Source organism: Bombina bombina, chromosome 3 (genome assembly GCF_027579735.1).
Source record: "Bombina bombina isolate aBomBom1 chromosome 3, aBomBom1.pri, whole genome shotgun sequence".
NCBI classification, from domain to species: Eukaryota; Metazoa; Chordata; class Amphibia; order Anura; family Bombinatoridae; genus Bombina; species Bombina bombina.
The window spans coordinates 683,648,080-683,720,168 of record NC_069501.1 but is presented as its reverse complement, the minus strand read 5'-3'; positions in this window follow the sequence as shown (position 1 = coordinate 683,720,168).

The following is a 72,089-nucleotide window of genomic DNA, read 5'->3' as shown; positions in this document are numbered from 1 at the left end:
TGTCATAATTGGTTAAAAACAAATGCTCCAATTCATTAGTGCATTTAATTTTAAGACCATTGACTTAACACTACTGTGTTTAACCCCCGCAAAGGGACTAAACACAAAGTAGACGTGCTGCTTATGACCCGAAGAGAGCTGCTGGTCCTGAACGGAAACCGATGCTGATCCAATCATTAGCGCTAGTTGCACATCCGAGTTGTGCGACTTGCGCTGACTATTGGATCAGCATCAGGTTCCGCTCGGGGCTTGCAGTACTCAGCGGGTCCTGAGTAGAACTTCAAAAATGTTTAACCCCTTTGTGGGGTTAAACACACAGTAGTGAAGGGTCGACGGTCTTAAAATTACACGCTTTAGTGCAATAGAGCATGTCAATTTTCAACTTATGGCCCTTTTATTATGGTAGTTAGCTATGTGAGCTAACAGTTTTCTTTTAAATTCTAATTTAAAAAATTAAAATTTTGATATTTTCTTGTTTATATATGGGGAGAAATAAAAAGGGAATTATGTACTTTTTGATTTATTGTTTACAGGACTAAACTTTTTTAAAAATAAAGAGGACTGATATTAAAACTGTTTAAGATGCACAATAAATAAATGGTATTACACCTTTTAAAAATGAACCACACGCATTAGAATCCCATACATTTTTTTTTATTTTTTTTTTATTGGTAGTGTCTAGGAGGTGATTTGCATTAGTGACTGAGTGCTGAATTATTTCCTATGTTAAAGTGTATTTGGTTTCCAAAATATTGCTTTAGAACCATGACATGATAAATATAATCCTCTTGCCATTTGTAAACGTTTTACTTTTGTTAATTGTTAGTGGCATATTATAAACTTATGTAGGCACTAGTATTTGAAGAAGGGGTGTAGATATTGCACTAATGGTCTCAGGATTCTGGCCTTTTATAAGGTTTTTTTTTATATATATATTTTTTTTTTCAGTTTGTAAAGACTGGTATTTTGTTTTCTTAAAATCTGAAAGAGACCTTCAATTCTTGTTCTCACTCCGGATCATTTATTATGATTACTGGTTTCACTTTTTGGAGGTACATGGAACCTTTCTTTAATCTCTTTATACTAGCTCTTTATATATTTTCGCTATATTTGATATAACGTTTAATGCAAATAATGTGCCCTGCTAAAAGCTTGATCGGAAATATGTTTAAAAAAATTAATAATAATTGAACATTTGTCCTGTCCTAACCCATGCAAAATATTGCATGCATGAATGCGCAATGTTTGATATGAATAGTATGACCACAACGATGCAAAAGTTTGATTTTAAAGTCTGTTCCCACTCTGCAGCATACTACAGTATTGATTTGTTCTTTCATTGTATTTTGTTTAATCTGGATGTGCTGCTAAGTACTTGTTGCTTTGAGGTGATAGTTCACCATAGGTATTTGACCTTTGCACATTTTTCCTGACTTCATTTACCTTTCCCCTCCTTATTTTAGAAGCAATAATTACTCTGTGAAATGCAGGAGTTACCTCTAGCTTGCAGCTTAGGTGCCGCAGATCTGTCTATTCTTTAAAGGGACATTAAACACTAAATCAATGACAGAATGATGCATTCAAAGAAAAGATTAGTGTCTGAATAACCAGTAGACATTTTTTTTTTGGTTGTTTTTTTTTTTTTTTACATTTCATTAGTTGTTTAGTGACATTAGTGTAATTTTTTTTAATGTCTATAAACCAAAGGGAGCTGCCATGTTGTAACTTTGGTTATCTTCTCTGCTCTGTTCTGCACTTCCACTTCTAACAGGAACTGAAATGCTCACAATTTCAGAATCGAATTAAAGGAAAAGGGGGCAAAATAAATCATGAAAGTATATTGTAGAGTTCTTTTATATAGATGATTTATCATTTAATTTTACCATCTCAAAGTGTTTAATGTCCCTTTAATGCACTTCTCACTTCATGGTGCTTAATCATTTCTTTGATTCTGCCTCATGCAGAGTTTTGACAGCCCTGAATTGCATCATTTTTATATGTTCTTGCCGTAAATGTGTTTTTTCTTTTCTCATTACTGTTTTGTTGTTTTTTTGTTTGCTATTTGTTTTTTAAAGTAAACCAAAATTGTCATAATGACACTTGTATTTCTGATGCAATGTTTGTATTCTGGTTGGTGCTGGCTAATATCTTAGCGATATCCTGACATTTTTTGAAAAATTGGCCAGAGATCAGTTAAGATCTGGAAATGCTAGGCTTGGTCTTCTGTTAATGTAAAACTCTAATGAGCATGGCCAAATATTAGGTGTTTAATGTATACGGTAATGTTCCTTCAAAATGTACAATCTATTGCTTTTACCCAGAGTAAACACTTTTTCAAGCAAAGTTGCCTGTGAGATGTTCATGCAAAAGTGCTATAAGTGGCCCTATTTTACACAGGTTCAGGGCTCCATTTTACTGTGTGTCGGAAAAGTCATGTAAATATGTAAGATTGTTTTTGTTGCATATAATTTTTGGTATAAAAATAAATGTAGAAATTACATGTCTGAAGTGAATTTTCATCCCCCCCACCAACCCTGGTTTCTAAACAGAACATCTGCTGATTGTAAGTAACAATACTGAAGCACTTTCATAACTTTTAAAGGGATCCAAAACTCAATTTGTATTTCTTGATTCAAATAGAGCATTGTTCACTGGTATCCCTTGTTGAAAAGCATAGCTTCATGGTCTCAGGAGAAGCAGTGCACTAATGGTAGCTAGCTGTTTTTGGTGACGCATATTTACTTATTGCCTCACCCGATGTATTTAGCTAGCTCCCAGAAGTATGTTGCTGCTTCTTCAACAAAGGATACCAAAAGAATAAAGACAATTAAATAGAAGTGAATAGGAAAGTTGTTTAAAATCATGTTTTACCTGAATAATTAAAGAAAAAAATTGCTTTTTATGTCCCTTTAAAAATTAAGCCAACTTGCACGGTGCTCCCCTTTTAATGAATTTTGTATGACGCTATACCTAATAACATACTACATTCCATATGTTACCAAGAAGATTACCAACCACAGCGTGCCACCAGAGTTGTTTGATAATTTAAATGAGTTAAAGTATCAACACCAGTGCTAACCCTATTCTAAATGCTACTGTACATGGTAGGTTGCTAAAAACCTTGCCTTCCAGCTTATCTTTATGACCCTTGCACTTTCCTAATAAACCCGTCAGCAGCTAGAGCCAAATGTCTGACCGCAACCATATTTGGCATTTGTTTTCCATTCCTTTTAAACAACTCTTGTTATTGTGTAAGAATTGTTTGTTCCCATGCACCTACACTAGACAATAGGGCTTAATTGCACAGTAATAAAATTATTAAATAAAAGATTATACGACTGGGAGGGTATCATACCATGACACTACTCCTCAGAATCTGCTGCATAGGGTAATTATTATACATATATTTTGATAATTCTGACGAGTATGAGTTAAATACTTGAGAGCATGGGTAATATCACTTATCTGTATGTGTTAAGGCAGCAAAGGTTGTCAAAAATGATAGCTGAGTGTGTTGCATCATTGATTTAAAATCAGTTTTTTTGTTCTGCTGGGACAAGGAAATTAAATTGTTGCTCTGTGTGTGTTATTGGTAATTAAAGAATGACCCTTATTTATGGCTAGTTTAGAGTAGAAGGGTACTTCATCTATATCCTTGTGCCAGCATGCTAAAGTCATGGCCACTGCCTAGTATTCTTATCACTCAACTGATATGAGTTGTGGACCACTAAAACTGAATAAACCCTCACAAAAGCTTTGCTGGTGTCAGAAAACTGTATACAACATAGTGCTTCCTTAGAGAATATGTAAACCTTACAAAAACTGATGACCAATAAACACATACTTATAATTCATATTGAATATCTGTGCAATAAACAAGCAAACCCATAGTGAGACATAAATTCTCAGAAAACCTTGAGTTAAAGGGACAATCTACACCAGAATTTTTATTGTTTAAAAAGATAGATAATCCATTTTTCTTCATAAATGGAAAGAGTCCACAGCTGCTTTCATTACTTTTGGGAATTTAGAACCTGGCCACCAGGAGGCAAAGACACCCCAGCCAAAGGCTTAAATACCTCCCCCACTTCCCTCATCCCCAGTCACTCTTTGCCTTTTGTCCCAGGAGGTTGGCAGAGACGTCTTTGGCATGGGACTGGAGTTTTAAGTAGTCCTGTCAGCCTCTCAGTGAGAGTATGGATGAAAGAGTCCGGAGATACAGGGAGAGTCTTTCTGCGAAACCATCCCAACTCATATTAACTGCTCCACAAGCAATCAGCGTTGACGAGTTTCACTGCCTGCTTTTTCTCCTACATTGGTGTGTCCGGTCCACGGCTTCATCCTTACTTGTGGGAATATTCTCTTCCCCTACAGGAAATGGCAAAGGGAGCACACAGCAAAAGCTGTCCATATAGTCCCCCCTCTGGCTCCGCCCCCTAGTCATTCTCTTTGCTTGCTCTGAACAAGTAGCATCTCCACGGGGATGGTAAAGAGTATGTGGTGTTAGTTGTAGTTTTATTTCTTCTATCAAAAGTTTATTTTAAAATAGTGCCGGTTTGTACTATTTACTCTACAACAGAAAGTGATGAAGAGTTCTGTTAAAAGAGGAGTATGATTTTAGCACCAGTAACTAAAATCCATTGCTGTTACCACGCAGGACTGTTGAAACCAGAGAACTTCAGTTGGGGGTAACAGTTTGCAGACTTATCTGCTTCAGGTATGACCAGTCTCTTTTCTAACAACACATAGTAATGCTAGAAGACTGTCAGTTTTCCCTTATGGGACCGGTAAGCCATTTTCTTAAGACTCAGTAACAGATTAAAGGCTTATATATTGGGCTCTATACTGGTTGACACTATTGTGGGCTAAATCGATTTGCTTATATCATATTCTTATGACATTTGGAGTGTTTTATGAACTTATAAACACTTTTGGGAACGTTTTAATTAGGCCTGGCATTGGTTTAGACGCCTAATCTAGTCAGAAAGGCCCCTTCATTCTGGTATGCAGAGGGATGGAGGCCTCATTTTCGCGCCTCAGTTGCGCAGTTACTTCCAAAGGCAGTGCATGCAGCTTCATGTGAGAGGGTCCTGTGGCTGAGAAACAGACTCCGGAAGGCTTATTTCTGTGGTGAATAACCCCTAAGGAAGGTAAAAGCCGCAGCAAAGTCTGTGGCAGGGACTGTAGTGTGTTTAAACCAGTTAATTTGAACAATCAGCTCCGGTTTGCTTATTTAAGGGTCTAGAAACTTCATATTTGGTGTGCAATACTTTCAAAGCATTAAGACACTGGGGTGTAAATTTGATAAAGATCGGATATTTCCTTCATAGTTTTCTGAACATTCAGAAATAAAGTGTGTTCCTTTTATTATTTAAAGAGACAGTAACGGTTTTGTGTAAAATCGTTTTTATTGCATTAATAGCCTGCCTAAATCTGCCTAACAGATCTGTACCTTCAGATAGCATATGTTCTGTGTGTATGGAGGCCAAGGTGGTTCCCCCTTTAAATGTATGTGCAAATTGTGCCATGGCGTCCAAACAAAGTAAGGACAGTACTGTCACATTTAATAAGGTTGCCCAAGATGATTCTTCAAATGAAGGTAGTGGGGATAGTTCATCATCCTCTCCTGTGTCAACACCAGTTTTGCCCGCGCAGGCGATACCTAGTACATCTAGCGCGCCAATGCTTGTTACTATGCAGCAATTAACAGCAGTAATGGATAATTCTATAGCAAATCTTTTATCCAAACTGCCAGCATTTCCCAGAAAGCATGATTGCTCAGTTTTAAATACAGAGGATGAGCAAGTAGGCGCTGACGATAATTTATCTGTTATACCCTCACATCAATCTGAATCGGCAGTGAGGGAGGGTCTGTCCGAGGGAGAAATTTCTGATTCAGGAAAAATTTCTCAGCAGGCAGAACCTGATATCGTGGCATTTAAATTTAAGCTAGAACATCTCCGCGCCCTGCTTAAGGAGGTGCTAGCTACTCTTGATGATTGTGATTCTTTGGTAATTCCAGAGAAGTTGTGCAAAATGGACACATTTTTAGAGGTCCCAGTGCATGCTGATGCTTTTCCGATACCCAAGAGGGTAGCGGACATAGTGAATAAGGAGTGGGAGAAGCCAGGTATACCTTTTTGTTCCACCTCCTATATTTAAGAAAATGTTCCCCATTGTTGACCCCAGAAGGGACGCATGGCAAACGGTCCCTAAGGTAGAGGGGGCTGTTTCAACGTTGGCAAAGCGCACAACTATTCCTATAGAGGACAGTTGCGCTTTCAAAGATCCTATGGATAAAAAATTGGAAGGATTGCTTAAAAAGATTTTTGTTCAGCAAGGTTTCCTTCTTCAACCAATTTCGTGCATTATTCCTGTCACCACGGCGGCGTCTTTTTGGTTCGAGGAACTAGAATGTTCACTCCAAAAGGAGACTCCATATGATGAAGTCATGGACAGAATTCACGCACTAAAGTTGGCTAATTCCTTTATTTTGGATGCCGCTTTTCAATTGGCAAAATTAGCGGCGAAAAACTCAGGTTTTGCAATATTGGCGCGCAGGGCGCTTTGGCTAAAATCTTGGTTGGCGGATGTGTCGTCCAAAACAAAATTACTTAATATTCCTTTCAAAGGTAAGACCCTTTTAGGGCCAGAATTGAAGGAGATTATTTCTGACATCACTGGGGGAAAGGGCCATGCCCTCCCACAGGATAGGCCTTTCAAGGCTAAGAATAAGTCTAATTTTCGTTCCTTTCGCAATTTCAGGAACGGACCGGCTTCTAACTCTGCAGCCTCTACACAAGAGGGTAACGCTTCCCAGCCTAAACCAGCATGGAAACCATTGCAAGGCTGGAACAAGGGTAAACAGACCAAGAAGCCTGCTGCTGCTACCAAGACAGCATGAAAGGGTAGCCCCCGATCCGGGACCGGATCTAGTAGCGGGCAGACTTTCTCTCTTTGCTCAGGCTTGGGCAAGAGATGTTCCGGATCCCTGGGCAATAGAAATTGTCTCTCTGGGGTATCTTCTAGAGTTCAAGGAACTCCCTCCAAGGGGAAGATTCCACATGTCTCGCTTATCTTCAGACCAGATAAAGAGACAGGCATTCTTACATTGCGTAGGAGACCTATTAAAGATGGGAGTGATACACCCAGTTCCAACAGCGGAACAAGGTCTGGGGTTTTACTCAAACCTGTTTGTAGTTCCCAAAAAAGAGGGAACTTTCAGGCCAATTCTGGACTTAAAAATACTAAACAAATTCCTCAGAGTTCCATCATTCAAAATGGAAACCATTCGGACGATCTTACCAACAATCCATGAGGGTCAATATATGACTACCGTGGACTTAAAGGATGCGTACCTGCATATTCCTATCCACAAAGATCACCATCCGTTCCTAAGGTTCGCCTTTCTGGACAAACATTACCAGTTCGTGGCTCTTTCATTCGGTTTAGCCACTGCTCCCAGAATTTTCACAAAGGTACTAGGGTCCCTTCTAGCGGTTCTAAGGCCGAGGGGCATTTCTGTAGCACCTTACCTAGACGACATTCTAATCCAAGCGTCGTCTCTTTCCAAAGCAAAGGCTCATACAGACATTGTTTTAGCCTTTCTCAGGTCTCACGGGTGGAAGGTGAACATAGAAAAGAGTCCCCTGTCCCCGTCCACAAGGGTTCCTTTTCTAGGAACAATAATAGATTCTGTAGAAATGAAGATTTTTCTGACAGAGGTCAGAAAGTTAAAGCTTCTAAACGCTTGTCAAGTTCTTCAATCTATTCTTCAGCCTTCCATAGCTCAGTGCATGGAGGTAATAGGATTAATGGTTGCAGCAATGGACGTGGTTCCTTTTGCTCGAATTCATCTAAGACCATTACAACTGTGCATGCTCAAACAATGGAATGGGGATTATGCAGATTTGTCTCCCCAGATTCAAGTAGACCAGTTAACCAGACAATCACTCCGCTGGTGGTTGACTCAAGATCACCTGTCTCAGGGAATGAGTTTCCGCAGGCCAGAGTGGGTCATTGTCACGACCGACGCCAGTCTCTTAGGCTGGGGCGCGGTCTGGGACTCCCTGAAAGCTCAGGGTCTATGGTCTCGGGAAGAGTCTCTTCTCCCGATAAACATTTTGGAACTGAGAGCGATATTCAATGCGCTCCTGGCTTGGCCTCAACTAGCGAAGGCCAGATTCATAAGATTTCAGTCGGACAACATGACAACTGTAGCGTACATCAATCATCAGGGGGGAACAAAGAGTTCCTTGGCGATGAGAGAGGTATCCAAGATCATCAAATGGGCGGAGGATCACTGCTGCCATCTATCTGCAATTCACATCCCAGGAGTAGACAACTGGGAGGCGGATTATTTGAGTCGTCAGACTTTCCATCCGGGGGAGTGGGAACTCCACCCGGAGGTCTTTGCCCAGTTAACTCGACTATGGGGCATTCCAGACATGGAATTGATGGCGTCCCGTCAGAACTCCAAGGTTCCTCGCTACGGGTCCAGATCCAGGGATCCCAAGGCGACACTAGTGGATGCATTGGTGGCGCCTTGGTCGTTCAACCTAGCTTATGTGTTTCCACCGTTCCCTCTCCTTCCCAGGCTTGTAGCCAGGATCAAACAGGAGAAGGCCTCGGTGATTCTGATGGCTCCTGCGTGGCCACGCAGGACTTGGTATGCAGACCTGGTGAATATGTCATCGGCTCCACCATGGAAGCTACCTTTGAGACCGGATCTTCTAGTAAAAGGTCCATTCGAACATCCAAATCTAGTCTCTCTGCAACTGACTGCTTGGAGATTGAACGCTTGATTCTATCAAAGCGGGGTTTCTCTGAGTCAGTCATAAATACCTTGATTCAGGCTCGAAAGCCTGTTACCAGGAAAATCTATCATAAGATATGGCGTAAATATCTCTTTTGGTGCGAATCCAAAGGCTTCTCCTGGAGTAAAATCAGGATTCCTAGGATTTTGTCTTTTCTCCAAGAGGGATTGGAGAAAGGATTGTCAGCTAGTTCTCTAAAAGGACAGATATCTGCTCTGTCTATTTTGTTGCACAAGCGTCTGGCAGATGTTCCAGACGTTCTGGCTTTTTGCCAGGCTTTAGCTTGAATTAAGCCTGTGTTTAAATCTGTTGCTCCGCCATGGAGTCTTAATTTAGTTCTTCAGGGGGTTCCGTTTTAACCCATGCGTTGCATAGATATTAAGCTTTTATCTTGGAAAGTTTTGTTCCTAGTTGCTATCTCTTCAGCTCAAAGAGTTTCTGAATTATCTGCATTACCATGTGACTCACCTTATCTTGTGTTCCATGCTGATAAGGTGGTTTTGCGTACCAAGCCTGGGTTCCTACCTAAGGTTGTTGCTAACAGGAATAGCAATCAGGAAATTATTGTTCCTTCTCTATGTCCTAATCCTTCTTGTAAGAAGGAACGTCTGTTGCACAATTTGGACGTGGTTCGTGCTTTGAAATTTTATTTGCAGGCAACCAAAGATTTTCGTCAAACATCTTCTTTGTTTGTTGTCTATTCTGGAAAGCGTAGGGGTCAAAAGGCTACGGGGACTTCTCTTTCCTTTTGGCTGAAAAGCATCATCCGTTTGGCTTATGAGACTGCTGGACAGCAGCCTCCTGAAAGGATTACTGCTCATTCTACTAGAGCGGTAGCTTCCACATGGGCTTTTAAAAATGATGCTTCTGTTGAACAGATTTGTAAGGCTGCGACTTGGTCTTCGCTTCATACCTTTTCAAAATTTTACAAATTTGATACTTTTGCTTCTTCAGAGGTTATTTTTGGGAGAGAGGTTTTGCAAGCAGTGGTGCCTTCCGTTTAGGTTTCTGCCTTGTCCCTCCCTTCATCCGTGTCCTAAAGCTTTGGTATTGGTATCCCACAAGTAAGGATGAATCCGTGGACTCGGTACATCATGCAAAAGAAAACAAAGTTTATGCTTACCTGATAAATTTTTTTTTTGCGATGTACCGAGTCCACGGCCCGCCCTGTCTATTCAAGACAGATAGTATTTTTATTTTTATTTTTTTATGTAAACTTCAGTCACCTCTGCACCTTATAGTTTCTCCTTTTATTCCTTGGCCTTCGGTCGAATGACTGGTGGTGGAGTTAAGGGTGGAAGATATATAGACAGCTCTTCTGTGGTGCTCTCTTTGCTACTTCCTGTCAGGAAGGACAATATCCCACAAGTAAGGATGAATCCGTGGACTCGGTACATCGCAAAAGAGAGAAATTTATCAGGTAAGCATAAATTTTGTTTTTCGCGCACTCAGACGTGCAGTTTACTCTGACTGAGAAGGCAGCAGGCATTATCTCCGGTTGGGCCTAAACTTGTGTTCTGTTCACCTGATCGTTGTCATGTCATTTTGCAGTACCCTGGGGGCAGGTAGGCGCCACAGCTCTGCAGGGGTCATTTTTTCAAACAAAATATATTTTTTGCTATAAATGTCTTTTAGAGGTTAAATTTCCCCTTTGCTCTTAGGGTGCAATAATTTTGGCCACATTGAATATGTGTATTTAATTGTATTGCGTTATTTAACGTTTTAGGCAGTTTAGGAAAAATTGTACGCTTTTTTATTTCTTAATGGCGCAGTACACATTTTTTGAAAAATTGTTAAAATCAATAAATAAAGTGTTTAACGACTTTTGTGGTTATTGCTAGTCTGTTCAACATGTCTGACATTGAGGATACTAATTGCTCTATGTGTTTAGAAGCCATTGTGGAACCCCCGCTTGCTTTGTGTACCTCTTGTACTGAAAGGGCCTTACAATGTAAAAAGCATATTTTAGGTAAAGAAAGTGTGTCTAAGGATGATTCTCAGTCTGAAGAGAATCAGGATATGCCATTCAATTCTCCCCAAGTGTCACAATCTTTAACGCCCACACAAGCGACGCCAAGTACCTCTAGTGCGTCTGATTATTTTACTCTGCAGGTGATGGCTGCAGTTATGTCAACTACCCTTACAGAGGTATTATCTAAATTACCAGTGTTACAGGGTAAACGCAGTAGGTCAGGTATTAATGTGAATACTGAATCCTCTGATGCTTTATTGGCTATTTCCGACGTACCCTCCCAGGGCTCTGAGTTGGGGGTCAGGGAATTGCTGTCTGAGGGAGAACTTTCAGACTCAGGAAATATGTTACCTCGGACAGATTCAGATTTCATGTCCTTTAAATTTCAGCTTCAACACCTCCGTTTGTTACTTCGGGAGGTTTTAGCGACTCTGTATGATTGTGACCCTATTGTGAAACCACCAGAGAAATTGAGCAAGATGGACAAATATCTAGAGGTACCTACTTACATTGATGTTTTTCCGGTCTCTAAAAGAATTACGGAAATTATAAAAAAAGGAATTGGATAGACAAGGTATACCATTCTCTCCTCCTAATTTTAAGAAAATGTTTCCCATATCGGACACCATTCGGGACTCTTGGCAGTCGGTCCCTAAGGTGGAGGGAGCTATATCTACCCTGGCTAAGCGTACAACTATTCCTATTTAGGACAGTTGTGCTTTCAAAGACCCTGTGGATAAGAAGTTAGAGGGTCTTCTAAAGAAATTATTCATCAGGGTTTTCTTTTACAACCTACAGCTTGCATTGTTCCAGTTACTACTGCAGCAGCTTTTTGGTTTGATGCTCTAGAAGAGTCTCTGAAGGTTGAGACCCCATTAGAGGACATTTTGGATAGAATTAAGGCTCTCAAGCTCGCTAATTCCTTTTTTACAGATGCCGCTTTTCAAATTGCTAAATTGGTGGCGAAAAATGCAAGATTTGCCATTTTAGCGCATAGAGCGTTATGGCTCAAATCGTGGTCTGCTGATGTGTCATCAAAATCCTAAGCTTTTAGCTATTCCTTTCAAGGGTAAGACCCTATTCGGGCCTGAATTGAAGGAAATCATTTCTGACATTACTGGAGGTAAAGGCCACGCAATACCTCAAGATAAGTCTTTTAAGATGAGGGGTAAACAAAATAATTTTAGTTCCTTTAGAAATTTTAAAGGAGTACCCTCTGCTTCCTCTTCCTCCACAAAGCAGGAAGGGAATTTTGCTCAATCCAAGTCCGTCTGGAGACCCAACCAGACTTGTAATAAAGGTAAACAATCCAAGAAGCCCGCTGCTGCTACAAAGATAGCATGAAGGGGCGGCCCCCGATCCGGGACCGGATCTAGTAGGGGGCAGACTTTCTTTCTTTGCCTAGGCTTGGGCAAGAGATGTTCAGGACCCCTGGGCATTGGAAATCGTGACCCACGGGTATCAACTGGAATTCAAGGATTTTCTCCCAAGAGGGAGATTTCATCTTTCACGATTGTAGACCAGATAAAAAGAGAGGCGTTCTTACGCTGTGTAAAAGACCTCTCTACCATGGGAGTAATTTGTCCCATTCCAAAACAGGAACAGGGACAGGGGTTTTACTCAAATCTTTTCGTGGTTCCCAAAAAAGAGGGAACTTTCAGACCCATTTTAGATCTCAAGTGTCTAAACAACTATCTCAGAATCCCATCGTTCAAGATGGAGACTATACGAACAATCTTACCAATGATCCAGGAGGGTCAATATATGACTACCGCGGACTTGGATGCATACCTTCATATCCCTATTCACAAGGATCATCATCAGTTGCTAAGGTTTGCCTTCCTGGACAAACATTTTCAATTCGTGGCTCTTCCCTTTGGGTTGGCCACAGCACCCAGGATCTTCACAAAGATTCTAGTGTCCCTTCTGGCGGTTCTCAGACCGCGAGGCATAGCAGTGACGCCTTATCTAGACGATATTTTGATTCAGGCGTCAACTTATCATTTGACAAAGGGGGGTAGTTATCAAGCCGTCAACCTCAAATACGCTGGAATTCTGCAGCGTATTTGTGGTGAGGCTGATTCGCTTTAGTTATCAAAGGCTAGAGACCGGCAAAAGTAGAATTTTGTGACGTAAGCTTCGATCCGCCGGACTCAGTCCTACACAGATCGATTCTTACGTCACTCCAGATGTTCCGCACACAAGTGCGGCACAATCTGACTACTTTTGCTGGTTATCAAAAAACTAGCAGGTACGCTCGGCACTTTTCCGGCCCAGCGTACCTGGGGCGGCGGATCCCATAGGAATCAATCGTAGTCTGACCGTAGCGAAAGTTCATGTTCGCTGCTGCCAGACATCCCATTCATTCCTAAGGAAGATGTCTGCACCTAACACCCTAACATGTACCCCAAGTCTAAACACCCCTAATCTGTCCCCCCAACACCGCCGCAACTAAATAAATGTATTACCCCCTAAACCGCCGCTCCCTGACCCCGCCGCAACTATAATATATGTATTAACCCCTAAACCGCCACTCCCAGAACCTGCCGCCACCTACATGATACCTATTAACCCCTATCCTGCCCCCCCATACCACCGCCCTCTATAATAAAGTTATTAACCCCTATCCTGCCGATCCCGGTCCTCGCCACAACTAAATAGTTTAACCCCGAAACCGCCGCTCCCGGACCCCGCCACAACCTATATTAAACTTATTAACCCCTAATCTGCCCCCTACACCGCAGCCACTGTAATAAAATTATTAACCCCTAAACCTAAGTCTAACCCTAACACCCCCCAACCCAAATATTAATTAAATAAATCTAAATATTTCTATTATTAACTAAATTAAGCCTATTTAAAACTAAATACTTACCTTTAAAATAAACCTTAATATAGCTACAATATAAATAATAATTATATTGTAGCTATCTTAGGATTTATATTTATTTTACAGGCAAATTTCAATTTATTTTAACTAGGTACAATAGCTATTAAATAGTTATTAACTATTTAATAGCTTACCTAGCTAAAATAAACAGAATTTTACCTGTAAAATAAAAACTAACCTAAGTTACAATTAAACCTAACACTACACTATACTTTAATAAATTATTTATATTTAAAACTAAATACTTAACTGTAAAATAAACCCAAAGATAGCTACAATGTAATTAATTACATTGTAGCTATTTTAGGATTTATATTTATTTTACAGGTAACTTTGTATTTATTTTAGCTAGTTAGAATAGTTATTAAATAGTTATTAACTATTTAATAACTACCTAGCTAAAAGAAATACAAAATTACCTGTAAAATAAATCCTAACCTAAGTTACAATCAAACCTAACACTACACTATCATTAAATTAATTAAATAAATTAAATACAAATAACTACAATTAAATACAATTACATAAACTAACTAAAGTACAAAAAATAAAAAAAATAAGTTACAAACATTTAAAAAATATTACAAAAATTTTAAGCTACTTACACCTAATCTAAGCCCCCTAATAAAATAACAAAGCCCCCCAAAATAAAAAAATTCCCTACCCTATTCTAAATTTAAAAAGTTCAAAGCTCTTTTACCTTACCAGCCCTTAAAAGGGCCTTTTGCGGGGCATGCCCCAAAGAATTCAGCTCTTTTGCCTTTAAAAGAAAAATACAACCCCCCCCCAACATTAAAACCCACCACCCACATACCCCTAATCTAACCCAAACCCCCCTTAAATAAACCTAACACTACCCCCCTGAAGATCATCCTACCTAGAGTTGTCTTCAGCCAGCCGACCCACCGATGGAACCGCAGAAGTGATCCTCCAAGGGGCGCTGAAGAAGTCTTCCATCTGGGCGATGTCATCTTCCAAGCGGGGTCTTCAATCTTCTTTCTTCAGGATCCATCTTCATCCCGCCGACACAGAACATCCTTCTTCCCCGACCGACTAACGACGAAAGAAGGCTCCTTTAAGGGACGTCATCCAAGATGGCGTCCCTTCAATTCCGATTGGCTGATAGGATTCTATCAGCCAATCGGAATTAAGGTAGAAAAAATCTGATTGGCTGATTGAATCAGCCTATCAGATTGAGCTCGCATTCTATTGGCTGTTCCGATCAGCCAATAGAATGCAAGCTCAATCTGATTGGCTGATTCAATCAGCCAATCGGATTTTTCCTACCTTAATTCCGATTGGCTGATAGAATCCTATCAGCCAATCGGAATTGAAGGGACGCCATCTTGGATGACGTCCCTTAAAGGAGCCTTCATTCGTCGTTAGTCTGTAAGGGAAGAAGGATGTTCCGCGTCGGCGGGATGAAGATGGATCCTGAAGAAAGAAGATTGAAGACCCCGCTTGGAAGATGACATCGCCCAGATGGAAGACTTCTTCAGCGCCGCCTGGATGATGACTTCATTGGATGGAAGACTTCTTCAGCGGCCCTTGGAGGATCACTTCTGCCGCTCCGGATCTCCTCTTCGGTTCCATCGGTGGGTCGGCTGGCTGAAGACAACTCAAGGTAGGATGATCTTCAGGGGGGTATAGTTAGGTTTATTTAAGGGGGGTTTGGGTTAGATTAGGGGTATGTGGATGGTGGGTTTTAATGTTGGGGGGGGTTGTATTTTTCTTTTACAGGCAAAAGAGCTGAATTCTTTGGGGCATGCCCCGCAAAAGGCCCTTTTTAAGGGCTGGTAAGGTAAAAGAGCTTTGAACTTTTTAAATTTAGAATAGGGTAGGGAATTTTTTTATTTTGGGGGGCTTTGTTATTTTATTAGGGGACTTAGATTAGGTGTAAGTAGCTTAAAATTTTTGTAATATTTTTTAAATGTTTGTAACTTATTTTTTTATTTTTTGTAACTTAGCTTTTCTTATTTCTTGTACTTTAGTTAGTTTATGTAATTGTATTTAATTGTAGTTATTTGTAGTTAATTTATTTAATTAATGTAATGATAGTGTAGTGTTAGGTTTAATTGTAACTTAGGTTAGGATTTATTTTATAGGTAATTTTGTATTTCTTTTAGCTAGGTAGTTATTAAATAGTTAATAACTATTTAATAACTATTCTAACTAGCTAAAATAAATACAAAGTTACCTGTAAAATAAATATAAATCCTAAAATAGCTACAATGTAATTATTAATTACATTGTAGCTATCTTAGAGTTTATTTTATAGGTAAGTATTTAGTTTTAAATAGGAATAATTTATTTAATGATAGTGTAGTGTTAGGTGTAATTGTAACTTAGGTTAGTTTTTATTTTACAGGTAATTTTCTCTTTATTTTAGCTAGGTAGCTATTAAATAGTTAATAACTATTTAATAGCTATTGTACCTAGTTAAAATAAATTGAAATTCACCTGTAAAATAAATATAAATCCTAAAATGGCTACAATATAATTATTATTTATATTGTAGCTATATTAGGGTTTATTTTACAGGTAAGTATTTAGTTTTAAATAGGATTAATTTAGTTAATAATAGAAATATTATTTAGATTTATTTAATTAATATTTAAGTTGGGGGGGTTAGGGTTAGACTTAGGTTTAGGGGTTAATAATTTTATTACAGTGGCGGCGGTGTAGGGGGGGCAGGATAGGGGTTACTAAATTTATTATAGGTGGCGACGGTGTAGGGGGGCAGGATAGGGGTTAATAAATGTATTATAGGTGTAGGGGGGGCAGATTAGGGGTTAATAAGTTTAATATAGGTTGCGGCGGGGTCCGGGAGCAGCGGTTTAGGGTTTAAACTATTTAGTTGCGGCGAGGTCCGGGATCGGCAGGATAGGGGTTAATAACTTTATTATAGAGGGCGGTGGTATAGGGGGGGCAGGATAGGGGTTACTAGGTGTAATGTAGGTGGCGGCGGTGTCCGGGAGCAACGGTTTTAGGGGTTAATACATTTATAAGAGTTGCGGAGGGGTCTAGGAGCGGCGGTTTAGGGGTTAATAACTTTATTTAGTTGCGGGGGGCTCCGGTGGCGCTGGTATAGGGGGTAGAACAGTGTAGTTTAGTGTGGGTGCTTAGTGACAGGCTAGCAAGAAAGCTGTCAAAAAGCCGAAGAGCAGCGAGATCGGATGAGTGATAACTATCACAGTCCGCTGCTCATCGCCCCGTACTTGGTGCGGGGCTTTTTGACAGATTTATTGATAACTTGGGCGAAATTTTGCAGATCCGCGGCGGCGATGGTAGGCGAGCTTAGGCGGGCGTATTGGGCCGGCGAAGGCAGGTAAGTTGACACGTTGATAACTAGGCCTCAAAATCTCACATGGACACAGTGTTGTCCTTTCTGAGAACTCACGGTTGGAAGGTGAACATAGAAAAGAGTTCACTAGTTCCACGGACAATGGTTCCCTTCTTGGGAACTCTGATAGACTCGGTAGACATGAAAATATTTCTGACGGACGTCAGAAAATCAAAGATTCTAAATACTTGCCAAGCACTTCAGTCCATTCCTCGGCCATCAGTGGCTGAGTGTATGGAGGTAATTGGATTAATGGTAGCGGCAATGGACATCATTCCGTTTGCTCGCTTTCATCTCAGACCACTGCAGCTGTGCATGCTCGGACAGTGGAATGGGGACTATGCAAATTTATTTCCTCAGATAAATCTGGATCAAGAGACCAGAGACTCTCTTCTTTGGTGGTTGTTGCCGTATCATCTGTTCCAGGGGACGTGTTTCCGCAGACCCTCATGGCTGATAGTGACAACGGACGCCAGTCTACTGGGCTGGGGTGCAGTCTGGAATTCCCTGAAGGCTCAGGGGGTTTGGACTCAGGTGGAGTCTCTACTTCCAATCAATATTCTGGAACTGAGAGCAATATTCAATGCGCTTCAGGCGTGGCCTCAGTTGGCTTCGGTCAAATTCATCAGATTCCAGTCGGACAATATCACGACTGTGGCTTATATCAATCATCGGGGGGGAACAAGGAGTATCCAAGATAATCCGATGGGCGGAGGTCCACTCTTTATCTATCGGCAATCTATATCCTAGGAGTAGAAAACTGGGAAGGGGATTTTCTAAGTCGTCAGACTTATCATCCGGTGGAGTGGGAACTCCATCCAGAGGGGTTTGCCTCATTGATTCGACAATGGGGCAGACCGGAATTGGGTCTAATGGCATCTCGTCAGAATGCCGAGCTTCCACGTTACGGATCCAGGTCGAGGGATCCTCAGGCCGAACTGATAGATGTGAAGAGTGGGGAATGCTTGGTTGGGTGTGTACGGAGTGTGCTATTTCATATGCAAAAATAACAATAAATCACAATTGCACCGCCAGCTTGATAGAGCAAACAAAAGTTCACAAACTTGCTATGTCAGCGGGTCACCCCAATCTCCCCCGACTATAGCCAAATTCAAATGAATATGTCATGTGTATATGAATATGAAACTCTCCAATGCAGTCAAGTAATATCACTTTTGATTGTATTGCAAAGAAACTCACCACAGTCCTGTTTAGGTTGATCTTTCTCTTGTATCCAAGTGGTGTTGTTGATATTCTTGTGATGCTGGTGAGTATCCAAGCTGGGAATTGCTGAACCTCCGCAATAGGGGAATTAAATGGTGTTTAAACTCGCTGAATGTGCTCACAATGGCCAAACAATTCAAGTCTCACAAACAAAAGACAGTTTGGAGCACCAAAAAGCGAGTGAAAAACAAAAATTTTTATTTTATTTATAACAATAGGGTTACATAACCCCAGGGTAAGAGTGTAAAAAACAATATAATGAAAACAGAGATCAAAAAGGCTGACCGGTTTCGGCGTGTGCCTTAATCCTAGCCTGCTTAAAAGTGTTAATAAGATTCACAGCTTAAAAACCCACCTCTGTGTTTCAATTGGGTGTGAGAAATTCACACCTCTCTCTTAATTAACCAATGTTCAACTTCCCAATTTATCTGACACCTGTGTTACCTACTGAATTCACTACTGTTATTAGGTGTGGCGAAGTCTGTGCAGCCCTCTTAAAGTTTCAACTGTAAACTTTCCTTTGCCAACACACAGACCGCACAAAAGTGCCCATCGTCACATCTAGTTTACTGCTGAAACAAATTGTAGTTGCTTTTAATAAGAACTGTAGCTTATATAAGCTAAATTCGTTTTTAACTTTTCCCATTTTTATACCAACATATCTCCATGTATGTAATGCTGTCTAATATCTTACGTATCTTGAACGTTACAGCATTTTAGAATACAAAAAGGAAAAGTTGAAGTTGTGGGACCTGAGACTGCCTGGGTCTAATAATGCCCACTAGCCCTTTGTGTACACACTTTCATAGCAAGAAAGGGGGATTTGATTGCAACTGTTCGAGGATGTGTGTGTAATTGTTTGCATATGTGACGTATGTATCACACCTCCAGTTCCACCCTATAGGCTTGCATGCCCCATCACTTCCCCAGCACTAATCCGCCTTCCACTTTAATAATATGTGTGGAGGAGGTGTGTTAGCGGCACCCTTGGCGTGTGTATTTGTTTACATGTGTGACGTATGAATCTCGCCTCCCGTTCCGCCCTATAGGCTTGCATGTCCCATCGCTTCCACAGCACTAATCCACCTCCCACTTTAATACTGTGTGTGGAGGTGGTGTGTTAGCGGTACCCCTGACCTATAGTTAGATGGTTTCTCCAAAATGACCTCTCAAAGCATAGAACCCTCTCTCAATAAATGTATGTTTAACCCTGATCGATGCGGCTGAAAAGCTCCATCTGTTTAGTGTGCATCTGTTTCGCTAAAGGGGAGGGGAGGGGGCGGAAGCGGAGTTTGTGGGGGGGGGGGGGAGGGGGGGGAGGGCGGTGGGCCCTGCGCACTTGAGGCTGGCAGCAGCACGAAATCCAAGCAGACACTCTCTATCCCCAAGAAAACTACAATTGATCTGCCACGTGAGCGGAACTCCGAGAAGCCCCCGCCCACCGCCACCTCCTCTCAATCGTGTGGGCACTGCTCCACAACTAGTCGGATGTCAAGCACTGAGATCCATATCCAAACAAGGTTACCTTTTGTTGTGTGCATTTATAATTAATGTAGTTTATATTTATAAACTTTTTAAATTGTTTTAAGTGCTGGTTGGAAATTATTTGTGTGGTATAAAATTGTAAGGGAATTTCTACAGCTACCAAAAATTAATTAAATCGAATTCTGAATTTAGGCCCTCTGGAGACCTGGTTCTCAACCTAAAAATCCAGAAGGCCTCCCTTTCTCCCAGTTTTCGTGTTCTATCCAGTCCTCTATTTTGTACAGGGACCTTCTCTATGATGGTCCACGAAAAGTACCTGGGATCTTTTTGGTGTATCACGGAAAAGTGATTGATCAGAGGCGTTGTTAATTCACCTGCTCTTATATCAGCCAGATGTTCCTTTACTCTAACTCGTGCCTCCCTGGTCGTTAGACCTACATATTGGAGGGCACAATGTGTGCATGATATTAGATATACCACGAAGTTTGACCGGCAGTTTAGGCACAGTCTCTTCTGGAAAGTTTCACCTGTAACTAGAGACCTAAAAGAATCTCCCACTACCACTCTTTCACATGCCTTGCAGGAAAGATAATTGCATCTAAATGTACCATTTAGTCTCAGCCAGGTTGAGCCACTGGTCTCTTCCTGCTTCAGTCTAGTGGGGGCTATTAAGTTGCCAATCGTACGATTCCTTTTGTAAGCGAATCGTATGCCTTCATCCACTGTATCTTTTAATGCATCATCAGCCGAGAGTAGTTGATAGTTATTTTTGATTATCTGGCATATCTGATGGTATTACTGGATAGAACACGAAAACTGGGAGAAAGGGAGGCCTTCTGGATTTTTAGGTTGAGAACCAGGTCTCCAGAGGGCCTAAATTCAGAATTCGATTTAATTAATTTTTGGTAGCTGTAGAAATTCCCTTACAATTTTATACCACACAAATAATTTCCAACCAGCACTTAAAACAATTTAAAAAGCTTATAAATATAAACTACATTAATTATAAATGCACACAACAAAAGGTAACCTTGTTTGGATATGGATCTCAGTGCTTGACATCCGACTAGTTGTGGAGCAGTGCCCACACGATTGAGAGGAGGTGGCGGTGGGCGGGGGCTTCTCGGAGTTCCGCTCACGTGGCAGATCAATTGTAGTTTTCTTGGGGATAGAGAGTGTCTGCTTGGATTTCGTGCTGCTGCCAGCCTCAAGTGCGCAGGGCCCACCGCCCTCCCCCCCCCTCCCCCCCCCCCCCCCCACAAACTCCGCTTCCGCCCCCTCCCCTCCCCTTTAGCGAAACAGATGCACACTAAACAGATGGAGCTTTTCAGCCGCATCGATCAGGGTTAAACATACATTTATTGAGAGAGGGTTCTATGCTTTGAGAGGTCATTTTGGAGAAACCATCTAACTATAGGTCAGGGGTACCGCTAACACACCACCTCCACACACAGTATTAAAGTGGGAGGTGGATTAGTGCTGTGGAAGCGATGGGACATGCAAGCCTATAGGGCGGAACGGGAGGCGAGATTCATACGTCACACATGTAAACAAATACACACGCCAAGGGTGCCGCTAACACACCTCCTCCACACACATTATTAAAGTGGAAGGCGGATTAGTGCTGGGGAAGTGATGGGGCATGCAAGCCTATAGGGTGGAACTGGAGGTGTGATACATACGTCACATATGCAAACAATTACACACACATCCTCGAACAGTTGCAATCAAATCCCCCTTTCTTGCTATGAAAGTGTGTACACAAAGGGCTAGTGGGCATTATTAGACCCAGGCAGTCTCAGGTCCCACAACTTCAACTTTTCCTTTTTGTATTCTAAAATGCTGTAACGTTCAAGATACGTAAGATATTAGACAGCATTACATACATGGAGATATGTTGGTATAAAAATGGGAAAAGTTAATTACGAATTTAGCTTATATAAGCTACAGTTCTTATTAAAAGCAACTACAATTTGTTTCAGCAGTAAACTAGATGTGACGATGGGCACTTTTGTGCGGTCTGTGTGTTGGCAAAGGAAAGTTTACAGTTGAAACTTTAAGAGGGCTGCACAGACTTTGCCACACCTAATAACAGTAGTGAATTCAGTAGGTAACACAGGTGTCAGATAAATTGGGAAGTTGAACATTGGTTAATTAAGAGAGAGGTGTGAATTTCTCACACCCAATTGAAACACAGAGGTGGGTTTTTAAGCTGTGAATCTTATTAACACTTTTAAGCAGGCTAGGATTAAGGCACACGCCGAAACCGGTCAGCCTTTTTGATCTCTGTTTTCATTATATTGTTTTTTACACTCTTACCCTGGGGTTATGTAACCCTATTGTTATAAATAAAATAAAAATTTTTGTTTTTCACTCGCTTTTTGGTGCTCCAAACTGTCTTTTGTTTGTGAGACTCGAACTGATAGATGCCTTGGCAGTGCCTTGGTCGTTCAGCCTAGCTCATGTGTTTCCACCGTTTCCTCTCCTTCCATGCGTGATTGCTCGGATCAAACAGGAGAGAGCTTCAGTAATCCTGATAGCGCCTGCGTGGCCACGCAGGGCTTGGTATGCGGATCTAATGGACATGTCCCCTCTGCCACCGTGGAAACTTCCTTTGAGACAGGACCTTCTCATTCAAGGACCTTTCCAACATCCAAATCTAAATTCTCTGCAACTGACTACTTGGAGATTGAACGCTTGATTTTATTTAAGCGGGGATTCTCTGATTCGGTCATCGATACTTTGATACAGGCCACGTAAGCCTGTCACTAGAAAAATCTATCATAAGATATGGATTAAATATCTTTATTGGTGTGTATCCAAGGGTTACTCATAGAGTAAAGTTAGTATTCCCAGGATTCTGTCTTTTCTCCAAGAAGGATTGGAGAAAGGGTTATCAGCAAGGTCCTTAAAGGGACAGATTTCTGCTTTGTCAATTTTGCTTCACAAACGTTTGGCAGATGTGCCAGATGTTCAGTCTTTTTGTCAGGCTCTAACCAGAATTAAGCCTGTATTTAGACCAATTACTCCTCCCTGGAGTTTGAATTTAGTTCTTAGAGCTCTTCAAGGGGTTCCGCTTGAACCCATGCATTCCATAGATATTAAATTATCTTGGAAAGTTTTGTTTTTAGTTGCTATTTCTTCTGCTCGTAGAGTTTCTGAGCTTTCAGCGTTACAATGAAATTCGCCTTATATTCCATTCTGATAAGGAGGTTTTGCGTACCAAACCTGGATATCTTCCTAAGGATGTTTCGAATAAGAATATTAATCAGGAAATTTTTGTTCCTTCCTTGTGTCCTAATCCTTCTACGAAGGAGCGTCTGTTTCATAACCTGGACGTGGTCCGTGCCTTGAAGTTTTACTTACAGGCGACTAAGGATTTCCGTCAATCATCTTCATTATTCATTGTTTATTCTGGAAAGGGTAGGGGTCAGAAAGCTATGGCTACCTCTCTTTCTTTTTGGCTGAGGAGTATCGTCCGCCTGGCATATGAGACTGCTGGACAGCAGCCTCCTGAAAGAATTACGGCTCATTCTACTAGGGCTGTGGCTTCCACATGGGCCTTTAAAAACTATGCTTCTGTTGAACAGATTTGTAAGGCTGCGACTTGGTCGTCTCTTCATACTTTTTCCAAATTTTACAAATTTGATACTTTTGCTTCATCTGAGGCTGTTTTTCGGAGAAAGGTTCTTCAAGCAGTGGTTCCTTCCGTTTAGGTCTCTGTCTTGTGCCTCCCGTTTCATCCGTGTCCTGTAGCTTTGGTATTGTATCCCATAAGTAAGGATGAAATCCATGGACTCATCGTATCTTGTAGAAGAAAAGGAAATTTATGCTTACCTGATTGATTTCTTCTACGATACGACGAGTCCACGGCCCTCCCTGTCATTTTTAAGACCGATTATATTTATTTTTTTACAACTTCAGTCACCTCTGCACCTTTTAGCTTTTCCCTTCTCTTCCTAAACCTTTGGTCGAATGACTGGGGGTGGAGGGAAGGGAGGAGCTATATATACAGCTCTGCTGTGGTGCTCTTTGCCACTTCCTGTTAGCAGGAGGTTAATATCCCACAAGTAAAGATGAAATCCGTGGACTCGTTGTATCGTAGAAGCATACATTTCCTTTTTTCTTATTGGTCCATTTTTTTTCAATAGCCCAGTTATGAAGGATTCTGATTTTTTTTTTTGGAGACGGATGTCTCTGATACAGACTCTACTTCTTGCGAAGAATATGAATTGGCCCAGGTGATAAATTCCCATCAGTTATGTTCTGAATGCCGTTTTAGAGTGTTCTGTTACTCTGGATCGGGGAATCAGGTGCCTACTGAGCCATCCGCCTCTGGAGATTCTATTTCCCACGAGGCTAGTTCCCTACCACCAACTCTTACTACGCATGCAGGTAACCAAAACACTGCTTATCCTTCTATGGAGTATGTCCTGTTCCCACCGGAGGTTACGACACAGTTCCACATGGCCACATCTATGGCGCTGGCGCATCTGCACCTCCCGGGAGTGTGCTTACAATATTGTCCGTGATCAGTTAACTGGGGCTAGTCAGGCGTAGTATCGCCTGGTCCAGTTCAGCCCTCCAGGGAGCGACTTCCCCATAGGCCTCAGGGGGTCAACCTTCAGGCCGGTGTTTTCTTTTGTCCCGGCAGAAGTATGTTGGGCACCTTTCGTTATAGACTGGTGTGCCTTCATGTTCTACTGAGGCACGTTTTGGCATTGCTGGAGGATCCCACTCTTAATGGATCTGGAGATTCTCAGTCTTAATCTTCGACTGGCTTGCTTGCATAGACATAAGGGGATGAAGTAATCTTATAGTCTTTGTTATTGTGTATCCTTTTCCAGTTTTGAGGTTCAAAGTCTCGGACCCCTGTTGGCTGGTCCTGCGGGTCTATCCGTTCTTCCTGGGTGATAACCTACGGGTTGCCTTATCTAAAGCTCATGTTGTTGTTATGTTTCCTTAGGGAACCTTCGTCTCTGGAATTGATACTCACGATTTTGGACGTGCTAGGCTTATGTTCTGTCTGACTGTTCTTTATCCCTACATCTCGGGGGAGACTCTGTGGCCTTGACAGAGCTGGGGCCCTTGGTTTCAAGCTGGTCCTGCCTGGGTACAAATCCTTCTTTCTTTTGAGGCCTAGTTCAGACACATGGCGCCTTTTTATGTCCGGCTGGTCCGTTGAGAGCGCCTAGTGATCACAATGTGATTTGTGTTGTTTTTACTTATTTTACAAGCTTCAACTTGCTTCCTGAGAGGACTTGATGGTCCGTGGTTACTTAAGGGCATGGGGGGATTGGTTCAGTCCTCATTCACCTTTCAATCAAGTGGGCCGGGACTCCATTGAGATCCGCGGCGACATGCTCAGTCTTTTCCAATTTTTCCGGAAACTAGAGTGTTCCTTCCCGTTGTGGGTTGGAGGATTTAGGTCCTTCATACTGCCGTTCTTACGGTTTTGCCTTTCATTGTCTCTTTGGAAGTGTCCTTTTAGGACTTGTTCCTTTTAGAGGCTCTCTCCCTTTGGGTCAAGACTTTCTGGACTTCGTTTTTTTTGTCGGCTTTGGCCGCTTAATTAGGACGTTAGGCTGTCTTCTTCGGGAGTTAGTTGTCTCCATATTAGGGGCGATAGGAGGTGTTGTCTTTTTCCAAGCTTTTTGCTTAGGGGATGTTTTTCTGCTTGAGTTTGGGTTGCTTTGCATTTTTCTCCCTTGGGTGTAGTCCTCTGGAATGTTATCTGAAAGGATTATGGAGACTAGCCTTTCTACTTTTTCAGGTGACTCTTCTCGTTCTCATTTCCCTTTGTGCTGCCCTTTGGGGCCTTTGTTCATGAGATAAAAAAAGAGGATCCGCAGTCCTCGAAGTGCGCTGGTGTATGATTGGTCAGTTCCGGTATGCTGGATCTATGGCTGCACTCCCCAAAGGAAATCCCGATGGAATCCTGACTGCATGGACAAAATAGAAAAAGAGAGGCGCCAAAACATAAAACAGTATCGTTTGGTCAAATGAAGTGAATATAGATAGGAGCCCCCCCTGGATGAGAGTGGATACTCACAGGATAAGCGGCACAATCGGTGTGCCTTAAACTGCCGGTCGGGACTGTTGAGAGTCGCCCGACAGGCACCCCCAGGCAGATGCACGTCACCACAGGACCTCCAATCTGCTGCAGGCGATATCGCTCTATTGAAACTCCTCGGGATCAGCTGTGGCTTGCAGCGTCCGAAGTTACAGATGATAAACACAGACCTCTTCTTAATAGCGGTCAATAGGAGGGTAGATGGGCACTTTATAGGTCCATGTTGCAGTGGTCTCGGCCTCTTTTCCTGCTTCCAGACTTAGAGAGGATTTTCTGTCTTGAGATGGAGCGATCTAGGAGAGTTTCAGTTAGGCCCAGGAGGTTCAGAGAGGCGGAATCTGGTTCAGCTGGAGTCCGGAGGCACTGTCGTTGAAACTGACAAGAAGGTTCAGGACCTGACAAATTATTTTACTTTCCAAGGAGTAGAAGAGAACTCAACAGGAACATGCTGCATGGGTTGACCTCTCTGTAAATGAATCACTGTTGCACCAGCAAGTCATCAAACTTTCTTTTTACTTCATTTCCCTTTGTGCTGCCCTTGGGGCCTTTGGGTTTTAGAGAAATGTTGTGACTTTGTCGTGGCCAAGCACCTTGTTGCGGGGGGGGGGGGGGTGTTGACCTCCGGCCAAGGGTGTTCTCTTCCCTTTGGGCTGTGAATTATGAGTGAGTCCTGTACCCGTTCTCCGGGTTCCCCGGTTATCCCTCCCCTGTGAGTTCTGTTTGCTTCAGACGGGGTATCTTGTGTTCCTTGGGGGTGTCGCTCGTTCTAGGACGATTCTGGCTCCAGGGTTCTTGTGTTGGATCCTTCTTGGATGTCTGGAGACTTATGATCCTGTGGACTGGTTCGGGATGACCCAGTTTTTTCAGGGACCTTATGTTGCGACATAGGGGCTAGCAAGCAGGAAGGCCAGAGTTCACATCCACCTTCGGGTACTGGTTATAAACTTTAAAGCCTGGAGTGTGCTTCTCTTCATGGGGAGTTTTTTCTCTGTGTGCTCAACAGTGGTGTCTGGATGATTTTTTTCATTCGGTCCGTGTTTTGATCATATTATGGCTTCATGTATGGGGACATGTACGCTGTTATCTGTGCCCTTCTTTTTTGAGGGGATAGTTTGTCTTCCTTATGAGCTGGGGTTTCCTCTCTCTGGAGGGTCATTGTCTTTTTGTCCATCCTTTCTATCAAACATGTCTATCGCTTGGGCTGGTCCAGTGTTGGAGCAGGATCTGAGATCTGGTGCTCTGCTATTTCGTCCTCGGAGCATTCGAGGTACGGTATGCCTCTTTGAGGTTTCTCCTTTCTCCACGTTCAAGATTTAAGGAAGGACTGGCGACTCTTAGCCTGCAATGTTATCCGCTGGTTAGTGGATACTTAGCAATCTGAAGGATCCTATCTTCAGCTGCTTTCTACTTGCCCTGCAAGCATTTAAATTTCAGAGTCATTTTTAGATGAATGCAGCGTACAGTGTTTTTTGCTTCAGGTGGTGTTCGTCAGACCTATCTAAGCTACCTTTTTGTGACTTGGGGACCTTCGTCTTCAGTTTGCTTCTAGAGTGCAGGTGCACTGTGTTAGAGGAAGAACCTCTCTCTGTTCAGATTCCCGGCCTTATCCCGTGGTTTCTGTATTTCTGGGGTCTGCGTGTTGCCTCCCCTTGTTTCTATCAGACTGGTTGGGTCTCTGTTAGCCTGACCCGGTTTCTCAGGATTTTTGCTCTGTTTGTGCCCTTTTAGGGTTTTTTCAGTAGTTCCTTATGCTCAGCATACTAATGCACTGTGGCTACTCTGCACTGTAGCAACCAAGGGTTGCAAGTTCGATCCCCCGCGAGGTCTACTCAGCCTTTCCTCCTTTCAAGGTTGATAAAATGATCAGTGCCTTGAGGAGTACTTAAGAAACTTCAGTGTGAGGAACGTTTTTCATGCTACAAGCATTGAGGTATGTTCAGTAATTTTTTTCTGGAGAGACTGTTATTTCAGAATTGGCTGACAGTATCCCCATGAGGGAAAAGGGTAAGCAGTAATCCTAATGTATAGAGAGGGGTATTACTGGACCTGTTTATTGGGCTATAAAAAATGGTTGACACTGATGATATGATGTTTGTGGGCAAACGTTTCTATGTTGGGAGTTAAAGATAACATTTTTTGTGGCATTCGTTTTGACTTTATTTTAATGGAGGGTACACATGGCTTCACTTAGATGGGTATATGAACCCACATGGCTAGGTTTTAGACCGCTCTGGTGCAGTTATTGTTAAGGCTGTGAGACATCGAGTGAGATGGGCGGGGCCTATTTTCGCGCCTCAGTAGCGCAGTTGTTTCTCTTGTAAAGGTGTATCCCGGGGTTCATCCATTACTTGTGGGATATTCTCCTTCCCAACAGGAAGTTGCAAGAGGACACCCATAGCAGAGCTGTCTATATAGCTCCTCCCCTAACTGCCACCCCCAGTCATTCTCTTGCAACTCTCGACAAAGGAAGTATCAAGAGATATGTGGTGACTTACTGTAGTTTTTACCTTCAATCAAGAGTTTATTTTTAAACAGTACCGGCGTTTTACTGTTTTACTCTCAGGCAGAAATTGGAAGAAGAATCTGCCTGGAGGTTGATGATCTTAGCGGTTTGTAACTAAGGTCCATTGCTGTTCTCACACATAACTGAAGAGTATGGAAAGAAAACTTCAGTTGGGGGGACGGTCTGCAGATTGCCTGCTTTGAGATATGTTCAGTATATTATTTTTTTTAGAGATATAAGGTCTAGAAAATGCTGACAGTGCCTGGTATATTTGAGGTAAGCCTGATACAGTGATTTAACGACTGGGATCATGCTTACAAGATAAGGGTAATATTCATGTTAACTCTCATATTACTTAGTGTAAAAACGTTTGCATAACTTACAGAAAAAACGTTTTTTCTCTGAGGGTGATAAATCTTTATTTGGGGCCTAGTTGTCCACATGGCTTGTTAGATTACTCCTAGGAGTACTTTTTTAAGGCCCTCTGACATTGAGTGCATGGTGGGAGGGGCCTATTTCCGCGCACTTTATGCGCAGTTGATATTCAGACTGAGACATCCAGCTTCCCTAAAGGAGTCCAAAAATCGTGTTTAAGGGCAGGTAGGAGTCACAGCAGAGCTGTGGCAGTGTGTTTGACTGTTTAACGGTTTTACCGTTTTTTGAATCCGGGGTTAATCATCCATTTGCAAGTGGGTGCAATGCTGCTTTAGTCTCTTATACACACTGTAAAAATTTCGTAGAGTTTACTACTTTTTAACACTGTTTTGCAGTTTGTGGTAGTTTTTTTTCTCTTAAAGTACCGTTTTTAATTGCTTTTTCACATTTATTAAAGTGTTTTCCAAGCTTGCTGGTCTCATTACTAGTCTGTTAAACATGTCTGACATAGAGAAAACTCCTTGTTCATTATGTTTAGAAGCCATTGTGGAACCCCCTCTTAGAATGTGTACCAAATGCACTGACCTTTCTATCAGTTATAAAGACCATATTATGGCATTTAAAGATTTATCACCAGAGGTTTCTCAGACTGACAAAAGGGAGGTTAAACCACCTAGCTCTCCCAATGTGTCAGAACCTATATCTCTCGCGCAAGTGACGCCAAGTACATCTGGCGCGTCCAATGCGTTTACCTTACAAGACATGGCGGCAGTTATAAATCATACCCTCACAGAAGTATTGTCCAAACTGCCAGGGTTACAAGGAAAGCGAGACGGCTCTGGGGCTAGAACAAATACAGAGCTTTCTGACGCTTTAGTAGCTATGTCTGATATACCCTCACAATGCACAGAAGCCGAAGCAGGAGAGCTTCTATCTGTGAGTGACATTTCTGATTCAGGGAAGACGTTACTTCAGTCTGACTCTGAAATGACAGCATTTAAATTTAAGCTTGAACACCTCCGCTTGTTGCTCAGGGAGGTTTTAACGACTCTGGATGACTGTGACACCATTGTAGTCCCAGAGAAATTGTGTAAAATGGAAAAATACTTTGCAGTGCCTGTTTACACTGATGTTTTTCCAATCCCTAAGAGGTTTTCATAAATTTATTACGAAGGAATGGGATAGACCAGGTGTACCGTTCTCTCCCCCACCTGCTTTTAAAAAGATGTTTCCCATAGATGCCGCTACACGGGACTCGTGGCAGACGGTCCCTAAGGTGGAGGGAGCAGTCTCTACCCTAGCTAAGCGTACAACTATCCCCGTCGAGGACAGTTGTGCTTTCCTAGATCCAATGGATAAATAAATTAGAGGGTTTCCTTAAGAAAATCTTTATACAACAAGGTTTTATTCTCCAGCCTCTTGCATGCATTGCCCCAGTCACTGCTGCAGCGGCTTTCTGGTTAGAGTCTCTTGATGAGGCTCTACAGGTGGAGACCCCGTTGGATGATATCCTAGACAGGCTTAAAGCTCTTAAGTTAGCCAATTCATTTATTTCTGACGCCGTTTTTCATTTAACAAAGCTAACGGCTAAGAATTCAGGTTTTGCCATTCAGGCGCGTAGGGCGCTATGGCTTAAATCCTCGTCAGCTGACGTTACTTCAAATTCTAAGCTTCTCAACATCCCCTTCAAAGGGCAGACCCTATTCGGGCCTGGATTGAAGGAGATACTTTCTGATATTACTGGAGGAAAAGGCCACGACCTTCGCCAGGATAGGTCCAACAAATTAAGGACCAAACAGACTAATTTTCGTTCCTTTCGAAACTTCAAGAGTGGCGCAGCTTCAACTTCCTCTACTGCAAAACAAGAAGGAAATTTTGCCCAGTCCAAGCCAGTCTGGAGACCTAACCAGGCTTTGAACAAGGGAAAGCAGGCCAAAAAACCTGCTGCTGCCTCTAAGACAGCATGAAGGAGTAGCCCCCGATCCGGGACTGGATCTAGTTGGGGGCAGACTTTCTCTCTTCGCCCAGGCTTGGGCAAGAGACGTCCAGGATCCCTGGGCTCTGGAGATTGTTTCCCAGGGATATCTTCTGGATTTCAAAGCTTCATCTCCAAAGGGGAGATTTCATCTCTCACAATTATATGCAAACCAGATAAAGAGAGAGGCATTCTTACATTGCGTTCAAGACCTACTAGTTATGGGAGTGATCCACCCAGTTCCAAAGGAGGAACAGGGGCAGGGATTCTATTCAAATCTGTTTATAGTTCCCAAAAAAGAGGGAACTTTCAGACCAATCTTGGATCTCAAGATCCTAAACAAATTTCTCAGGTTACCATCCTTCAAGATGGAGACTATTCGAACAATCCTACCTATGATCCAGGAGGGTCAATATATGACTACCGTGGACTTAAAGGATGCTTATCTCCACATTCCGATACACAGAGATCATCGGTTTCTCAGGTTTGCCTTCCTAGACAGGCATTACCAGTTTGTGGCTCTTCCCTTTGGGTTAGCCACGGTACCAAGAAACTTTACAAAGGTTCTAGGATCCCTACTGGCGGTTCTAAGGCCACGAGGCATAGTGGTGGCTCCTTACCTAGACGACATTCTGATTCAGGCGTCGAATTTTCAAATCGCCAAGTCCCATATGGACATTGTTCTGGCATTCCTGAGGTCTCACAGGTGGAAGGTGAATGAAGAAAAGAGTTCTCTCTTCCCTCTCACAAGAGTTTCCTTCCTAGGAACTCTGATAGATTCAGTAGAAATGAAGATTTTTCTGACAGAGGTCAGGTTGTCAAAGCTTCTAACTTCCTGCCGTGCTTTTTATTCCACTTCTCAGCCATCAGTGGCTCAGTGTATGGAAGTAATCGGCCTAATGGTAGCGGCAATGGACATAGTTCCGTTTGCCCGCCTACATCTCAGACCACTGCAACTTTGCATGCTCTATCAGTTGAATGGGGATTACACAGATTTGTCCCCTCTGCTAAATCTGGATCAAGAGACCAGGGATTCTCTTCTCTGGTGGCTATCTCGGGTCCATCTGTCCAGGGGAATGAGTTTCCGCAGGCCAGAATGGACTACAGATGCCAGCCTTCTGGGCTGGGGCACAGTTTGGAACTCCCTGAAGGCTCAGGGTTTGTGGACTCAGGAGGAAGCCCTCCTTCCGATAAACATTCTGGAACTAAGAGCGATATTCAATGCTCTTCAGGCTTGGCCTCAGCTAGCTGTGGTCAGGTTCATCAGATTTCAGTCGGACAACATCACGACTGTAGCCTATATCAACCAATGTTGGAGGTTTCAAAGATAATTCTAGAGGTTCACTCTTGCCATCTCTCAGCTATCCATATCCCAGGAGTAGAGAACTGGGAGGCGGATTTCCTAAGTCTGCAGACTTTTCATCCGGGGGAGTGGCAGCTCCCCCGGCATTTGCCCAGTTGATTCAACTATGGGGCAAACCAGAACTGGATCTCATGGCGTCTCGTCAGAACACCAAGCTTCCTCGTTACGGGTCCAGGTCCAGGGATCCCAAGGCAGCGCTGATAGATGCTCTAGCAGCGCCGATAGATGCTCTAGCAGCGCCCTGGTCCTTCAGCCTGGCTTATGTGTTTCCACGTTTCCTCTGCTCCCTCGTCTGATTGCCAAGATCAAGCAGGAGAGATCTTCAGTGTTTTTGATAGCTCCTGCATGGCCACGCAGGACTTGGTATGCATATCTGGTGGACATGTCATCCTTTCCACCATGGACTCTGCCGCTAAGGCAGGACCTTCTACTTCAAGGTCCTTTCAAACATCCAAATCTAATTTCTCTGCGTCTGACTGCTTGGAGATTGAACGCTTGATTCTATCAAAGCGTGGTTTTTCCGAGTCGGTCATTGATACCTTAATTCAGGCTCGAAAGCCTGTCACCAGGAAAATCTATCATAAGATATGGTGTAAATATCTTCATTGGTGTGAATCCAAGGGTTACTCATGGAGTAAAGTCAGGATTCCTAGAATCTTATCCTTTCTCCAAGAGGGATTGGAGAAAGGATTGTCTGCTAGTTCCTTAAAGGGACAGATTTCTGCTCTGTCTATTCTTTTGCACAAACGTCTGGCTGAGGTTCCAGACGTTCAGGCGTTTTGTCCGGCTTTAGTTAGAATCAAGCCTGTGTTTAAACCTGTTGCTCCGCCATGGAGTTTAAATTTAGTTCTTAAAGTTCTTCAAGGGGTTCCGTTTGAACCTTTGCATTCCATAGATATTAAACTTTTATCTTGGAAAGTTCTGTTTTTAGTAGCTATCTCCTCTGCTCATAGAGTTTCGGAGTTATCTGCTTTACAGTGTGATTCCCCTTATCTGATTTTCCATGCAGATAAGGTAGTTTTGCGTACCAAACCTGGGTTTCTTCCTAAGGTAGTATCTAATAAGAATATCAATCAGGAGATTGTTGTTCCTTCATTATGTCCTAATCCTTCCACAAAGAAGGAACGTCTTTTACACAATCTTGATATGGATCATGCTTTAAAGTTTTATTTACAAGCTACGAAGGATTTTCAACAAACATCTGCCTTGTTTGTTGTCTACTCTGGACAGAGGAGAGGCCAAAAGGCTTCGGCAACTTCTCTTTCTTTTTGGCTGAGAAGCATAATCCGCTTAGCTTATGAGACTGCTGGCCAGCAGCCTCCTGAAAGAATTACAGCTCATTCCTCTAGAGCGGTGGCTTCCACATGGGCTTTTAAAAATGAGGCCTCTGTTGAACAGTTTTGTAATGCAGCGACTTGGTCTTCGCTTCATACTTTTTCTAAATTCTACAAATTCGATACTTTTGCTTCTTCGGAGGCTATTTTTGCGAGAAAGTTCTTACAGGCAGTGGTGCCTTCCGTTTAAGTTCCTGCCTTGTCCCTCCCTTCATCTGTGTCCTAAAGCTTTGGTATTGGTATCCCACAAGTAATGGATGAACCCGTGGACTGGATACACCTTTACAAGAGAAAACAAAATTTATGCTTACCTGATAAATTTATTTCTCTTGTGGTGTATCCAGTCCACGGCCCGCCCTGTCATTTTAAGGTAGGTGCTTTTTATTTTTAAACGACAGTCACCACTGCACCCTATAGTTTCTCCTTTTTTCTTGCTTGTCTTCGATCGAATGACTGGGGGTGGCAGTTAGGGGGGGAGCTATATAGACAGCTCTGCTGTGGGTGTCCTCTTGCAACTTCCTGTTGGGAAGGAGAATATCCCACAAGTAATGGATGAACACGTGGACTGGATACACCACAAGATAAATAAATTAATCAGGTAAGCATAAATTTAGTTTTTTCCCAGGCAAGCAGCAAGCTCCAACTCCGGTGGGCCTTTCAGGACAGTTTGGGCCTAATCGAAGGGTTAATCCGATTTTGCAGACCCCTGAGGGCAGGTAGGCGCCACAGCAGGGCTTTGGGGAGGTGCAGGGGGTGTTTTTGTTTAAATACGTTTTTTAGCACAACGTTTTTTGTTCTTAAGGGTTAAGTATTCCTTTCCTTGTGGGGCAAGCTTAGCTGACAAGTTGGGATGCATTTATCATAAAATTGTGATAATTTTATCATTTTAAAGCAGTTTTGGAAAAATTTTATGTTTTTTTTTTGTCTTAAAGGCGCAGTACCGTTTTTAATGTTCCATGTGTTTAGAAGCCATTGTGGAACCCCCACTTCAAATGTGTCCCTTATGTACTGAAAGGGCCTTACATTGCAAAGAACATATTTTAGCTGATAAAAGTATGTCTCAGGCAGTGATGTGCAGTCACTAGAGACAGGTGAGGCAGTGCTTCACCTCTCATATGGGCAAAATATATATATTTTTTTATTGGCTTAAAAAAAAATTGCGAATTTTTTTCCCCCAGCATTTTTTTTTCACAGCTACATGTTGTGCAATGGAGAGGCACAAGCAGGTCTGCCCACCATAACACAACATGCTGCGCCACCTACTGGATGAAAGTGGTTAAGATCATTGCATGGCCCATAACTGCTTATTTGAAGCAGTCCTATTTGGGGCTGAACCAATCCAGTGAGAGGCATTAGTAAGTGGAACTTGGGGTTGGGACTGGATGTTTAATCATATAAAACAAAACAAAAACGGAAAAAAAATGCTTTCATTTATTTTGTTGCTGCCCTGTTCAGCTGTAAGCTTTTATTCAATAAAAAAGAGAGTTCTGTTCTTTCCCTCCAAGTGCAGTGGAATGTTCCACTGTCACTTCCTTACAGACTACAGAGCATGAAGAGATGCAGACTTTATCACAAAATTGTGATAATTTTATCATTTTAAAGCAGTTTTGGAAAAGTTGTATGCTTTTTTTCTCTTAAAGGCGCAGTACCGTTTTTAATGTTCCATGTGTTTAGAAGCCATTGTGGAACCCCCACTTAAAATGTGTCCCTCATGTACTGAAAGGGCCTTATATTGCAAAGAACATATTTTAGCTGATAAAAGTATTTCTCAGGATGATTCTCAGTGAGAAGAGAATCAGGTTATGCCATCTACTTCTCCCCAAGTGTCACAACCTTTAATGCCCGCCCAAGCGACGCCAAGTACTTCTAGTGCGTCTAATTTTTTCACCCTGCAAGATATGGCCACAGTTATGACTACCACCCTTACAGAGGTATTATCTAAACTGCCTGGTTTACAGGGTAAGCGCAGTAGGTCCGGTACTAGATTAAATGCTGAGCCCTCTGATGCTTTATTGGCCATCTCCAATGTACCCTCACAGTGTTCTGATTTGGGGGTGGGGGAATTGCTGTCTGAGGGAGAACTTTCTGATTCAGGAAAGTTGTTCCTTCACACAGACTCAGATATGACGGCCTTTAAGTTTAAGCTTGAACACCTCCGCTTGTTACTCAGGGAGGTTTTAGCGACTCTGGATGATTGTGACCCTATTGTCATCCCACCAGAGAAATTGTGTAAGATGGATAAATATCTAGAGGTTCCTATTTACACTAATAATTTTCCAGTCCCTATAAGAATTTCGGACATTGTTACTAAGGAATGGGATAGACCAGGCATTCCGTTCTCTCCCCCTCCTACTTTTAAGAAAATATTTCCCATATCTGACACCATTCGGGATTCCTGGCAGACAGTCCCTAAGGTGGAGGGAGCTATTTCTACCCCGGCTAAGCGTACAACTGTACCTATTGAGGACAGTTGTGCTTTCAAAGATCCTATAGATAAAAAATTAGAGGGTCTGTTAAATAAATTGTTTATTCATCAGGGTTTTCATCTACAACCTATAACGTGCATTGTTCCTGTAACTACTGCAGCAGCTTTTTGGTTTGAGGCTCTAGAGGAGTCTCTTAAGGTTTAGACCCTATTAGATGATATTTGGGATAGAATTAAGGCTCTCAAGCTAGCAAATTCTTTTATTACAGATGCCGCTTTCAAATGGCTAAATTAGCAGCAAAGAATGCAGGCTTTGCCATTTTAGCGCGTAGAGCGTTATGGCTTAAAGGGACAGTCTACACCAGAATTTTTATTGTTTTAAAAGATAGATAATCCCTTTATTACCCATTTAACAGTTTTGCATAACCAACATAGTTATAATATACTTTTAACCTCTGTGATTATCTTGTATCTAAGCCTCTGCAAACTGCCCCTTTTTTCAGTTCTTTTGACAGACTTGCAGTCTAGCCATTCAGTGCCTGCTCCCAGATATATTCACGTGCACGAGCACAGTGTTATCTATATGAAATATGTGAACTAACACCCTCTAGTGGTGAAAAACTGTTAAAATGCAATCTGAAAGAGGTGGGCTTCAAGGTCTAAGAAATTAGCATATTAACCTCCTAGGCTACGCTTTCAACTAAGAATACCAAGAGAACAAAGCAAAATTGGTGATAAAAGTAAATTGGAAAATTGTTTAAAATTACATGCTCTATCTGCATCATGAAAGTTTATTTTGGCCTAGCCTGTCCCTTTAAGTCTTGGTCTGCTGATGTGTCATCAAAATCTAAGCTGTTAGCTATTCCTTTCAAAAGGTAAGACCCTATTCGGGCCGGAACTGAAGGAGATAATTTCCGACATTACTGGAGGTAAAGGCCATGCCCTTCCTCAGGACAAGACGGTTAAAATGAGGGCCAAACAAAATAATTTTCGTTCCTTTCGGAACTTTAAAGGTGGACCCTCTACTTCCTCCTCCGCCACGAAGCAGGAGGGGAATTTTGCACAATCCAAGTCAGTCTGGAGACCTAACCAGACTTGGAATAAAGGTAAACAGGCCAAGAAGCCTGCTGCTGCTACCAAGACATCATGAAGGGGCAGCCCCCGATCCGGGACCGATCTAGTAGAGGGCAGACTTTCTCTCTTCGCTCAGGCTTGGGCAAGAGATGTTCAGGATTCCTGGGCATTAGAAATCGTGACCCGGGGTATCGTCTAGAATTCAAGGATTCTTTCCCAAGGGGGAGATTTAATCTTTCACGTTTATCTGTAAACCAGACAAAAAGAGAGGCGTTCTTACGCTGTGTAGAAGACCTATATACCATGGGTGTAATCTGCCCAGTTCCAAAAGTAGAACAGGGGCAAGGGTTTTACTCCAATCTGTTCGTGGTTCCCAAAAAAAGAGGAAACCTTCAGACCGATTTTAGATCTCAAAACTCTAAACAAATTTCTCAGAGTCCCATCCTTCAAGATGGAGACCATTTGGACAATTTTACCAATGATCCAGGAGGGTCAATATATGACCACCATGGATTTGAAGGATGTGTATCTTCACATTCCTATCCACGAAGATCATCACCAGTTCCTCAGGTTCGCCTTCCTGGACAAACTTTGCCAGTTTGTGGCCCTTCCTTTCGGGTTGGCCACAGTTCCCAGAATTTTCACAAAGGTGCTAGGGTCCCTTCTGGCCGTTCTAAGGCCGCGGGGCATAGCGGTGGCGCCCTATCTGGACGACATTTTGATTCAGGCGTCAACTTACCATCTAGCCAAATCTCACACGGACATCGTGTTGGCTTTTCTAAGAACTCATGGGTGGAAGGTGAATATAAAAAAAGAGTTCACTTGTTCCTCTGACAAGAGTTCCATTCCTAAGAACTCTGATAGACTCGGTGGACGGAGGTCACAAAATCAAAGATCTTAACTACTTGCCGAGCACTTCATTCCATTCCTCGGCCATCAGTGGCTGAGTGTATGGAGGTAATTGGACTAATGGTAGCGGCAATGGACATAGTTCCGTTTGCTCGCTTACATTTCAGACCACTGCAACTGTGCATGCTCAGTCAGTGGAATGGGGACTATGCTGATTTATCTCCGCGGATAAATCTGGATCTAGAGACCAGAGACTCTCTTCTTTGGTGGTTGTCACAGGATCATCTGTCCCAGGGAATGTGCTTCCGAAGGCCCGCATGGGTCATAGTGATGACGGACGCCAGCCTCTTGGGCTGGGGTGTAGTCTGAAATTCCCTGAAGGCTCAGGGTGTGTGGACTCAGGAGGAGTCCCTACTACCAATAAATATTCTAGAACTGAGAGCGATATTCAACGCGTTTCAGGCGTGGCCTCAGCTGGCTTCGGCCAAATTAATAAGATTCCAGTCAGACAATATCGCTCACTCTTGCCATCTATCAGCAATATATATCCCAGGAATGGAGAACTGGGAAGCGGATTTTCTAAGTCATCAGACTTTTCATCCGGGGGAGTGGGAGCTCCATCCGGAGGTGTTTGCACAATTGATTCATCAATGGGGCACACCAGAATTGGATCTTATGGCATCTCGTCAGAATGCCAAACTTCCTTGTTACGGTTCCAGATCAAGGGATCCTCAAGCAGTACTGATAGATGCTCTAGCAGTACCTTGGTCGTTCAACCTGGCTTATGTGTTTCCTCCTTTTCCTCTCCTACCTCGTCTGATTGCAAGAATCAAACAGGAGAGGGCTTTGGTAATCTTGATAGCGCCTGCGTGGCCACGCAGGACTTGGTATTCAGACCTGGTGGAAATGTCATCTCTGCCACCGTGGAAACTGCCACTGAGACGGGACCTTCTCATTCAGGGTCTATTCCAACATCCAAATCTAGTTTCTCTACGGCTGACTGCCTGAAGATTGAACGCTTGATTTTATCTAAGCGGGGATTCTCTGAGTCTGTCATATATACCTTGATTCAGGCTCGAAAGCCTGTCACTAGGAAAATTTATCAAAAGATATGGCGTAAATATCTTTATTGGTGCGAATCCAAAGGCTACTCATGGAGTAAGATCAGTATTCCTAGGATTTTGTCCTTTCTCCAAGAAGGATTGGAGAAGGGGTTATCCGCTAGTTCTTTAAAGGGACAGATTTCTGCTTTGTCAATCTTACTACACAAGCATCTGGCAGATGCCCCAGACGTTCAGTCGTTTTGTCAGGCTTTGGTTAGAATTAAGCCTGTGTTTAAACCTGTTGCTCCGCCATGGAGTTTGAATTTAGTTCTAAATGTTCTTCAAGGGGTTCCATTTGAACCCATGCATTCCATAGATATTAAACTTCTATCTTGGAAAGTTCTGTTTTTAGTAGCTATCTCTTCTGCTCAAAGAGTTTCTGAGCTATCTGCGTTACAATGAGACTCGCCTTATCTTATATTCCATTCTGATAAGGTGGATTTGCGTACTAAACCTGGATTCCTTCCTAAGGTTGTTTCAAATAAGAATATTAATCAGGAAATTGTTGTTCCTTCTCTGTGTCCTAACCCTTCTTCTAAGAAGGAGCGTCTGTTACATAAATTGGACGTGCCTTGAAGTTTTACTTGCAAGCGACCAAGGACTTCCGTCAAACATCATCTCTGTTTGTTATCTATTCTGGAAAGCGTAGAGGTCAAAAAGCTACGGCTACCTCTTTCTTTTTGGCTGAAAAGCATCATCCGTTTGGCATACGAGATTGCTGCACAGCAGCCTCCTGAAAAAATTACAGCTCATTCTACTAGAGCAGTGGCTTCCACATGGGCTTTTAAAAACGATGCTTCTGTTGAACAGATTTGTAAAGCTGCAACTTGGTCTTCCCTTCATACCTTTTCCAAATTTTACAAATTTGATACTTTTGCTTCTTCTGGGGCTATTTTTGGGAGAAAAGTTCTTCAAGCAGTGGTGCCTTCCGTTTAGGTATCTGTCTTGTCCATCCCGTTCATCTGTGTCCTGTAGCTTTGGTATTGTATCCCACAAGTAAAGGATGAATCCGTGCACTCATCGTATCTTATAGAAGAAAAGGAAATTTATGCTTACCTGATAAATTGATTTCTTCTATGATACGACGAGTCCACGGCCCGCCCTGTCAATTTAAGACAGATTATATTTTTTTGGTTTAAAACTTCAGTCACCTCTGCACCTTTTAGTTTCTCCTTTTTCTTCCTATACCTTCGGTCGAATGACTGGGGGGTGGAGTCAAGGGAGGAGCTATATAGACAGCTCTGCTGTGGTGCTCTTTGCCACTTCCTGTTAGCAGGAGGATAATATCCCACAAGTAAAGGATGAATCCGTGGACGACTCGTATCATAGAAGAAATCAATTTATCAGGTAAACATAAATTTCCTTTTCTTACCTGAGGTGTAGTCTTTTTCAAATTTACTATTTCTTTCATGTAATTAGCAAGAGTCCATGAGCTAGTGACGTATGGGATATATATTCCTACCAGGAGGGGCAAAGTTTCCCAAACCTCAAAATGCCTATAAATACACCCCTCACCACACCCACAAATCAGTTTTACAAACTTTGCCTCCCTTGGCGGTGGTGAAGTAAGTTTGTGCTAGATTCTTCGTTGATATGCGCTTCGCAGCAGGCTGGAGCCCGGTTTTCCTCTCAGTGTGCAGTGAATGTCAGAGGGATGTGAAGAGAGTATTTGCCTATTTGAATTCAATGATCTCCTTCTACGGGGTCTATTTCATAGGTTCTCTGTTATCGGTCGTAGAGATTCATCTCTTACCTCCCTTTTCAGATCGACGATATACTCTTATATATACCATTACCTCTACTGATTCTCGTTTCAGTACTGGTTTGGCTTTCTACTACATGTAGATGAGTGTCCTGGGGTAAGTAAGTCTTATTTTTGTGACACTCTAAGCTATGGTTGGGCACTTTTATATAAAGTTCTAAATATATGTGTTTAAACATTTATTTGCCTTGATTCAGGATGTTCAACATTTCCTTATTTCAGACAGTCAGTTTCATTATTTGGGATAAATGCATTTGAATAATCAATTTTTTCTTACCTTAAAATTTTACTTTTTCTCCTGTGGGCGGTTAGGCTCGCGGGGGGGCTGAAAATGCTTCATTTTATTGCGTCATTCTTGGCGCGGACTTTTTTGGCGCAAAAATTTTCTTTGTCATTTCCGGCGTCATACTTGTCGCCGGAAGTTGCGTCATTTTTTTGACGTTTTTGCGCCAAAAATGTCGGCATTACCGGATGTGGCGTCATTTTTGGCGCTTAAAGCATTTAGGCGCCAAATAATGTGAGCGTCTTTTTTGGCGCTAAAAAATATGGGCGTCATTATAGTCTCCACATTATTTAAGTCTCATTGTTTATTTGCTTCTGGTTGCTAGAAGCTTGTTCATTGGCATTTTTTCCCATTCCTGAAACTGTCTTTTAAGGAATTTGATCAATTTTGCTTTATATGTTGTTTTTTCTATTACATATTGCAAGATGTCTCAGATTGACCCTGAATCAGAAGATACTTCTGGAAAATTGCTGCCTGATGCTGGATCTACCAAAGTTAAGTGTATTTGTTGTAAACTTGTGGTATCTGTTCCTCTGGCTGTTGTTTGTAATGAATGTCATGACAAACTTGTTAATGCAGATAATATTTCCTTTAGTAATGTTCCATTTCCTGTTGCTGTTCCATCAACATCTAATATTCAGGGTGTTCCTGTTAACATAAGAGATTTTGTTTCTAAATCTATTAAGAAGGCTATGTCTGTTATTCCTCCTTCTAGTAAACGTAAAAGGTCTTTTAAAACTTCTCATTTTTCAGATGAATTTTTAAATGAACATCATCATTCTGATTCTGATAATGGTTCCTCTGGTTCAGAGGATTCTGTTTCAAAGGTTGATACTGATAAATCTTCATATTTATTTAAAATGGAATTTATTCATTCTTTGCTTAAAGAAGTCTTAATTGCATTAGAAATAGAGGAATCTGGTCCTCTTGATACTAAATCTAAACGTTTGAATACGGTTTTTAAACCTCCTGTAGTTATTCCAGAGATTTTTCCCGTCCCTGATCCTATTTCTGAAGTAATTTCTAGGGAATGGAATAATTTGGGTAATTCATTTACTCCTTCTAAACGGTTTAAGCAATTATATCCTGTGCCATCTGACAGATTAGAGTTTTGGGACAAAATCCCTAAGGTTGATGGGGCTATCTCTACTCTTGCTAAACGTACTACTATTCCTACGGCAGATAGTACTTCCTTTAAGGATCCTTTAGATAGGAAAATTGAATCCTTTCTAAGAAAAGCTTACTTATGTTCAGGTAATCTTCTTAGGCCTGCTATATCTTTGGCGGATGTTGCTGCAGCTTCAACTTTCTGGTTGGAGGCTTTAGCACAACAAGTAACAGATCATAATACTCATAGCATTGTTAATCTTCTTCAACATGCTAATAACTTTATTTGTGATGCCATCTTTGATATCATTAGGGTTGATGTCAGGTATATGTCTTTAGCTATTTTAGCTAGAAGAGCTTTATGGCTTAAAACTTGGAATGCTGATATGTCTTCTAAGTCAACTTTGCTTTCCCTTTCTTTCCAGGGTAATAAATTGTTTGGTTCACAGTTGGATTCTATTATTTCAACTGTTACTGGGGGGAAAGGAACTTTTTTACCACAGGATTAAAAATCTAAAGGTAAATTTAGGTCTGCTAATCGTTTTCGTTCCTTTCGCCACAATAAGGAACAAAAGCCTGATCCTTCCCCTACAGGAGCGGTATCAGTTTGGAAACCATCTCCAGTCTGGAATAAATCAAAGCCTTTTAGAAAGCCAAAGCCAGCTCCCAAGTCCACATGAAGGTGCGGCCCTCATTCCAGCCCAGTTGGTAGGGGCAGATTACGATTTTTGAAAGAAATTTGGATCAATTAGATTCACAATCTTTGGATCCAGAACATTGTTTCACAAGGGTACAGAATAGACTTCAAGATAAGGCCTCCTGCAAAAAGATTTTTTCTTTCCCGTGTCCCAATAAATCCAGTTAAGGCTCAAGCATTTCTGAAATGTGTTTCAGATCTAGAGTTGGCTGGAGTAATTATGCTAGTTCCAGTTCTGGAACAGGGGCTGGGGTTTTACTCAAATCTCTTCATTGTACCAAAGAAGGAGAATTCCTTCAGACCAGTTCTGGATTTAAAAATATTGAATCATTATGTAAGGATACCAACATTCAAAATGGTAACTATAAGGACTATTCTGCCTTTTGTTCAGCAAGAGCATTATATGTCCACAATAGATTTACAAGATGCATATCTGCATATTCCGATTCATCCAGATCACTATCAGTTTCTGAGATTCTCTTTTCTAGACAAGCATTACCAGTTTGTGGCTCTGCCGTTTGGCCTAGCAACAGCTCCAAGGATTTTTACAAAGGTTCTCGGTGCCCTTCTATCTGTAATCAGAGAACAGGGTATTGTGGTATTTCCTTATTTGGACGATATCTTGGTACTTGCTCAGTCTTCACATTTAGCAGAATCTCATATGAATCGACTTGTATCGTTTCTTCGAGAACATGGTTGGAGGATCAATTTACCAAAGAGTTCGTTGATTCCTCAGACAAGGGTAACCTTTTTAGGTTTCCAGATAGATTCAGTGTCCATGACTCTGTCTCTGACGGACAAGAGACCTTCAGTTTCAATCATTCCCTTTGGTAGCCTTATGCATGGAAATTCTAGGTCTTATGACTGCTGCATCGGACGCGATCCCCTTTGCTTGTTTTCACATGCGACCTCTTCAGCTCTGTATGCTGAACCAGTGGTGCAGGGATTATACAAAGATATCTCAATTAATATCTTTAAAACCGATTGTATGACACTCTCTGACGTGGTAGACAGACCACCATCGTTTAGTTCAGGGGGCTTCTTTTTTTCTTCCGACCTGGACTGTGATCTCAACAGATGCAAGTCTGACAGGTTGGGGAGCTGTTTGGGGGTCTCTGACAGCACAAGGGGTTTGGGAATCTCAGGAGGCGAGATTACCAATCAACATTTTGGAACTCTTCAGAGCTCTTCAGTCATGGCCTCTTCTAAAGAGAGTCGTTCATTTGTTTTCAGACGGACAATGTCACAACTGTGGCATATGTCAATCATCAAGGAGGGACTCACAGTCCTCTGGCTATGAAAGAAGTATCTCGAATACTGGTATGGGCGGAATCCAGCTCCTGTCTAATTTCTGCGGTTCATATCCCAGGTATAGACAATTGGGAAGCGGATTATCTCAGTCGCCAAACGTTACATCCGGGCGAATGGTCTCTTCACCCAGAGGTATTTCTTCAGATTGTTCAAATGTGGGGACTTCCAGAAATAGATCTGATGGCTTCTCATCTAAACAAGAAGCTTCCCAGGTATCGGTCCAGATCCAGGGTTCCTCAGGCGGAAGCAGTGGATGCATTGTCACTTCCTTGGAAGTGTCATCTACCTATATCTTTCCGCCTCTAGTTCTTCTTCCAAGAGTCATTTCCAAGATTCTAAAGGAGCGTTTGTTCTGCTGGTGGCTCCAGCATGGCCTCACAGGTTTTGGTATGCGGATCTTGTCCGGATGGCTGCTTGCCAACTGTGGACTCTTCCGTTAAGACCAGACCTTCTATCGCAAGGTCCTTTTTTCCATCAGGATCTCAAATCCTTAAATTTGAAGGTATGGAGATTGAACGCTTGATTCTCAGTCATAGAGGTTTCTCTGACTCCATAATTAATACTATGTTACAGGCTCGTAAATCTGTATCTAGAAAGATATATTATCGAGTCTGGAAGACTTACATTTCTTGGTGTTCTTCTCATCATTTTTCTTGGCATTCTTTTAGAATTCCTAGAATTTTACAGTTTCTTCAGGATGGTTTGGATAAAGGTTTGTCTGCAAGTTCCTTGAAGGGACAAATCTCTGCTCTTTCTGTTCTCTTTCACAGAAAGATTGCTAGTCTTCCTGATATTCATTGTTTTGTACAGGCTTTGGTTCGTATAAAACCTGTTAAGTCAATTTCTCCTCCTTGGAGTTTGAATTTGGTTCTGGGGGCTCTTCAAGCTCCACCGTTTGAACCTATGCATTCGCTGGATATTAAATTACTTTCTTGCAAAGTTTTGTTTCTTTTGGCCATCTCTTCTGCTAGAAGAGTTTCTGAATTATCTGCTCTTTCTTGTGAGTCTCCTTTTCTGATTTTTCATCAGGATAAGGCGGTGTTGCGAACTTCATTTAAATTTTTTCCTAAGGTTGTGAATTCTAACAACATTAGTAGAGAAATTGTGGTTCCTTCATTGTGTTCAAATCCTAAGAATTCTAAGGAAAGATCGTTGCATTCTTTCTTCTTCTTGTAGTTAGAGCTTTGAAATATTATGTTGAAGCTACTAAAGATTTCAGAAAGACTTCTAGTCTATTTGTTATTTTTTCTGGTTCTAGGAAAGGTCAGAAGGCTTCTGCCATTTCCTTGGCATCTTGGTTAAAGTCTTTGATTCATCATGCTTATGTTGAGTCGGGTAGATCTCCGCCTCAAAGGATTACAGCTCATTCGACTAGGTCAGTCTCTACTTCCTGGGCATTTAAGAATGAAGCTTCGGTTGATCAGATTTGCAAAGCAGCAACTTGGTCTTCTTTGCATACTTTTACTAAATTCTACCATTTTGAAGCAGTTTTTGGTAGAAAAGTACTTCAGGCTGCTGTTTCAGTTTGATTCTTCTGCTTATAATTTCAGTTTTTTTCATTATAAGATTTAAACTTTGTTTTGGGTGTGGATTAATTTTTCAGCAGAATTGGCTGTCTTTATTTTATCCCTCCCTCTCTAGTGACTCTTGCGTGGAAGATCCACATCTTGGGTATTCATTATCCCATACGTCACTAGCTCATGGACTCTTGCTAATTACATGAAAGAAAACATAATTTATGTAAGAACTTACCTGATAAATTAATTTCTTTCATATTGGCAAGAGTCCATGAGGCCCACCCTTTTTGTGGTGGTTATGATTTTTTTTGTATAAAGCACAATTATTCCAATTCCTTATTTTTTATGCTTTCACACTTTTTTCTTATCACCCCTCTTCTTGGCTATTCGTTAAACTGATTTGTGGGTGTGGTGAGGGGTTTATTTATAGGCATTTTGAGGTTTGGGAAACTTTGCCCCTCCTGGTAGGAATGTATATCCCATACGTCACTAGCTCATGGACTCTTGCTAATATGAAAGAAATGAATTTATCAGGTAAGTTCTTACATAAATTATGTTTTTTTAAATTTGTGGGCAGAATTAGGCCCGCAAGGGTGCAAAATGCTAAAGTTTATTGCATCATTCTTGGCACGAGATTTTTTTGGCTCGAAGTTACGTTCGCTGACGCAATGTCATTTCACATGGTTGCGTCTTCTGTGACGCGAGTATGTCATTTCCGGACGTTTTTGCTGCCAAAAAATATTTTTCTGTTTGTGCCGTGCGTCATTCTTGGCGCCAAATATTTTCATTATTTAAGACCCCATTCCATGCCTTTGGCATTCTTGCCTTTTCTCTGTCAGAGAGCTTCCTGAAACTGCCATATAAGGAAATTGATAATTTTGCTTTATATGTTGTTTTTTTTTCTCTTACATTTTGCAAGATGTCTCAATCTGATCCTGTCTCATAAGTCACTGTTGGAACTCTGCTGCCGTATAACAGTTCTACCAAAGCTAACTGCATTTGTTGTAAACTTGTGGAGGTTATATCTCCAGCTGTGGTTTGTAATAGCTGTCATGATAAACTTTTACATGTAGAAAATGTATCCATCATAGTAGTTCATTACCTGTTGCTGTTCCCTCAACATCTAATGCACAAGATATACCTGTAAATTTAAAAGAATTTATTTCTGATTCTATACAGAAGGCTTTGTCTGCTATTCCGCCTTCTAATAAACGTAAAAGATCTTTTAAAACTTCTCATAAAGTTGATGAAATTTCAAATGACCGACAATATACTGAATTATCCTTCTCTGATGAGGATCTATCTGGTTCAGAAGATCCTGCCTCAGATATTGACACTGACAAATCTTATTTGTTTAAAATGGAGTATATTCGTTCTTTGTTAAAAGAAGTGTTGATTACATTATATATGGAGGAAACTAGTCCTCAATATCAAAACTAGTAGACGGTCAGCGCTGCAGACTCTGTTGGCGCTCTACAAATACCTGATAATGAAAAAAATTCTGTTAACCTCCTGTGGTTATTCCAGAGTTGTTTCCATTCCAGAGTTTTTTCCAGTTCCTGATGCTATTTCTGATATGATTTCTAAGGAATGGAATAGGCCTGGTACTTCTTTTATTCCTTCTTCAAGGTTTAAAAAATTGTACCCTTTGCCAGCAGTTTTTTTTAGAGTTTTGGGAAAAGATCCCTAAAGTTGATGGGGCTATCTCTACTCTTGCTAAACGTACTACTATTCCTACGGAAGATAGTACTTCTTTTAAAGATCCTTTAGATAGAAAACTTGAATCTTATCTAAGGAAAGCCTATTTATATGCTGGTCATCTTCTCAGGCCTGCAATTTCTTTGGCTGATGTTGCAGCTGCATCAACTTTTTGGTTGGAACATATAGCGCAACAAGAATTGGATTCTGATTTGTCAAGCATTGTTCGCTTACTCCATTATGCTTATCATTTTATCTGTGATGCTATTTTTGATATCATCAAAATTGATGTTAAATCTATGTCTTTAGCTATTTTAGCTAGAAGAGCTTTGTGGCTTAAATCTTGGAATGCCGAAATGACTTCTAAGTCCAGATTGCTATCTCTTTCTTTCCAAGGTAATAAGTTATTTGGTTCTCAGTTGGATTTAATAATTTCAACTGTCACTGGGGGGGAAGGGAGTTTTTTTGCCTCAGGATAAAAGACCTAAGGGTAAATCTAAAGCTTCTAACCGTTTTTGTTCCTTTCGATAAAATAAGGAACAGAAATCTAATCCTTCCCCCAAGGAATCTGTTTCCAATTGGAAGCCTTCCTCAAATTGGAATAAGTCCAAGCCAGTTAAGAGATCAAAGCCAGCACCCAAGTCCGCATGAAGGTGCAACCCTCATTCCAGCTCAGCTGGTGGGGGGCAGATTAAGATTTTTCTAAGATGTTTGGATCAATTCGGTCCAAAATCAATGGATTCAGAGTATTGTCTCTCAAGGGTACAGAATAGGATTCGGAGTAAGACCGCCTGTGAGAAGATTTTTTTCTCACGCATTCCAGCAAACCCAGTAAAGGCTCAGGCTTTCCTGAAGTGTGTTTCAGTTATCAGGGGTAATAATTTCCTGTTTTGCTGCCCTTCTGATCTCTCCATTACTGGAGTGATCAGTTCCCCTTTGTTTAGTTTTTTTTTTCCTATGTCAGTAATTTGTTTTTATGCTTATCCCAATAAATATTAATTGTTTTCATCATCGTTGGATTACCCTGTCATTTTATCCGGTGCAGCCTCACATCTTGTTTCTACTTTGGCTGTTTGCTTTGGGTATCCGAGGTCGAGACACCGTCTGTTTGGCTCCTGGATTGTGACGTCACGCGGTAGGAGGGCGCGCTAGTGTGTACTCGCCGAAGACACGCTGAAGCAACGCTGTGTGTGGCTCTCTGACGGAAGATTGTCTTTGCACTGCTCCATTTCTGCATTTTTATCAGGGGTAATAATGCCAGTTCCGTTTCAGGAACAGGGTCTGGGTTTTTTTTTTTGTGTTTTTTTTTTCATTTTTAAAGAAGCTTTATTGAAAATTAACAAAATACAATGCACAATCGAGAGTATCAACGAGTTACAGCAAACAGTATCACAGAGTGGAATTTTCCAACAATACGGAAATCTATTATATAATACACTCAGCATTATACAAATGTACAGTCATAATGAGATTAGGTTGAGTATAGGTAAAGAACGTCTTTATCAACTTAAAGTATGACGTACATCAGAAACTATGATGTATGTCGTAAGAAGAGAAAAGAAAGAAAGAGAAAAGATAAAGAGAGAAATAAGAGAGAGAGAAAAATGGAGATGGGGGTTTCATCATGGGGGGGAGGGAAGAGAAGAAAAAAAAAAGGGGGGGTATAAGAAACTAAGCTATGTATTAGCACTGGGGCAAGTGGAGTTCCTAGGGCTCATCTAATCAGTGGTCTCCAAAGTTCTTTCATGCATTCGTGAATTTCAACTCTATCCTCCCTCAAATATCAGAATCTTTCTAATGACAGGTGTCTATCTACTTGAATCTCCCAGTCGGCAGTCTGAGGGATTCTGTCCGATTTCCAGTTTTTAGGGATGAGAGCTTTCGCGCTGTTTAACATTATATACAGTAGGTGTTTTTTGGGTTTCTCTGTCAGTTTAGGTAGCCCGTGGAACAACAGGGGGGGCCAGGGCTTCTGCATAATGTAATGTTTAGTTTAGAGTCTATTATGTCTAGCACTGCATTCCAGAACGGAGCTATCGATCCACACGTCCACCAAATATGGAGGACAGTGCCAGCCTCCCCGCAGCCCTTCCAGCACCTGCCGTCAGATCTCTTATATATCTTTTTGATCCTGACTGGTGTAAGGTACCAGCGGGATAAAAAATTATAATTGGATTCTAGAGTTCTGGCCGAAACTGAAGCCTTGGCGTGGTTGTGAAATATATTTTGCCATTCTGTATCTTTGAGGGTATGGTCTAGTTCACTGTTCCACTGCCTAATGAAGGTAGGAATGTGAGAGTCCTTATGGGATGTCAGCAACCTATACATAATTGATATTAAATGTGTAGGAGTATGTGTTAGCAAGCATAATGATTCTAACAGAGTCAGTTGTCTGGATATACTGTTTGCCCTTTTGTGTGTGAGTAGATAGTGTTGTAGCTGTCTGTGGTAGAACCATGATATGTTCAAAGCCTTTGAGTTTTTTATTTGAAAATAGCCTGTGGAACATTGTCTGATCTAGCTGTGTTTTATCTAGAGCCGTCTGAGTAGCATTGGAGAATGGGATATCTGGATTTTGTATAAAGGAAGTGAGAGGTGAAGGGTTAGAGGAAATGTGGGTATTCCACAAGTGTTTTATCCCATTGCGAAAAGAATTCCCTCATAAGTGGGTACAGTGCTATTACATTAGGTCTGTTTTTGTTTGAGGTCCATCCCAATGAGCCCGCATTTTGCACTCCCAAAATATTCCGTCCTATTTGGACCCACATTTTATCTTTAGAGTTGGCGCACCATTCCACTTGATGTTGGAGATTAAAGGGACAGTCAACCATAGAATTGTTATTGTTTTAAAAGATAGATAATCCCTTTATTACTCATTCCCCAGTTTTGCATAACCCACACAGTTATATTAATGTACTTTTTACCTTTGTGATTACCTTGTATCTAGGAACCTTCTTCCAGCCCCCTGATCACATGACTGTGACTGTTTATTTTCTATTGTCTTAAATTTAGCATTGTATTGTGCTAGATCTTAAATAACTTTCTGTGCCTGAACACAGTGTTATCTATATAGCCCACGTGTATTTTATGTCTCTTTGTGTTGAAAAGAGATTTTAAAAGCATGTGATAAGAGGCAGCCCTCAAAGGCTTAGAAATTAGCATATGAGCCTACCTATGTTTAGTTTAAACTAAGAATACCAAGAGAAAAAAGCAAATTTGATGATAAAAGTAAATTGGAAAGTAAATTAAAAGTCCTATCTGAATAATGAAAGTTTAATTTATACTTGACTGTCCCTTTAATAGCCTTTTTGTATAGTAAAAGGTTTGGGATGCCTAGACCACCTCTCTCCTTAGGCAGGTATAAGTATTCCTGGAGATCCTAGGTCTAGTACCCCCCCAAATGTATTCCTCTAGCTCTCCCTGTAATTTTGATAAATATTGGGCAGGAAATGGGGTCGGAAGAGTTTGAAGGTAATATAAAATCCGAGGAAGAATATTCATTTTCACAACCCCAATCCTGCCCAGCCATCAGATTTTCTTATTTTTCCAAGACGAGAGATCTCCCAGTATTGATTGCGATAATTGGTTATAATTAGCCTCAAAAAGACTCTCTACTTTGGGGGTTAGGTTAATCCCTAAATATTTGAGTGCTCGCGTTTTGACCCTTAAGTTACAAATATCCGATAAGCGGCATAAGTCCGCATGGGGCAGGTTAATATTTAAGATTTCCGATTTTGTATGGTTTAGGTGAAAATTGGATACCTTACCATATTTATCAAATTCTCGAAGAATTTCTGGAATGGAAATTAAAGGGAGGAGAATATCGTCCGCATATAGCGAAACCTTATGTTTGTGATCTCCTATTTTAACTCCAGAGATTTTCTGGTTGTCTCAAATTTTTTGCGCTAGTGTTTCTATTGATAGGGCAAACAGAGGGGACAAGGGGCAGCCCTGACGTGTTCCGTTTGAAATTTTAAAGGGGTCTGATAGAATATTATTGATTTTTACTTGAGCAGTTGGGTATAGAGAAAAAAATTTTTGCATAAAAGTTTGGCCAAAGTTCATTTTCAACAGGACAGCTCTGAGAAAACCCCAGCTGACCCTGTCAAAAGCCTTTTCGGCATCCATTGAAATAAGCACCGACGGGATATTATTGAGTTGTGCGTAATTCACTAAAAGGGCAGCCTTTATGGTGTTGTCCCTGGCCTCTCTGCCAGGGACAAATCCCACTTGGTCAGGGGATATTAACTGCAGTAAGAATTTATTCAGTCTTGACGAGAGAATTTTTGCGAATATCTTCAGGTCTACATTGAGAAGAGAGATCGGTCTGAAATTTTCAGGCCGATCTGTTGGTTTTCCTGGTTTCGGGATAGTAGTGACATGCGCAAGAAGCATGGTTGGCGGGAAATCCTGAGTGTTCCCAATACTATTAAACAGGGAGGCAAGACGGGGGGATAGCACATCCTACAATGTTGTAGTATTATACACTAAAACCATCTGGGCCCGGACACTTACATGCTGGTAAGCTGTCTATAGTCTTGGCTACTTCCTCTACCGAGATGGCCATGTCTAAACTTTCTCTCTCCTCCTCAGAAAGAGCTGGGAGAGTCAAAGATTCAAGGTAAGTATCGACAGGGGGAATAAAAGGTGTCTCAACGTCGTTTTGGGAAGGGACATCGTCCTTTTTGTAGGTTATATAGATTCTGGTAATAGGATCTAAGTACCTCAGCTATAGACGGGCTATCTGAGCAAGGTTGGTTATGGTGATTTAATATGGAATGGACGTGAGATTTGGATCGTCTCCTCTTTAAGGTTCTCGCCAGGAGTTTTCCGGGTTTATCCCCAAACTCATAATATTTCTGTTGTAGTTTTAGTTCGAGAATTTCAGGGTCTGGGTTTTTATTCAAATCTATTCATTGTCCCAAAGAAAGAAAATTAATTCAGACCAGTTTTGGATCTAAAGATTTTGAATCGATATGTAAGGGTACCAACTTTCAAAATGGTGACTATAAGGACTATTCTGCCTTTTGTTCAGCATATCTTCATATTCCGATTCATCCAGATCACTATCAGTTCCTGAGATTCTCTTTTCTACACAAGCATTACCAATTTGCTGCTCTTCCTTTTGTTCTAGCGACGGCTCCAAGAATCTTTTCAAAGGTTCTCGGTGCACTACTCTCTGTAATCAGAGAGCGGGGTATAGCGGTGTTTCCTTATTTGGACGATATCTTGGTACTTGCTCAGTCTTTACGTTCTGCAGAATCTCACACAAATCAACTAGTGTTGTTTCTTCAAAGACATGGTTGGAGGATCAATTTACCAAAAAGTTTTTTGATTCCTCAGACAAGTGTAACCTTTTTAGGTTTCCAGATAGATTCAGTGTCCATGACTCTGTCTCTAACAGACAAGAGACGATTAAAATTGTTTTCAGCTTGTCGGAACCTTCAGTCTCAATCATTCCCTTCAGTGGCTATGTGCATTGAAGTTTTAGGTCTCATGACTGCAGCATCGGACACGATCCCCTTTGCTCGTTTTCATATGAGACCTCTGCAGCTTTGTATGCTGAACCAATGGTGCAGGGATTATACAAGGATATCACAATTAATATTCTTAAATCCCAATGTTCGACTCTCTCTGACTTGGTGGTTAGAGCACCATCGTATGTTTCTAGGGGCCTCTTTCGTTCGTCCAACCTGGACTGTAATCACAACAGATGCAAGTCTTCAGGTTGGGGGGCTGTTTGGGGATCTCTGACAGCACAAGGGGTTTGGCAATCTCAAGAGGCGAGATTACCAATAAATATTTTGTAACTGCGATTCTCAGGGCTCTTCAGTTTTGGCCTCTGTTGAAGAGAACCGTTCATTTGTTTTCAGACAGACAATATCACAACTGTGGCTTATGTCAATCATCAGGGTGGGACTAACAGTCCTCAAGCTATGAAAGAAGTATCTCGGATACTTGTTTGGGCGGAATCCAGCTCCTGTCTGATTTCTGCGGTTCATATCCCAGGTATAGACAATTGGGAAGCGGATTGCCTCAATCGTCAGACTTTACATCCAGGGCAACGGTCTCTCCACTTAGAGGTGTTTTCTCAAGTTGTTCAGATGTGGGGTCTTCCAGAAATAGATTTGATGGCATCTCATCTAAACAAGAAACTTCCCAGGTACCTGTCCAGATCCAGGGATCCTCAAGCGGAAGCAGTGGATGCGTTGACACTTCCTTGGTGTTATCATCCTGCTTATATTTTCCCGCCTCTAGTTCTTCTGCCAAGAGTGATCTCCAAAATCATCATGAAGCAATCGTTTGTGCTGCTGGTGGCTCCAGCATGGCCTCACAGGTTTTGGTATGCAGATCTTGTCCGGATGTCCAGTTGCCAACCTTGGCCACTTCCATTAAGGCCAGACCTTCTATCTCAAGGTCTGTTTTTCCATCAGGATCTCGAATCAATAAATTTGCAGGTATGAAAATTGAACGCTTAGTGCTTAGTCATAGAGGTTTTTCTGACTCTGTGATTAATACTATGTTACAAGCTCGTAAATCTGTCTCTAGAAAGATTTATTATAGAGTTTGGAAGACTTACATTTGATGGTGTTCTCATAAATTTTCTTGGCCTTCTTTTAGAATTCCTAGAATTTTATAGTTTCTTCAGGTTGGTTTGGATAAAGGTTTGTCTGCAAGTTCCTTGAAAGGACAAATCTCGGCTCTTTCTGTTTTATTTCACAGAAAAATTGCTAAGCTTCCTGATATTCATTGTTTTGTACAGGCTTTGGTTCGTATCAAGCCTGTCATTAAATCAATCTCTCCTTCTTGGAGTCTTAATTTGGTTTTGAAGGCTTTATAGGCTCCTCCATTTGAGCCTATGCATTCTTTGGGCATTAAACTACTTTCTTGGAAAGTGTTGTCACTTTTGGCCATTTCTTCTGCTAGAAGAGTTTCTGAATTATCTGCTCTCTCTTGTGAGTCTCCTTTTCTGATTTTTCATCAGGATAAGGCAGTTTTGCAGACTTCATTTAAATTCTTACCTAAGGTTGTGAGTTCTAACAACATTAATAGCGAAATTGTTGTCCCTTCTTTGTGTCCTTATCCTAAGAATTCTTTGGATAGATCTTTACATTCTTTGGATGTGGTGAGAGCTCTGAAATATTATGTTGAAGCTACTAAAGTTTTCAGGAAGACTTCCAGTCTATTTGTTAGCTTTTCTGGTTCCAGGAAAGGTCATAAGGTTTCTACCGTTTCCTTGGCTTTGTGGTTAAAGCTTTTGATTCATCAATCTTATTTGGAGTCGGGTCAAGCCCCGCCCCAGAGAATTACAGCTCATTCTACTAGATCAGTTTCTACTTCCAGTTCCTGGGCTTTTAAGAATGAAGCTTCAGTTGATTAGATTTGCAAAGCTGCAACTTGGTCTTCTTTGCATACATTTACTAAATTCTATCATTTTGATGTATTTGCTTCTTCGGAAGCAGTTTTTGGTAGAAATGTTCTTCAGGCAGCTGTTTCAGTTTGATTCTTCTGCTTCTAATTTAAGTTTTTTCTTTTCAATTATAAGACTAAACTTTATGATTTGGGTTGTGGATTATTTTTTTTCAGTGGAAAATGGCTGTTTTTATTTTTATCCCTCCCTCTCTAGTGACTCTTGCATGGAGTTCCACTTCTTGGGTATTGCTATCCCATCGTCACTAGCACATGGACTCTTGCCAATTACATGAAAGAAAACATAATTTATGTAAGAACTTACCTGATAAATTCATTTATTTTATATTGGCAAGAGTCCATGAGGCCCACCCTTTTTTTTGGTGGTTATGATTTCTTTGTATAAAGCACAATTATTCCAAATTCCTTTCTTTGTTGATGCTTTTTACTCCTTTCTTATCACCCTACTACTTGGCTATTTATTAAACTGAATTGTGGGTGTGGTGAGGGGTGTATTTATAGGCATTTTGAGGTTTGGGAAACTTTGCCCCTCCTGGTACGATTGTATATCCCATACGTCACTAGCTCATGGACTCTTGCCAATATGAAAGAAATTAATTTATCAGGTAAGTTCTTACATAAATTATGTTTTTTCCGTGTCTTTTCTTCTCTGTGGAAAAATACGGTGGAAAAATACGGTGGTTTCTTTCCTTTCTTTAGTAAGGGGTGTGTTATTTGGAGACCGAGTATAGTTCCTGCTGTCTCTAGCAAGACTTGTGAACTGTCTTCGAGTCAGTGTCCTTGGGCCTTTTCCTTTTTCAAAGTTGTTCTCAACTTCGGCCGAAGCAGAATTTTGTTTTGTAGGGGTTTTCAGGCCTGGTGCCCTCAGAATGGGCCGCCTCTTGTACCCTCCCGTTTTTGCATTCAGTGTCCTTTATAGCTTGGGTATTGTTTTCCCAAAAGAAATTAATGCAGCTGTGGACTCTTTCCATTTATGATGAAAAACTTAAATTATGCTTACCTGATCATTTTCTTTCTCTTGTAAAGGTGTATCCAGTCCACGGGTTCATCCATTACTTGTGGGATATTCTCCTTCCCAACAGGAAGCTGCAAGAGGACACCCACAGCAGAGCTGTCTATATAGCTCCTCCCCTAACTGCCATCCCCAGTTATTCTCTTGCAGCTCTCGACAAGAAAGGAAGTATCAAGAGAGATGTAGTTTTTACCTTCAATCAAAAGTTTATTTTTAAACGGTACCGGCGTTGTACTGTTTTTACTCTCAGGCAGAAATTGGAAGAAGACTTCTGCCTGGAGGTTTGATGATCTTAGCGGTTTGTAACTAAGGTCCATTGCTGTTCTCAGACATAACTGAAGAGTATGGAAAGAAAACTTCAGTTGGGGGGACGGTCTGCAGATTGCCTGCTTTGAGGTATGTTCAGTATATTTTTTTCTAGAGAGATAAGGTCTAGAAAATGCTGACAGTGCCTGGTATATTTAAGGTAAGCCTGATACAGTGATTTAACAACAACTGGGATCATGCTTGCAAAAAGGGATAATATTCATGTTAATACCTATATTACTTAGTGTAAAAACGTTTGCATGATTTATAAATAAAAACGTTTTTTCTCTGAGGGTGATAAATCTTTATTTGGGGCCTAATTTCCACATGGCTTGTTAGATTACTCCTAGGAGTACTTTTTTAAGGCCCTCTGACATTGAGTGCATGGTGGGAGGGGCCTATTTTCATTTTCAGTCTGAGACATTCAGCTTCCCTGAAGGAGTCCTCTAGCTTATAGGACCTCTATAGAGGGTTTTGTTCCTGCAAAAATCGTTTTTAAGGGCAGGTAGGAGACACAGCAGAGCTGTGGCAGTGTGTTTGACTGTTTAACAGGTTTAATGTTTTTCTAATTCGTTTTTGGGCCTGAGGGGTTAATCATTCATTTGCAAGTGGGTGCAATGCTGCTTTAGTCCCTTATACACACTGTAAAAATTTCGTAGAGTTTACTACTTTTTTTCACTGTTTTGCAGTTTATGTGGTAGTTTTTTTTCTCTTAAAGGCACAGTACCGTTTTTATTATTGCTTTTTTCACATTTATTAAAGTGTTTTCCAAGCTTGCTGGTCTCATTACTAGTCTGTTAAACATGTCCAGACATCCCAACTCTCCCTGAAGTTCAGGGAGTCTCCCTGATTCTAATAGCGACTCCCTGATGCCAGCAAATGGAATGCCATCTCCCTGAAACTCCAAGTACCATGATCCAATGTGGCCTAAATCCTGAAAAGTGTTTCTTTAAGGAATGCCTTTAGTTGCTGGGACATTATAGAACCCTTAAAGCATGCATCAGTAACTAAAAAGCCCCCACTGATTTTAATAAAATAAAAACACAAATACTACCTTATTTATTGCATGTAATTAAACTTCTTATTCTAAAACAATTCAACAAGCGTACAATCACTGGAAAAAAGGTTTGTTGTATGTGGTTGTGCAATAAAGCAAATTTTTTATGTGACTTTAGTGGGAAGCTACTTTAATGATAAGTCTTATTTAGGGTTTCAAGGTGTCCAATATATAACGGAGGGGGGGGGGGGGGGTTGCGGCAGAATAGCGGGTAAAGCCACCTCCCTGAAGTGAGTTTTTGCAGGTTGGGATGTCTGCATGTCTGACATAGAGGAAACTCCTTGTTCATTATGTTTAGAAGCCATTGTGGAACCCCCTCTTAGAATGTGTACCAAATGCACTGACCTTTCTATAAGTTATAAAGACCATATTATGGCTTTTAAAGATTTATCACCTGAGGTTTCTGAGACTGACAAAAGGGAGGTTATGCCATCTAGCTCTCCCCACGTGTCAGAACCTATAACTCCCGCTCAAGGGACGCCAAGTACATCTAGCGCGTCCAATGTGTTTACTTTACATACCCTCACAGAGGTATTGTCCAAACTGCCAGGGTTACAAGGAAAGCGGGACAGCTCTGGGGCTAGAACAAATACAGAGCTCTCTGATGCTTTAGTAGCTATGTCTGATATACCCTCACAATGTGCAGAAGTTGAAGCAGGAGAGCTTCTATCTGTGGGTGACTTCTCTGATTCAGGGAAGGCGTTACTTCAGTCTGACTCTGAAATGACAGCATTTAAATTTAATCTTGAACACCTCCGCGTGTTGCTCAGGGAGGTTTTAGCGACTCTGGATGACTGTGACACCATTGTAGTCCCAGAGAAATTGTGTAAAATGGACAAATACTTTGCAGTGCCTGTTTACACTGATGTTTCTTTCATGTAATTAGCAAGAGTCTATGAGCTAGTGACGTATGGGATATACATTCCTACCAGGAGGGGCAAAGTTTCCCAAACCTCAATGCCTATAAATACACCCCTCACCACACCCACAATTCAGTTTTACAAACTTTGCCTCCCATGGAGGTGGTGAAGTAAGTTTGTGTAGATTCTATGTTGATATGCGCTTCGCAGCAGGCTGAAGTCCGGTTTTCCTCTCAGAGTGCAGTGAATGTCAGAGGGATGTGAAGAGAGTATTGCCTATTTGAATACCATGGTCTTCCTCTAGGGGATCTATTTCATAGGTTCTCTGTTATCGGTCGTAGAGATTTCTTCTCCTACCTCCCTTTTCAGATAGACGATATACTCTTATATACCATTACCTCTACTGATTCTCGTTTCAGTACTGGTTTGGCTATCTACTATATGTAGATGAGTGTCTTAGGGTAAGTAAGTCTTATTTCTATTTATGACACTCAAAGCTATGGTTGGGCACTTTATATGTAAAGTTCTAAATATATTTGTTTAAACTTATATTTGCCATGATTCAGGACAATCAGTATTCCTTCATTCAGACTGTCAGTTTCATTTTTTGGGGAAAATGCATATAAATTTTATTTTTCTTACCTTAAAATTTTCAATTGACTTTTTTATCAAAAATTGCGGGCTGTTAGGCTCGCGGGTGCAGAAAATGCTTCTATTTATTGCGTCATTCTTGGCGCGAGACTTTTTTGGCGCAAAAATTGTCATTTCCTGCATCATAGTTGGCGCCGGAAGTTTTCACGTAATTGCGTCATTTTTTTGACGTATGTGTATTGCGGACGTTTTTTTGGCGCCAAAAAATATGGGCGTCATTCTTGGCGCCAAAAATGAATCCTTTCTAAGGAAGGCTTATTTTTGTTCAGGTAATCTTCTTAGACCTGCTATTTCTTTGGCTGATGTTGCTGCAGCTTCAACTTTCTGGTTGGAGGCTTTAGCGCAACAAGTGTCAGACCATAATGCTTATAGCATTGTTAAACTCCTTCAACATGCTAATAACTTTATATGTGATGCCATTTTCAATATCATTAGAATTGATGTCAGGTACATGTCTTTAGCTATTTTAGCCAGAAGAGCTTCATGGCTTAAGTCTTGGAATGCAGATATGACTTCTAAGTCAACTTTGCTTTCTCTTTCTTTCCAAGGTAATAAATTATTTGGTTCTCAGTTAGACTCAATAATTTCAACTGTTACTGGGGGGAAGGGGGCCTTTTTACCTCAAGATAAAAAATCTAAAGGTAAATATAGGGCTGCTAATCGTTTTCGTTCCTTTCGTCAGAATAAGGAACAAAAGCCTGACCCTTCCTCTAAAGGAACAGTTTCCGTTTGGAAACCTTCTCCAGTCTGGAATAAATCCAAGCCTTTTAGAAAGTCAAAACCAGCTCCCAAGTCCGCATGAAGGTGCGGCCCTCATTCCAGCAAAGCTGGTAGGGGGCAGGTTACGATTTTTCAAAGATGTTTGGATCAATTCGATTCAAAGTCTTTGGATTAAGAACATTGTTTCACAAGGATACAGAATAGGTTTCAAGGTAAGACCGCCTGTGAGAAGATTATTTCTTTCACGCATTCCAGTAAACCCAGTAAAGGCTCAAGCGTTTCTGAAATGTGTTTCAGATCTGGAGTCAGCTGGGGTAATTGTGCCAGTTCCAGTTCTGGAACAGGGCCTGGGGTTTTATTCAAATCTGTTCATTGTTCCAAAGAAAGATAATTCTTTCAGACCAGTTCTGGATCTAAAAATATTGAATCGTTATGTAAGGATACCAACATTCAAGATGGTGACTATAAGGACTATTCTGCCTTTTGTTCAGCAAGGGCATTATCTGTCCACAATAGACTTACAGGATGCATATCTTCATATTCCAATTCATCCGGACCATTATCAGTTCCCGAGATTCTCTTTTCTAGACAAGCATTACCAGTTTGTTGCTCTTCCTTTTGGCCTAGCAACAGCTCCAAGGATCTTTTTGAAGGTTCTTGGTGCCCTTCTATCTGTAATAAGGGAGCAGGGTATTGCGGTATTTCCTTATTTGGACGATATCTTGGTTCTTGCTCAGTCTTTACATTGTGCAGAATCTCACACAAATCAACTTGTGTTGTTTCTTCAAAGACATGGTTGGAGGATCAATTTACCAAAGAGTTCCTTGATTCCTCAGACAAGGGTAACCTTTTTGGGTTTCCAAATAGATTCAGTGTCCATGACTTTGTCTCTAACAGAAAAGAGACATCTGAAATTGGTTTCAGCTTGTCGAAACCTTCAGTCTCAATCTTTCCCTTCGGTAGCTTTGTGCATGGAAATTTTAGGTCTCATGACTGCTGCATCGGACGCAATCCCTTTTGCTCGTTTTCACATGATAACTCTTCAGCTTTGTATGCTGAACCAATGGTGCAGGGATTATATAAAGATATCACAATTAATATCCTTAAATCCCAATGTTCGATCTTCTCTGACTTGGTGGTTAGATCACCATTGTTTAGTTCAAGGGGCCTCTTTTGTTCGTCCAACCTGGACTGTGATCTCAACAGATGCGAGTCTTTCAGGTTGGGGAGCTGTATGGGGATCTCTGACAGAGCAGGTGGTTTGGGAATCTCAGGAGGCGAGATTACCAATCAACATTTTGGAACTCTGTGCGATTTTCAGAGCTCTTCAGTTCTGGCCTCTTCTGAAGAGAGAATCGTTTATTTGTTTTCAGACAGACAATGTCACAACCGTGGCATATGTCAATCATCAAGGGGGGACTCACAGTCCTCAGGCTATGAAAGAAGTATCTCGGATACTTTTATGGGTGGAATCCAGCTCCTGTCTAATTTTTGCGGTTCACATCCCAGGTATAGACAATTGGGAAGCGGATTATCTCAATCGCCAGACGTTACATCCGGGCGAATGGTCTCTTCACCCAGAGGTATTTCTTCAGATTGTTCAAATCTGGGGGCTTCCAGAAATAGATCTGATGGCCTCTCATCTAAACAAGAAACTTCCCAGGTATCAGTCCAGATCCAGGGATCCTCAGGCAGAAGCAGTGGACGCGTTGTTACTTCCTTGGAATTATCAACCTGCTTATATCTTTCCGCCTCTAGTTCTTCTTCCACGAGTGATTTCCAAAATCCTAATGGAGCGTTCATTTGTACTGCTGGTGGATCCAGCATGGCCACACAGGTTTTGGTATGCGGATCTCGTTCGGATGGCAAGTTGCCAACCTTGGACACTTCCGTTAAGGCCAGACCTTCTGTCTCAAGGCCCATTTTTTCCATCAGGATATCAAATCATTAAATTTGAAGGTATGGAGATTGAACGCTTAATACGTAGTCATAGAGGTTTCTCTGACTCAGTGATTAATACTATGTTACAGGCTCGTAAATCTGTGTCTAGAAAGATCTATTACCGAGTCTGGAAGACTTACATTTCTTGGTGTTCTTCACATAAATTCTCTTGGCATTCTTTTATAATTCCTAGAATTTTACAATTTTTTCAAGATGTTTTGGATAAGGGTTTGTCTGCAAGTTCCTTGAAAGGACAAATCTCTGCTCTTTCGGTTCTTTTTCACAGAAAGATTGCTAATCATCCTGATTTTCATTGTTTTGTACAGGCTTTGGTTCGTATCAAACCTGTCATTAAGTCAATCTCTCCTCCTTGGAGTCTCAATTTGGTTCTGACGGCTTTACAGGCTCCTCCGTTTGAACCTATGCATTCTCTGGATATTAAATTACTTTCCTGGAAAGTTTTGTTCCTTTTGGCCATCTCTTCTGCTAGAAGAGTTTCTGAGTTATCTGCTCTTTCTTGTGTATCTCCTTTTCTGATTTTTCATCAGGATAAGGTGGTGTTGCGGACTTCATTTAATTTTTTACCTAAGGTTGTGAATTCTAACAACATTAGTAGAGAAATTGTTGTCCCTTCATTGTGTCCTAATCCTAAGAATTCTCTGGAAAGATCTTTGCATTCTTTGGATGTGGTAAGAGCTTTGGAATATTATGTTGAAGCTACTAAAGATTTCAGAAAGACTTCTAGTCGATTTGTTATCTTTCCTGGTTCTAGGAAAGGTCAGAAGGCTTCTGCCATTTCTTTGGCGTCTTGGTTAAAGTCTTTGATTCATCATGCTTATGTAGAGTCTGGTAAATCCCCGCCTCAAAGAATTACGGCTCATTCTACTAGGTCAGTTTCTACTTCCTGGGCTTTTAGGAATGAAGCTTCTGTTGATCAGATTTGCAAAGCAGCAACTTGGTCTTCTTTGCATACTTTTACTAAATTCTACCATTTTGATGTTTTCTCTTCTTCTGAAGCAGTTTTTGGTAGAAAAGTACTTCAAACAGCTGTTTCAGTTTGATTCTTCTGCTTATAATTTTCAGTTTTTTTCATTATAAGATTAACACTTTTTGATTTGGTTTGTGGATTATTTTTTCAGCGGAATTGGCTGTCTTTATTTTTATCCCTCCCTCTTGCTAATATGAAAGAAATGAATTTATCAGGTAAGTTCTTACATAAATTATGTTTTTTCCAATCCCTAAGAGGTTTTCAGAAATTATTACTAAGGAATGGGATGGACCAGGTGTGCCGTTCTCTCCCCCTCCTGCTTTTAAGAAATTGTTTCCTATAGATGCCGCTACACGGGACTTGTGGCAGACGGTCCCTAAGGTGGAAGGAGCAGTCTCTACCCTAGCTAAGCGTACAACTATTCCTGTCGAGGACAGTTGTGCTTTCCTAGATCCTATGGATAAGAAATTAGAGGGTTTCCTTAAGAAAATCTTTATACAACAAGGTTTTATTCTCCAGCCTCTTGCATGCATTGCCCCAGTCACTGCTGCAGCTGCTTTCTGGTTCGAGTCTCTGGAGGAGGCTTTACAGGTAGAGACCCTGATGGATGATATCCTTGACGGGCTTAAAGCTCTTAAGTTAGCCAATTCATTTATTTCTGACGCTGTTTTTCATTTAACCAAGCTAACGGCTAAAAATTCAGATTTTGTCATTCAGGCACGTAGGGCGCTATGGCTTAAATCCTGGTCAGCTGATGTCACTTCAAAGGCCACGCCCTTCCCCAGGATAGGTCCAACAAGTTAAGGACCAAACAGACTAATTTTCGTTCCTTTCGAAACTTCAAGAGTGGCGCAGCTTCATCTTCCTCTTCTACAAAACAAGAGGGAGATTTTGCCCAGTCCAAGCCAGTCTGGAGACCTAACCAGGCTTGGAACAAGGGGAAACAGGCCAAAAAGCCTGCTGCTGCCTCTAAGACAGCATGAAGGAGTAGCCCCCGATCCGGGACCGGATCTAGTGCGGGGCAGACTTTCTCTCTTCGCCCAGGCTTGGGCAAGAGACGTCCAGGATCCCTGGGCTCTGGAGATTGTTTCCCAGGGATATCTTCTAGATTTCAAAGCTTTATCTCCAAAGGGGAGATTTCATCTCTCACAATTATCTGCAAACCAGATAAAGAGAGAGGCATTCTTACATTGCGTTCAAGACCTACTAGTTATGGGAGTGATCCACCCAGTTCCAAAGGAAGAACAGGGGCAGGGCTTCTATTCAAATCTCTTTATGGTTCCCAAGAAAGAGGGAACTTTCAGACCAATCTTGGATCTCAAGATCCTAAACAAATTTCTCAGGGTCCCATCCTTCAAGATGGAGACTATTCGAACCATCCTACCTATGATCCAGGAGGGTCAATAGATGACTACCTTGGATTTAAAGTATGCTTATCTACATATTCCGATACACAGGGATCATCATCAGTTTCTCAGGTTCGCCTTCCTAGACAGGCATTACCAGTTTGTGGCTCTTCCCTTCGGGTTAGCCACGGCACCAAGAATCTTTACGAAGTTTCTAGGGTCCCTTCTGGCGGTTCTAAGACTGCGGGGTATAGCAGTAGCCCCTTACCTAGACGACATCCTGATACAGGCGTCAACTTTTCATATCGCCAGGTTCCATACGGACATTGTTCTTGCATTCCTAAGGTCTCACGGGTGGAAGGTGAATGAAGGAAAGAGTTCTCTCTCACCTCTCACAAGAGTTTTCTTCCTAGGAACTCTGATAGATTCAGTAGAAATGAAGATTTCTTTCATGTAATTAGCAAGAGTCCATGAGCTAGTGACGTATGGGATATACATTCCTACCAGGAGGGGCAAAGTTTCCCAAACCTCAAAATGCCTATAAATACACCCCTCACCACACCCACAATTCAGTTTTACAAACTTTGCCTCCGATGGAGGTGGTGAAGTAAGTTTGTGCTAGATTCTACGTTGATATGCGCTCCGCAGCAAGTTGGAGCCCGGTTTTCCTCTCAGCGTGCAGTGAATGTCAGAGGGATGTGAGGAGAGTATTGCCTATTTGAATGCAGTGATCTCCTTCTACGGGGTCTATTTCATAGGTTCTCTGTTATCGGTCGTAGAGATTCATCTCTTACCTCCCTTTTCAGATCGACGATATACTCTTATATATACCATTTCCTCTACTGATTCTCGTTTCAGTACTGGTTTGGCTTTCTACTACATGTAGATGAGTGTCCTGGGGTAAGTAAATCTTATTTTCTGTGACACTCTAAGCTATGGTTGGGCACTTTGTTTATAAAGTTCTAAATATATGTATTCAAACATTTATTTGCCTTGACTCAGAATGTTCAACTTTCCTTATTTTCAGACAGTCAGTTTCATATTTGGGATAATGCATTTGATTTAATCATTTTTTCTTACCTTCAAAAATTTGACTCTTCCCTGTGGGCTGTTAGGCTCGCGGGGGCTGAAAATGCTTCATTTTATTGCGTCATTCTTGGCGCGGACTTTTTTGGCGCAAAAAAATCGTTTCCGTTTCCGGCGTCATACGTGTCGCCGGAAGTTGCGTCATTTTTTGACGTTATTTTGCGCCAAAAATTTCGGCGTTCCGGATGTGGCGTCATTTTGGCGCCAAAAAGCATTTAGGCGCCAAATAATGTGGGCGTCTTATTGGCGCGAAAAATATGGGCGTCGCTTTTGTCTCCACATTATTTAAGTCTCATTTTTCATTGCTTCTGGTTGCTAGAAGCTTGTTCTTTGGCATTTTTTCCCATTCCTGAAACTGTCATTTAAGGAATTTGATCAATTTTGCTTTATATATATGTTGTTTTTTCTCTTACATATTGCAAGATGTCTCACGTTGCATCTGAGTCAGAAGATACTACAGGAAAATCGCTGTCTAGTGCTGGATCTACCAAAGCTAAGTGTATCTGCTGTAAACTTTTGGTAGCTATTCCTCCAGCTGTTGTTTGTATTGATTGTCATGATAAACTTGTTAAAGCAGATAATATTTCCTTTAGTAAAGTACCATTGCCTGTTGCAGTTCCTTCAACATCTAAGGTGCAGAATGTTCCTGATAATATAAGAGATTTTGTTTCTGAATCCATAAAGAAGGCTATGTCTGTTATTTCTCCTTCTAGTAAACGTAAAAAATCTTTTAAAACTTCTCTCCCTACAGATGAATTTTTAAATGAACATCATCATTCTGATTCTGATGACTCTTCTGGTTCAGAGGATTCTGTCTCAGAGGTTGATGCTGATAAATCTTCATATTTATTTAAAATGGAATTTATTCGTTCTTTACTTAAAGAAGTACTAATTGCTTTAGAAATAGAGGATTCTAGTCCTCTTGATACTAATTCTAAACGTTTGGATAAGGTATTTAAAGCTCCTGTGGTTATTCCAGAAGTTTTTCCTGTTCCTAATGCTATTTCTGCAGTAATTTCCAAAGAATGGGATAAATTGGGTAATTCATTTACTCCTTCTAAACGTTTTAAGCGATTATATCCTGTGCCGTCTGACAGATTAGAATTTTGGGACAAAATCCCTAAAGTTGATGGGGCTATTTCTACCCTTGCTAAACGTACTACTATTCCTATGTCAGATGGTACTTCGTTTAAGGATCCTTTAGATAGGAAAATTGAATCCTTTCTAAGAAAAGCTTATCTGTGTTCAGGTAATCTTCTTAGACCTGCTATATCTTTGGCTGATGTTGCTGCAGCTTCAACTTTCTGGTTGGAAACTTTAGCGCAACAAGTAACACATCATGATTCTCATGATATTATTATTCTTCTACAGCATGCTAATAATTTTATCTGTGATGCCATTTTTGATATTATCAGAGTTGATGTCAGGTTTATGTCTCTAGCTATTTTAGCTAGAAGAGCTTTATGGCTTAAAACTTGGAATGCTGATATGGCTTCTAAATCAACTTTACTTTCCATTTCTTTCCAGGGTAACAAATTATTTGGTTCACAGTTGGATTCCATTATTTCAACTGTTACTGGTGGGAAAGGAACTTTTTTACCACAGGATAAAAAATCTAAAGGTAAAAGCAGGGCTAATAATCGTTTTCGTTCCTTTCGTTTCAACAAAGAACAAAAGCCTGATCCTTCATCCTCAGGAGCAGTTTCAGTTTGGAAACCATCTCCAGTCTGGAATAAATCCAAGCCAGCTAGAAAGGCAAAGCCTGCTTCTAAGTCCACATGAAGGTGCGGCCCTCATTCCAGCTCAGCTGGTAGGGGGCAGGTTACGTTTTTTCAAGGAAATTTGGATCAATTCTGTTCACAATCTTTGGATTCAGAGCATTGTTTCAGAAGGGTACAGAATTGGTTTCAAGATGAGACCTCCTGCAAAGAGATTTTTTCTTTCCCGTGTCCCAGTAAATCCAGTAAAAGCTCAAGCATTTCTGAAATGTGTTTCAGATCTAGAGTTGACTGGAGTAATTATGCCAGTTCCAGTTCTGGAACAGGGGATGGGGTTTTATTCAAATCTCTTCATTGTACCAAAGAAGGAGAATTCCTTCAGACCAGTTCTGGATCTAAAAATATTGAATCGTTATGTAAGAATACCAACGTTCAAGATGGTAACTGTAAGGACTATCTTGCCTTTTGTTCAGCAAGGGAATTATATGTCCACAATAGATTTACAGGATGCATATCTGCATATTCCGATTCATCCAGATCATTATCAGTTCCTGAGATTCTCTTTTCTGGACAAGCATTACCAGTTTGTGGCTCTGCCGTTTGGCCTAGCTACAGCTCCAAGAATTTTTACAAAGGTTCTCGGTGCCCTTCTGTCTGTAATCAGAGAACAGGGTATTGTGGTATTTCCTTATTTGGACGATATCTTGGTACTTGCTCAGTCTTTACATTTAGCAGAATCTCATACGAATCGACTTGTGTTGTTTCTTCAAGATCATGGTTGGAGGATCAATTTACCAAAAAGTTCTTTGATTCCTCAGACAAAGGTAACCTTTCTGGGTTTCCAGATGGATTCAGTGTCCATGACTCTGTCTTTAACAGACAAGAGACGTCTAAAATTGATTGCAGCTTGTCGAAACCTTCAGTCACAATCATTCCCTTCGGTAGCCTTATGCATGGAAATTCTAGGTCTTATGACTGCTGCATTGGACGCGATCCCCTTTGCTCGTTTTCACATGCGACCTCTTCAGCTCTGTATGCTGAAACAATGGTGCAAGGATTACACGAAGATATCTCAATTAATATCTTTAAAACCGATTGTTCGACACTCTCTAACATGGTGGACAGATCACCATCGTTTAATTCAGGGGGCTTCTTTTGTGCTTCCGACCTGGACTGTAATTTCAACAGATGCAAGTCTCACAGGTTGGGGAGCTGTGTGGGGATCTCTGACGGCACAAGGAGTTTGGGAATCTCAGGAGGTGAGATTACCGATCAATATTTTGGAACTCCGTGCAATTTTCAGAGCTCTTCAGTTTTGGCCTCTTCTGAAGAGAGAATCGTTCATTTGTTTTCAGACAGACAATGTCACAACTGTGGCATACATCAATCATCAAGGAGGGACTCACAGTCCTCTGGCTATGAAAGAAGTATCTCGAATTTTGGTTTGGGCGGAATCCAGCTCCTGTCTAATCTCTGCGGTTCATATCCCAGGTATAGACAATTGGGAAGCGGATTATCTCAGTCGCCAAACGTTGCATCCGGGCGAATGGTCTCTTCACCCAGAGGTATTTCTTCAGATTGTTCAAATGTGGGAACTTCCAGAAATAGATCTGATGGCGTCCCATCTAAACAAGAAACTTCCCAGGTATCTGTCCAGATCCCGGGATCCTCAGGCGGAGGCAGTGGATGCATTATCACTTCCTTGGAAGTATCATCCTGCCTATATCTTTCCGCCTCTAGTTCTTCTTCCAAGAGTAATCTCCAAGATTCTGAAGGAATGCTCGTTTGTTCTGCTGGTAGCTCCGGCATGGCCTCACAGGTTTTGGTATGCGGATCTTGTCCGGATGGCCTCTTGCCAACCGTGGACTCTTCCGTTAAGACCAGACCTTCTGTCACAAGGTCCTTTTTTTCCATCAGGATCTGAAATCCTTAAATTTAAAGGTATGGAGATTGAACGCTTGATTCTTGGTCAAAGAGGTTTCTCTGACTCTGTGATTAATACTATGTTACAGGCTCGTAAATCTGTATCTCGAGAGATATATTATAGAGTCTGGAAGACTTATATTTCTTGGTGTCTTTCTCATCATTTTTCTTGGCATTCTTTTAGAATACCGAGAATTTTACAGTTTCTTCAGGATGGTTTAGATAAGGGTTTGTCCCCAAGTTCTTTGAAAGGACAAATCTCTGCTCTTTCTGTTCTTTTTCACAGAAAGATTGCTATTCTTCCTGATATTCATTGTTTTGTACAAGCTTTGGTTAAAAACCTGTTATTAAGTCAATTTCTCCTCTTTGGAGTTTGAATTTGGTTCTGGGAGCTCTTCAAGCTCCTCCGTTTGAACCTATGCATTTATTGGACATTAAATTACTTTCTTGGAAAGTTTTGTTCCTTTTGGCCATCTCTTCTGCCAGAAGAGTTTCTGAATTATCTGCTCTTTCTTGTGAGTCTCCTTTTCTGATTTTTCATCAGGATAAGGCGGTGTTGCGAACTTCTTTTGAATTTTTTCCTAAAGTTGTGAATTCCAACAACATTAGTAGAGAAATTGTGGTTCCTTCATTATGTCCTAATCCTAAGAATTCTAAGGAGAAATCGTTGCATTCTTTGGATGTTGTTAGAGCTTTGAAATATTATGTTGAAGCTACGAAATCTTTCCGTAAGATTTCTAGTTTATTTGTTATCTTTTCCGGTTCTAGAAAAGGCCAGAAAGCTTCTGCCATTTCTTTGGCATCTTGGTTGAAATCTTTAATTCATCTTGCCTATGTTGAGTCGGGTAAAACTCCGCCTCAAAGAATTACAGCTCATTCTACTAGGTCAGTTTCTACTTCCTGGGCGTTTAGGAATGAAGCTTCGGTTGACCAGATTTGCAAAGCAGCAACTTGGTCCTCTTTGCATACTTTTACTAAATTCTACCATTTTGATGTATTTTCTTCTTCTGAAGCAGTTTTTGGTAGAAAAGTACTTCAGGCAGCGGTTTCAGTTTGAATCTTCTGCTTATGTTTTTCATTAAACTTTATTTTTGGGTGTGGATTATATTCAGCAGGAATTGGCTGTCTTTATTTTATCCCTCCCTCTCTAGTGACTCTTGTGTGGAAAGATCCACATCTTGGGTAGTCATTATCCCATACGTCACTAGCTCATGGACTCTTGCTAATTACATGAAAGAAAACATAATTTATGTAAGAACTTACCTGATAAATTCATTTCTTTCATATTAGCAAGAGTCCATGAGGCCCGCCCTTTTTTTGTGGTGGTTATGATTTTTGTATAAAGCACAATTATTCCAATGCCTTATATTATATGCTTTCGCACTTTTTTATCACCCCACTTCTTGGCTATTCGTTAAACTGAATTGTGGGTGTGGTGAGGGGTGTATTTATAGGCATTTTGAGGTTTGGGAAACTTTGCCCCTCCTGGTAGGAATGTATATCCCATACGTCACTAGCTCATGGACTCTTGCTAATATGAAAGAAATGAATTTATCAGGTAAGTTCTTACATAAATTATGTTTTATCTGACAGAGGTCAGGTTGTCAAAACTTCTAACTTCCTGCCGTGCTCTTTATTCCATTTCTCGTCCGTCAGTGGTTCAGTGTATGGAGGTAATCGGATTAATGGTAGCGGCAATGGACATAGTTCCGTTTGCCCGCCTACATCTCAGACCACTGCAACTTTGCATGCTCAATCATTGGAATGGGGATTACACAGATTTGTCCCCTCTACTAAATCTGGATCAAGAAACCAGGGATTCTCTTCTCTGGTGGCTATCTCGGGTCCATCTGTCCAAGGGAATGAGTTTCCGCAGGCCAGAATGGACTATAGTAACGACAGATGCCAGCCTTCTTGGCTGGGGTGCAGTCTGGAACTCCCTGAAGGCTCAGGGTTTGTGGACTCAGGAGGAGGCCCTCCTTCCGATAAACATTCTGGAACTAAGAGCGATATTAAATGCTCTTCAGGCTTGGCCTCAGCTAGCTGCGGTCAGGTTCATCAGATTTCAGTCGGACAACATCACGACTGTAGCCTATATCAACCATCAGGGGGGAACAAGGAGCCCCCTGGCAATGTTGGAGGTTTCAAAGATAATTCTAAGGGCAGAGGTTCACTCTTGCCATCTCTCAGCTATCCATATCCCAGGAGTAGAGAACTGGGAGGCGGATTTTCTAAGTCGGCAGACTTTTCATCCGGGGGAGTGGGAGCAAGGAACACCAAGCTTCCTTGTTACGGGTCCAGGTCCAGGGATCCCAAGGCAGCGCTGATAGATGCTCTAGCAGCGCCCTGGTCCTTCAGCCTGGCTTATTTGTTTCCACTGTTTCCTCTGCTCCCTCGTCTGATTGCCAAGATCAAGCAGGAGAGAGCTTCGGTGATCTTGATTGGCCACGCAGGACTTGGTATGCAGATCTGGTAGACATGTCATCCTTTCCACCATGGACTCGGCCGCTAAGGCAGGACCTTCTACTTCAAGGTTCCTTCAAATATCCAAATCTAATTTCTCTACATCTGACTGCTTGGAGATTGAACGCTTGATTCTATCAAAGCGTGGTTTTTCCGAATCAGTCATTGATACCTTAATTCAGGCTCGAAAGCCTGTGACCAGGAAAATCTATCATAAGATATGGAGTAAATTTTTTCATTGGTGTGAATCCAAGGGTTACTCATGGAGTAAGGTCAGGATTCCTAGGATATTATCTTTTCTCCAAGAAGGATTGGAGAAGGGATTGTCAGCTAGCTCCTTAAAGGGACAGATTTCTGCTCCGTCTATTCTTTTGCACAAACGTCTGGCTGAGATTCCAGACGTTCAGGCGTTTTGTCAGGCTTTAGTTAGAATCAAGCCTGTGTTTAAACCTGTTGCTCCGCCATGGAGTTTAAATTTAGTTCTTAAAGTTCTTCAAGGGGTTCCGTTTGAACCTTTGCATTCCATAGATATTAAGCTTTTATCTTGGAAAGTTCTATTTTTAGTAGCTATCTCCTCGGCTCGAAGAGTTTCAGAGTTATCTGCTTTACAGTGTGATTCCCCTTATCTGATTTTCCATGCAGATAAGGTAGTGTTACGTACCAAACCTGGGTTTCTGCCTAAGGTGGTATCTAATAAGAATTTCAATCAGGAGATTGTTGTTCCTTCCCTATGTCTTAATCCTTTTTCAAAGAAGGAACGTCTATTACACAATCTTGATGTGGTTCGTGCTTTAAAGTTTTATTTACAAGCTACGAAAGATTTTCGTCAAACATCTGCTTTTTTGTTGTCTACTCTGGACAGAGGAGAGGCCAAAAGGCTACGGCAACTTCTCTTTCCTTTTGGCTAAGAAGCATAATTCGCTTAGCTCATGAGACTGCTGGCCAGCAGCCTCCTGAAAGAATTACAGCTCATTCTATTAGAGCAGTAGCTTCCACATGGGCTTTTAAACATGAGGCCTCTGTTGAACAGATTTGTAAGGCGGCGACTTGGTCTTCTCTTCATACCTTTTCTAAATTCTATAAATTTGATACTTTTGATTCTTCGGAGGCTATTTTTGGGAGAAAGGTCTTACAGGCAGTGGTGCCTTCCGTTTAAGTTCCTGCCTTGTCCCTCCCTTCATCCGTGTCCTAAAGCTTTGATATTGGTATCCCATAAGTAATGGATGAACCTGTGGATTGCATACACCTTTACAAGAGAAAACAAAATTTATGCTTACCTGATAAATGTATTTCTCTTGTGGTGTATCCAGTCCACGGCCAGCCATGTCATTTTAAGGCAGGTGTTTTTTATTTTTAAACTACAGTCACCACTCCACCCTATAGTTTCTCCTTTTTTTCTTGCTTGTCT